The 72,089-nt window shown below is 39.6% G+C and overlaps 1 long non-coding RNA gene across 4 annotated transcripts; it reads left to right on the forward strand.

Moving 5' to 3' along the window:
• The first annotated feature begins 26,457 nt into the window (after nt 1–26,457).
• LOC140529306 (uncharacterized) lies at nt 26,458–54,401 on the forward strand. Of its 4 annotated transcripts, none has more exons than XR_011975496.1 (4): nt 26,458–28,994; nt 30,900–31,016; nt 31,896–46,634; nt 51,049–54,401. It is a non-coding gene; the product is annotated as an uncharacterized lncRNA (long non-coding RNA). The 4 variants fall into 4 exon arrangements; XR_011975495.1 differs by lacking the exon at nt 51,049–54,401 and having other exon boundaries at nt 26,464–28,994; nt 31,896–32,085; nt 33,771–49,646; XR_011975493.1 differs by lacking the exon at nt 51,049–54,401 and having other exon boundaries at nt 26,463–28,994; nt 31,896–49,646.
• The last annotated feature ends 17,688 nt before the right edge of the window (nt 54,402–72,089 follow it).

The raw sequence follows: 72,089 nt of genomic DNA on the forward strand, positions 1-72,089 counted from the left end.
TATATAGAATCAGACAAACATTATTGGACATGAAATTTGTTTTGTGTGACCAGCCATATTTGTTACAAGAGTTTTGTTTTTGTTTTTTTAATAAAGGGAATGATGAAAAAGGGGAAAAGATAAATACTTGTTAATTTTTCTTAAAAGAACATAACCTCTCTTTGCCTCAATTTCTTTATTAGTGAAATAAAGTAATACCTACCTCAAAAGTTTTTGGAGAGAAAAGTACTTTGTGAATGTCAAAATGGCACAGATGGGGTTGTTTGTTAGTCAAATTGGACTTTCTCTGTATTATTACCCACTCCATCCCCAACCTGCTAGTTACTTCCCTTTGGGATTATTCATAATCTCTAAACTAGGCCAAATATAAGTTTTCCAGCTAAAGGGACTTATCAGAGAAGATCACAATTATGTAGATACAAGATAAGATGAATCTCATACCTTTTGTCCTTTTACTACTGAGGCTGTACCAAAGATGTTTTCAGCAAGCTGACAGGAGATGTTTATTTAACCAGTATTTTATCCAACTGGACAATAATCCATAGAATATTAAACATAAATATGAAACATTAAACAAGCATAGAAGAATAGTAGCAGGATAGTCACTTTTCCAGACTGATTTCTGAGCCTCCATCAAAAAGATTATAAGAATGAGATGACTATAGTAATGCATATCTGAAAATAACAGTGTGTTGTAAAGTTTTCAAAGCAATTTACATAAAGTAATCTATATAAAGAATGCAGAAGCTTGACTTCTTATTATTCTAATGAGAGAGTTCATTCTTGGAAAGCAAATGTTCCCAATTTTCAGCAATCTGAACTTTATATGTCATGCTATTTCTTCTGATACAGGTCATGCTGGTTTTTTCATAGAGCATATCTACTATGGCTAACAATTGAACATCAAACAATATCCACAGTAAAGAAGAATAGTTAGCAAATTCAGAAATAGGAAATTCAATTGATTTTGAAGGATGTTTACTTGAAAGGTTGAAATTATATCCCCTAATTATAGCTGTTAGCATATTAAGGCCTGACTTTCTGCTGTGAAATATAAGGGGCATGAGTTTTTAAAATACCTCTGAGAAATTCTAGCATATTTGCATTTTTCTTAGGGTGAAATGTCTTTAATCAAGATTGAATACCTTATTAAAATATTCTATACTTTATTGCTTCTTTAATTTCATTAATGTATATTGCAACTTCTTTATGATCCTCCATTCTAGCCTCCCATGCTTGGGGGTGACCTCTAGTTCTCCAGATAATATGGATACCAGTGGAGTATGTGGGTTGTCTATTGCTTAAAGTTCACTCTTGTTCCCTGACAAGCCTGAATCATTTTAGAGCTATGCAGCTCTCCGATGACATCTTTTTACACCATTTCCTCTATACAATTTGTGTTTGGTAACACATTGTATCCTACCCCTGTCCACCATATATCTCTCCATTGCCTTTAAGTGATCTTCAACTTCAATTGTAGTATTGACTGTACTATTACATGATTCATAATTATACAGCATCACCGGAAGATCTTTAAAAAAGCAAGTCTCATCAAAATAAACATAATTAGACTTAATAACAGAAGCATAAGCAAAGTTTTAATTTTTTAATTTGCTAAGTGGTCTTCCTAGCTGTGGAGCACTGTTAGTGCTTAGATGAAGTCATGATGCATTCATTCATACGTAGAACAAATATTTGTTGAATACCTACTAAATTTCCAGCACCATGCTAGGCACTTTGGCAAATAGGAAGAAATGTAACATGTGCTCTTGGCTGTACAAGATTAGTCTTGCAGGAGAGATAAAAATTAAGTGATATGCAACAGTTCTATTAATCAGTAAACATTTATTAAGCACCTACATATTGGGCACTGTGCTAAACCCTAGGAATCAAAAGAAAGGCAAAAGACAATCCTCCCTTCTGAGGAGCTCCCAGTCTAATGGGTAGTCAAATTGCAAACCACTATGTACAAATAAGTTATCTAGATGATAAATAATTGGAGATAGTCAACAGGGGGAAGGCACTAAGAGGGATTAGGAAAGTTTTCTCAGGGAAGATCAGATTTCACCCTGTACTTGAAGGAAGCCAGGGAGGCCCAGAGGTGAACATGAGGAGGGAGAGAATTCCAGGCAGGCAGAACAGAAGATGAAAATGCCTGTTTTTTGTAGATGAAGTGTCTTGTTCAAGGAATAGTAGGGATATCAGCCCCTCTGGATCACAGAGAACATATGGGGGATAAGAAGTAAGATGTACAAAAACTGAAAGATTTTGGAGGAATAGGTTACAAAAGGCTCTGAAAACCAAACCAAGGATTTTGTTTGTTATTCTTGGAGTTATAGGGAACCACTGGAGTTTATTGTGTAGGAGAGTGACATGGCCAGACCTGCGATTTAGGAAGAAATCTTTAGTACGTGAGTTGAGGATGGGGTGGAGTAAAGATCTGTGGCAGAGGGACCAATCAGGAAGCTATTGCAATTGACGAGGGCCTGTATCAGGATGGTAGCAGTGTCTGAGGAGACAAAGGAGCATGTGCAAAAGATGTTACAAAGGCTAAATCAATAAGACTTGGCAATATGTTAGATACGGGGGAGGTGAGAGGGAGGAGTTGAGGAAAACATCTAGTTTGTTGCAAGTCTGGGTGACTAGAAGGTTGGTGGTGCCCTAGACAGTAATAGGGAATTTAAGAAGATGGAAGAATTCTGTACACATTGAGTTTAAGTTGTCTACACAACATCCAGTTTGAGAAGTCAAATAAACAGTTGGAGAGACAAGACTCTCCAGGCTGGATAAGTACTTCTGAGAATCATTAGTGCAGAGGTGATAATTAAATCCATGGCATTCAGTCAGGTCCTAACGAGAACACCAATTGAACGAGTAAAGAGTAAGAACAGAAGAGGTTTCAGAACAGAATCCTGGGGACCATCCATGGCTAGTGGTTATGACCTGAATGAAGATACAGAAAAATGAAACTGAGAAGGAGCAGTTAAATCAGTACTGGAGGAAAGGAATAAACATTAATGCTATGGGTGCTGAGCACAGGAAAACCTTACTGCTAGCTAGTGATCCAGAGAAGCAGAGTTATCAAGGGAAGCTTCATGAAACAGCATGTTGAAGAATGGGTCAGAAATTAGATGAGAGGTGTTGTCAGGAGTAGAGTATTCCAGACTGGGGGAAGAGGGAAAACAGTCTAATCAAAGGTACAGAAACAAGAAAGTGTGGAAAGTGGAAAGTATTTGAAGGAAAAGTGAGTGATTCAATTTGGCTGGAGTATAGGGTGACTGAAGGGGAAGAATGAGAGATAATGTAGGAAAAGCATCATTTACTATCTTCATCATCATATATTTTAAATAAGAGGAAACACTTGGTCAGATCTCAAATTCTATGAATGAGACTAAAGTAGAATGATTACATTATGGAGAATTAATTCCATTTTAAAAGTTGTTAGTGTTGGCCTGACTACAGTTCTCTGTTACCTCAGGTTCAATTTAGGAATAAAATGAAATGAAACTTTTGCAAGTCACTGAACACTTAAGAAAAGATTTACTTTATCCTGACACAGTGAGGAAATGCAACAAGGAATATAATGCCACTTAGCTTCCATAGACACAGCCTCCTTGTCTCCATATGGAATGTGCATCTGGCCAGCAAAGCAGAATGTCTAGCTAGCCAGAAAGGGTAGACTGGTGGTAAAACCTTTTACACTTTTAGGTCAACAGGAAATTGTGTCAAGAGAGGCAGGGGCCAGTCAGGTCCTAGGGACAGACTTGTCATCTTTTTTGTCTAGTCATTTCAATAGTGCCCAACTCTTCCTGACCCCATTTGGAATTTTCTTGGCAAAGATCCTGGAATGGTTTGCCACTTCCTTCTCCAGCCCATTTTACAGATAAGGAACTGAGGCAAACAAAGTTTAGTGACTTGCCCAGGGTCACACAGCTGGTAAGTGTCTGAGAGCAGTTTTAAATTCAGGAAGAAAAGTCTGCCTAACTTCAGGCCCAGAACTCTATCCACTGCACCATCTAACTGCCCCTTGTCACCCTTTGGGAAAAACTTAATCCCTGTTGGAAGGAGGAGAGGAGCAACATTGTGATCAAAAAACCCTTGACCTAAAATGCTGCTAACTTGTTTCTAGGTTTCCCTTGAGGTATTAACTCCACTTTACCCTTCAAAAGAATGAACTTGAGATATGGGTTGGAGAGGGGTGTTCTGTGCCTGTTTCAGGCCCATAGATGTCATGGCTGAAACCCAGACTAATTCTGCTCCAGTGCCAGACCTTTGGCAATATAAAGAGACTAGATACACACTACTTCAGGGCTAGAGTTGGCTAGCTTTATAAGGATAAGTCAATGCTGCTGTTGACACATGAAGCTTCAGTGGTCCCGCTGAATTGATCAAATATAAACTCAATTTCCTATCTGCAGGCATGGATACGCTAACAAATTGCATCAGGGGGCTTTTTAACCAAAGCTCTTAAGAAAGAGGATAATGGGGGTAGGTGAACATCTGGGGATAGCAACTGAAATACACGTTAGTTGCCATAAACTCAGCACAAACACCAACTCCTACATTACAACTTTCCTGATTCTCCCCACTCTACCCCAGTTCCTCCCCTTTTCTATTCCTTGTACTTATCTTGCATATAGTTTATATAAATAAAGGAGTTGAACTCTGAATGTCCAGAATCTAATTACAGAAAGTAAGGGGCCAATAACAAGGCATGAAACTAAGTGCCAAACTATGGGCCACACTCAGTAAATCCTTTTTTGAAGTTTTCATAAGCTCCTTGAGTAAACTAGAAAGGGAGAAATTCCCCTGTCCAGGTAATGCTTGTTTTCTCCCCCTAGAAAACCCTTAAAAAAGACAGTAGAACAATATAAGAGTTAGCCGGTTCGAGTGTATCCAGTCAGGAGAAAGACTTGAGGAAGAATCCAGCCACAGATTAGCTGCCTAGAAGACCTGGGAAGCTAGAGAAAGGGAGCCTAGAACTGAATGAGTTAATGAAGTATTTATTAAACACTCTGTATATGCAAAGTATTGTACTAAGGACTGAGAAAGCAAATAGAAAGACGGTGCCTCGTCTCAAGTAGTCCACATACTTATGAAAGAGACAACCTATTTGGAAATGGATGGAAGTAGCTGTCATAAAGAGCTGGGCCAGGATTCTAGAAGTGACTCTAGAAGTTAGTTAAGCAGAAGTATTGGGAGAGATCCTGTATTGCTTACCTCTAACTCACCCCAGACTATAGACTGCAAGTGTAGCACACCCTCTGGACTACTCCCTAATTCAGCAGGTTGAATGCCAAGGGAAGTGAGTGCTTCTATCTTCAGGGTTCTAGAGTTGCCCACTCAGTCTAGACCACCCAAAACTATAGTTCAGAAGTCATCAGTGAGTGTCCCCTTAACAGTCCATGATAAGCTCAAGCAAGGGCATTTACTAAAATGCTATAGTAAAAAAGCATCTTTAAAACATTTCCCCAACAAACCTGGGGTACGCTATATCACAAGTATACACAGCATCTAGTGGAAGTGTATGTACAAACATGAAGCACATCTAGTGTGAACAAAACAAATTTTGACTGTAGATTATTTATGTCTTCTTCTCCTAGAGTCCTCTCCACCGCTCATCTCTCAATTCCCTGAGCCATTCTCCCTGGCATCCATTGTTAACTCTCTTCTCTGCTGCCAGGGGTCATATACCTTGAAGCTGCTTCTTTCTGACTTTGAGTGACTGTATTTCTCTGTCAGTATCTGGAGAATGTATGTGTCTATACCCTCAAATGTATACATGTTAACTCTGAGGTGGAAAGTAGAGTTGAGTCCCAAAGGGCTCGCAATGCAGTTCCTTGCATGATCAGCATTAAGTAGGGTCTCCAGTGTCCCCCATCATTCTCTTCACCTTTCTTTGAATATGCTTCAACTAGTAAAGGTCCTTTCTAGGATGAGTAGAATACATGCCTTTTTAATTCCCTAAGGGCATACAAATACCCAGACACAGGGAGTCAGAACCTTTCAGATGAGGCAGATGTCCCTAAGAGCACCTACAAGTTTCCAAACTTCATCCCGCTAAACAGACACATTCCCATACAATGACAAGGGGTCCCTTATCTATTCAACCTGAGTTCTGGAATAACCTTATTGAATATCCTTTTTATATTATCACTAAAGCTTTATTTCTTCAGTTCCTTGCATGATCAGCATTAAGTAGGGTCTCCAGCGTCCCCCATCATTCTCTTCACCTTTCCTTGAATATGCTTCAACTAGTGAAAGTCCTTTCTAGGATGAGTAGAATACATCAGATTTGGTCTGATAGTGAAGAATAAAATACAATTACCACCTCAATTATTCTGAGTAGCATGTTCATCTTAATGTAACATCCACCTTAGTTTCTTTTGGCTGCCAAGTCATACTCTTGAGTCACGTAGAAATTGCATTAAAGTTCCCTTTGGGAATTCATTAAAACCCTCATTTTTAAAGATAAACTATTATCTAGCTACATCTTCCCTATTCTATAATGTATAGTTATATTTTTAACTCAAGTACAAGACATTCTACTATTTTCTTGTCCATATCCATGAATGAATGATGGAGAAGTCTAAGTGTGGGAATTCCTAACTATGTAGACAATATATATATATACACATACAGTAGTTTTAAAGAGTTGTGTGGACCACTGAAACTTGAAGTGATTTGTTTAAATGTCATATAACTAATATGTTTTAGATGCAAGACTTGAACCTAGGTCTTCCTAACTGAGGCCAGTCTTTCTTGCTGACAAACTTCTCACTAATTATAGAAATTATCATCATGTCTATAAACATAAAATTATTGAGGATATTAATTTTAGCAGGTGGATTTGTCATTTTATGAATTATCTGTGGCAATAATAATAACTAGCATTTATATGGTTCTTTAAGGTTCACAAAGTACTTTGCAAATAATTATCTCATTTTATCCTTACAATAATCATGGGAAGTAGGTGCTATTATTATCTCCACTTTATAGATGAGGAAGCTGGAGCACTTTATATGACTAGTAAGTATCCGAGGCTAGATTTGAACTAATATCTTCCTGAATCCAGATCTAGCACTCTATACATTATGTCATTTAGCTCTCATTAAAATCCATTCTGTGGTACATGGTCCATTGTTCTAGCCTGTGAAGATTCTTCCGATCTTAAGTCAGTCATCCAACAGACAATCTTTTCTAGTTCAATATCATCAGAAAATTTGATAAGAATCCTATCTATGCCTTCATCTAACTTATTGACTAAAATGTTGACTGCCACAGGGGTAAGAAGGAAACTTTTCATGAAAGCCTCATTATAAGTAAATAGCCATTCATTAATGATTTATTTGGATCATTTTATCAGTTAGGATTCACTCTAATAGTATTTTCATCTAGCCCATATTTCCCATCCTGCCTTCAAAGAAATCATGAAAGATTTTGTCTAAGAAAGAGGTTCTTAATGTTTTTGAAGCCTTTCTAAGAATAATGTTTTTCAAATGCATCAAACAAAATAGAAAGCATTTTAAAGAAAAGTAATTATATTGAAATACAGATATCAAACTTTCTGAAAAAGTTCACTGACTTCAGGTTAAGAAATTTTCATCTAAAGTCATGATAAAATCCATATATAATTGTTGTCTTTAGGGCATTTCCTTAATTCTCCAGTCTGTGCATGTGTTCATCCTTTGTTGCCAAAGAAGACCATGCCATCAGAGAAATAATGACATGACTTGCACTTGACTTTGTTTTTCAGTGAGGGAGGGCTGTGCAGGTCACCAGCCTTACTTCTCCTCCAGAGCCATCTGAATCCAGTGACCAGATATCCATCAGGATGACTGGAGATGACCCAGGATGAGGCAATTGGGGTTCAATGACTTGCCCAAGGTCACATAGCTAGTGAGAGTCAAGCGTCTGAGGTGAGATTTGAACTCAGATCCTCCTGACTCCTGCACTGGTGCTCTATCCACTGCACCACCTAGCTGCCCACTTTTTCCAGTCTAGCACTCAAACAAATAGAGGAACTACGTAGGTCCTAGTGTAACAACTACCTCCACCAATGCTGATTGCAACTCATCTATAACTTAGTAGATGGGCCTAGAGAATTGCCTGAGGCACATAAAAACTAAGTGACTAGCTCAGAGTCACACAGCTAGTAAGTGGTAGGGATGGATTGGAATCTAGGTCTTCTTGACTCCAAACCCAACATTTTATCCATTAGGTCATACTGTCTCTATACTAGTCCAGGAACCCTTTCAAAAGCGGAATTGTGATTAGTCTAAACTGATTTCTTCTGGACAAACAGTTGTTGGCTCTTAGTGATCATCACTTCTATATTTAACTGCCCACAAACTCTCTGTTTTTATCAAATATTTCCAGACATTGGCAAACACATTTAAAAATATGAACTTCCCAAACATAGTCAATGATAACTTTTCATTTTTCTAAAGAATGTTCTACTGGGAGTTGGTCTATCTTCTCCCGCCTCCCATGTCTTTCTTCTTCACCACATCACCAAACCGTGTGGGGACACAGGCTGTCTGCTACATCTGGCCCCTGAGCAGGGACATGATCCAGGAAAGGCATTTGTCTTTCAGTGATAGTGGCCCCCTGGAAAGGAGCTCTGAGTTGTGACAAGGCAACTAAGACAAGAGAGGAATTTGGAAGATATGGGTATGCTGTGGGTATGCTGGGCATATCATGTCTGGATCCAAGCTAAGATGTACAGCAACTGGTGTTTGAAGCAATTAACGCTCTCCAGAGAGTTCTCCTCCATCAGAAAGGTTTGGCAGCTCCTGATCTTTTAAAAAATGTGGGGCGACGTGGAGAAGTCCAAGATGAAGAGCTAGATCCAATGCCCATGCTGGAGGTTGTCTTCCACCCCATCTCCCACCTTATTCAGGAGTTTGTGAAGCATTTCTCTTCACCCCAGATACAAGATCTCATCTGGACAGTGATAGAGGGTCTAGAGAGTATCCTGGATCATGAAACGGAAAGTGCAGGAGAAATGCTTATTACTGTCCTAGAAGATTTTGGAGCTCAGGTGGAGGAGGTTTCAAACATCTGCCAGAGCCTCTATGGCCTCCTGACCTCCACTGACTCAATGATTGTTAAGAAAAAAGTTTTGAAGTCCATCACCATGCTGGCTAGATATCACACCCCGGAAATAGTGAACTGCTGTCTGGAACATTCTCTCCCAATGGACCGTGAAATCATCAACATTTGGAGGAACATGGGAGCAGAGAGGATGATATACCCCAAGGTGGTACAGGGACTGCTGATTAAGCTTCACGAACGGCCAAGTGTAAATAAATTCACCAATACCAATAACACTAACATCTATGTGGATTCGCTAGCTGTAAGCTGTACACAAGCAATTCTCATGGGACCCTTAGCCTCCCCCCAGCCCCTAACGGGCACCAATCTATTAATCAACATTCGTTAAATACCTCCTATGTGCCAGGCATTGTGCTGGGGATACATAAAGAAGCAGAAGACAGTCCCTTCCCTCAGAAAGGTTACAATCTAATGGGAGAGATACATGCAATCAAGCATACATAAAGCAAGGGACCATTTGGTATCTCTGTATCTTCTGCACAAAGCAAAGACAAGGCCTTTAACCACCATGCTGGCAACCCAGGATTAATTGGCTTTGGTGGAGAAGGGATGGTATACGTACAAAATGCCAGAACCAAAGGGCCTGAAGTCAGCTCCCACTTCTGACACTACCTATATGGCCTTGGCAACTATCTCAGACCTCAATTTCCTCACTTGTAAAATGAGGGGGTTGAACTAGATGGCCTCCTGAATCAGGGAGAAGATCACCAGATTAGGAGTTAGTGACCCAGCACCCTGTGTTTCCAATACAGTCGTTTCAGACTTAAAAGTTAGAAAATAGCCTGATGCATTGGAAAGCACTGCCATTGGAGTCAGAGGTTCTTCCATTTATTAGCTCTGGGTGAATTATTGAGCAAATGTCTTAATTTCTCTTAGGTTCAGTTTTTCCATCTGTAAGAGGGGAATAATAATACATGTGCTATCTACCTTAGAAGACTTTTGTGAGAGAAGAGTTTCAGAAACTTTACAAACAGTATAGAAATGCTCATTATTGTTTGATCAGAGCCCTAGAGCAAGAGGTCTTAACCCTTTTGGTGTCATGGACCCCCATATCTAATGAAGCCTGTGAACTCTTCCTCAGAGTAATGCTTTCAAATGCATAAAATACAAAGGAAATTATATTGAAATATAGCTATCAAAATATTAGAAAAACAAGTTGATGGACTCCAAATTAATTTGGAGTGGCCTATTGTGAGATATTAGCTCAAAACCTGGGACAAGGGAACAGGACTGGGCTCATTGTGAGATATTAGCTCAAAGCCTGGGACAAGAGAACAGGACTGGGACTAGGAAGGGACAAACTTGAAAGAACTGAAGAAGAGATAATAATAAGTAAGGGCTGTTCTTCGATTGTGAATGCTGAAAGATTGTGAAAGGCCTGGCCCATGTCTACTTTTCTTTCATGATCTCTCAGCATTCACAATTAAAGAACAACTCTTGTTTATTATAATGAAGGTAAGCGTTTAGTGTATTTGCAGGCAAGCAAGCATGAGAACATTGGTAGTTGACTACTTATACTTCCTAATCTAGTTCCTCCAGCTCAATAACCTTGGGGTGCACCTGCAAGGTTAGGGTGTTCTCATCCTTGCATATTAAGAAGTGGGATGGTAAGCCAATTTTCCTGATAATATCAGCCCTCATGTTAGTACAAGTCTCAAGTAAAACCTGGACAGTACCTCACGCTCTGGACTCAGTCAGTACTGGCCCTCTACATACCCCTACAGCTCAGCCTAAGCATGGCCATTCACAGCCTTCTATAAGAGCAGCTTAGAGGGGGTCCATGTCCATTTATGAAAAGAATAAGAATTGAGCTAGCTTTGGCCTAGTTTGTTCTCCAGGACATCTTGCTTACTTAGTCTAGCAGCATAGACTAAGTCCTTCTTAGGAAGGAAAGGAGCATTGGGAGGGAAAGAGAAATAGAGTGGGAGATGAGAGGTCAGAGGTTCCTTTGAACCTAATTTTTCCTTTTAAATAAAAAAAAAGCAAATAATTAAACAAAAGCAATTTGGGAATAAAGACTGGGACACCTAACATATTGGGAGACCTAACGTATCAGGAGACCTAACATCGGGAGACTTAATCTATCAGGAGACCTAACGTATTGTGAGACCTAATATATTAGGAGACGTAACAGATTGAGAGATTAACATACTGGGAGACTTAACATATTGAGAGACCTAACATATTGGGAGACCTAACTTACAGAGGCAGGAGGAAGGTCTTGTGGGATACGCAAGGTATGAGATCAGTTCATACTTTCGGATATTTCATGAAGGTAGTTGAGGTACATGGCGGCAAAGTCCCCAATGGTCTGATCTGGATCTTGCTTTAGTTTCTTCAGACCTCAAAGAGAGGAAAGCCCAGTGAGAGTTTTCCTGCCTTTTTCTTGCCTTTACCCAGGGACCCACCCAAGCCATTTCCATGATCCTGGGCCCTGGACCTGTAGTCTCTTGCTCCCTGGGGCAAGGGTGAGGGTGGAATGCAACTGGCATTCAAAGAAAGAGAAAAAAACTCTGTCCATTCCCTCCCTACCCAAGTCTAACCCATATGTGTACACACACACACATATATATATATACACATATATACATGCATATACATGCATGTATATATATATGTGTGTGTGTGTATATATATATAAAATATATATGTGTGTGTGTGTTTGCGTATGTGTGTGATAGCTTCAATGATCACCTTTATGTATATGACTACCAAAGGCATGTTTGCAATCATGACCTCAATCCTAAATTCCATATCCATGTTTGATTGTGTGCTAGAAATTTATATCTTCATTTGCTACTGGTGTTGAGGGGCAGGATAGAGTGCAGCTGACAAGTTTAGGACAGACCTTCAGGGAAACTGTTCTTTGAGACTGTGCTCATTATCATCCGGAATGGCTCTCCATGCCCCCAGATGTTGCTGTCTCCTTGAGACAAACAAGAGAACTATAGAAAACAAGGGATATGTAAAACAGATGCCCTCTAGGCTAACAGTCTTTAAGACAATAAGGCTGACCAAATCAGTAGGACAGGAGACGAGCAGAATGTCATGTAGACTTGCAGTTTCTGTCTATATGTACCCTAACGCTCAGATCAATAAATGGAGTTGGTCTGTCTTCTCCCGCCTCCCGTGTCTTTCTTCTTCACCACATCACCAAGCCGTGTGGGGACTCAGGCCGTCCGCTACATACTGGCACATCAAACTCGCTAAGTATGAAACAGAAAAAATCCCTTTACTGCTTAAACTCGATCTTCTTCCTGACGTTAAGACCTGAGTTAATGTTCAGGTTCTGCCAATGTAACTATGGTCACACTAAGTCATTTTCCCTATCCAGGTTTTAGTTTCCTTCTCTGAAAATGATCGACTGCACTAGATGTAATGTTAGGGCCCCTCCAGCATACACGCTAGCATTCTGTATTTTAGGATCTTTCTAGTTCTGACATTCTATGTTCTAAAGTGTTTTTAGTACTTATATTCTATGTTCTAAGGTTCCTATTAAAGCTACCTTTCTATGTTCTATAAAAAAAAAAAAAGAATGTTCTACCTTCTCATCATCATAGTATCTTAGGACTGGGTGCTAAAAGGGACCTGGAAACTCATCTAGTCCAACCCCCTCATTTCATAGGTGAGGAAATTGAAGTAAAGACAAGTGAAATGACTTGACCAGGGACACGCAACTAGCAAGTGCTAAAGCTGAAATCTGAACTCAGTACATTTGATTTTAAATCCAAGACTCTGACTTTTATCATGTAGCAATTAGATGAGTTTTTAAAAATATCATATTTGGATAAAATCTTCCCTTCATGGTCTCTATTTAAAGAATAACATCAAGAAAAATGTATGTTTTTTTACTTGCATGATCTCCCTGCAATACCTCCAATGTTTTGTTGCTTTGAGAAAACACAAAGCTACCAATAAAATCCCCAATGGACTCTAAAAACATTAGTCAATTTTACAGCTCTAAAATAAATTTATATCTATTTTTCTGAGCTGCATTAATAGAAGAAATTCTCTTATACAGAGAGGTCATTATACCAATGAAATCATGGGTCCAATCCCTAATGCATAAATAAGGTAGCTAGGTAACCCAGTGGAGAATATTAGACTTAGAGTTAGGAAGGGAGTTAGGAAGTTCTGATGTCCAATTTGGCCTCAAAAACTTAATAGCTGTGTTACCCTGGGCAAGAAACGTACCCTTTCTATCTCAGTTTCCTCATCTGTAAAATGAGGATAATGATACCACCTATCTCTGAGGGCTACTGTGTGGATAAAATGAAATAATATCTCTAAAGTGATTTGCAAACATAAGAGCATTATATAAACACTGTGGTTATTGTTATGTATTTTGTTTTTTTAACATCACATTCTTTTCTGAACATATTTCTCCCTACAGAGAAAGCCATTCCTTTGTGACACTGGAGAGGGTGCATGTCATAATGAATGAAGGATATATGTAATTGACCAGCCAGTGCTTGTCACTAAACCTTTTTACTGAACTCCCTACTCTTATTATTTCTGGAGATTTAATTAGACATCATGTTACTGCAATTAACTATTTTTAATGATTTGGGCATAATATAATAGCCTCTCAGGTCTAGTGGTATCTACCAGTGCTACTTTATAGAGTATATTTATATCAGATGAAAAGTTAGGAGTATAATCACAACTATTCAGAGTCCCAAATGCTCTGTAGGTTATAAATACATACTTTAATTGTTTCCATAAAGGAAATTACTAGCCTAACAAAAATCACAGGTCTTTGACTATTGATGTATGGGTGAGAATACCATGTTAGGTTGATGAATACAAAAATTAATAATAGTAATAATAATCATAATATCTCATTCCTAACAATTAGGCAGAGGTTTTGTTCTCTGCCCTAATTTAAGTTTATGTTTAACCACTAGCTTCTTTATATTCAAGGCAACAGTCAGGATATAGGAAATGTTTAGGTATAAGAAGTAAGTCAGCTATGCTGTTTTTATTACTTATATCTTACAGAAGAGGAAATACAGGCTCATAGAAATTAGACAACTATGCAAGATCACACAGCTAGTCTGACTGCAAATCCAATGCTACTACCACTACATTTTGTGAGGGAAAATGTAAAAATTTCCCTCCTTTACACAAGTTAAGATGAGTGAGCCAAGAATCAGGACTTAAAAAGCAGAAAACATACATAAAATACAAGTAGACCAGGTAAATGTAGGAAGGAGGAAGCTGTCTAACACATTTTTTTCTTTGAGAACAAGATCATAAAGCAGCTTCCGTGGACCTCAGCTCCATAGTTTGAAATGAAAAATGAAAACAGGAATCTTAATATTTGAGGCAAGAGTTGGAGATGTCCACGGACTGGGACTAGGGGTTCTGTGGAGTTGAGGAGAAATGCAGAACTGATATTTAATTCATTAAATTGTTATGGCAAGGTAACATCACCCCTGTATAACATTGCAGAGAAATGGAATGGGAAATGCTAATCTTTTACCATCATCCTGTGAGTGAAACTGCCTGTTTCCCTCTCCTTTTGAACTAAAGAAATAAGAGTGGAGAAGGGACTGGGTAAAAGACACAGCACTGGAAACTTAGAAAGTAGCAGCTTTGGGAAATGTGTGTTAAATATGCTTGCTCCTGGAATTAACTTCTGCTTGTTTATCTGGAATTCTGTTTTCAGTGGATATCCTTTGTTTTATTATGGGGTAACATAATTTATTCTGGTTTGATCATGGTAGTCAGTGGATTTACCTATATGTTCACATATAGAATGTAAGTTTCTTATGCTCAGTAGGTGTCTCATTTTTGCCCCCTACACCTAATACATGCTTAGTACGTAAACATTAGAGCAGCTATGTGGTAGAATGGATAGAGTGCTGGAACTGGAATCAGGAAGACTCATCTTTATGAGTTCAAATCCAGACCGACAGTTAAAAGCTATGTAACCATAGGCAAGCCACTTAACCTTGTTTACCTAGATTTCCTCATCTATAAAATAAGCTGGATAAGGAAATGGTAAACCACTCCAGTATCTTTGCCAAGAAAACCCCAAATAGAGTCACAAAGAGTCAAATGCAACTGAAAAACTGATTAACAACAATAACACATAAATGTTGCTTAATTTTAAAAAATACACTGAATTGAACTGAGGCAGATTGTAGACCCAACCTTAGCTTTTATTCCTCTTTACTCTAGATTTAACATTCCGAAGCACAGTGATCTAAAAAATAGCAGGTGATCATAATTGAACACATCTGACTAGATGTGGGATGTTGAAAGTGAAGAATAGACACAGTTTTCCAAAAAGGACAGTTGCTTAATATTTACTTAACCTATGGGAACTTTACCCCAAAATGGTATAAATGAAAATAGATGTTTAATCTGGCCACATAGGGATTGTCAGTCTCATAGGTAAGGATTTAGTTTAATACTACCCTGAAAGGCATCAAACTGAGGAGGCAGGGAAAGGAGGGGTCTGTTTCTTTCACCCCTTTTCTGGATAACCTGGCCTTCAGTAATAGCACATGACAGACTGTAATTTGTCCACATATGTTATATCTGCCACAAGTTTGCACATTTCTTGAAGGTAGGGACTGATGATTGCCATGCCTGTATTTGAATCCTGGATCTACCACCTAATATGCTGTATGACCACAGAAAAGTTAGTTGACTTGTCTGAGTTTCCACTTTTTCATTCACTTGCACTACTGATTTGACATTGTTGTGTATAAAGCACTTTGTAAAATACTGCATAAATGAGATATTATTAATCTTTGTATTTGTCATAGTCAAGGACCTGTGATTTTGTCAGGTTAGTAATTCTTTTTTATGGAAACTATTATTAGTGGAAATGTATCTATAACTTATAGCATTAGAGCATCACTGCAGGCTCAGGAAAATTGTGATGCCCACGGTCAGTCAGATAGTAAATGAAAGAGGTAGAATTTAAGTTTGGGTCTTCCTGACCTTTGCCAAGGCCAGTGTGTGTGTCACACTGCCTCTAGCCAATAATAAAAGTATGATTCATGATTAAGGGAAGAAAATGTACAAGGTTGCTAGGGCTCCCAAGATTTTCCCTCTATTTCCCTTCTCCTTATAACCTTATATTCTGCATGATTTTCAAAACCTTGCTCAAAATTCCCCTCCTACAGGAAGCCTTTCCTAACTTCCAATCTATTGGACACCATAATGAATACTTATGGACTCAATCTCTAATACAAAATTTGACATGTTTTTATAGTACTCATATGGTCAGAATATCCTTTACAATGCCACATTTGCTTTAAAATTATTCTCCAATTACCCTTCCCTTTGCCCGGTCTCCCCAAATATATTCTAAGCACCTTGATTTTAAGACCTCGGATTTATGCTTCTCTTGTATTCCCTAGTGCACTTCGTACAATGTAAAGTAAATAGCAAGTACTTAAAATACTGATTGAATGACTGAGCATATTCTCCAGTAAGAAGGATTCTTTTGCTGTCTCATTGTATCTCCAGTTAGTACCAAGCTTTGAGAGGCAGTGTGGAGAGGGCAATGGATCACTAAGACTAGGAATTATAGAATGCAGTGATCTGAGTCCCTGGAGGGTGTTGCTGTACCGACACGATGCCCTGACATATGGTACCAAGGGTGATGGAAAGATCCCTCAGTCAGTGTTGTTGATAACTACCTAAAGCTTTTAAAGCATCAGTATGAACATTCCTGGTAAGCTAAGGATTGTTATTTATAGCTACAATGTGTCCTGGCTTCAGCCACTACATGAAGTCACAGCCCTTAGGCATTTAAAACCAGACCTGTGACCTGTTTCATTTCTAGAGCCAGTTTAGAAGAAAGAAGAAACATGAAGAATAGAATGATTCTGGGAGGATTCAGAGAGAGATTTTTAGGCCTGAAATTTCCAGGAACTTTACCAGATTGCCTTTAGGGCAGGGCTATTCTTAACCTAATCTCTGAGGCTATGACTCTGTCGGGACATATAAAATTAAAATTATTTCCTCCTAGGCACATACTGAAGTTTGCAGGTGAAAATTTCTTGGAAGTTAAATGAGTGAGAGTTATGAAGTGGTTCTTTGAGGCTTATAATCTCAAAAGGCATTTTCTTTGATGGTGGGCCTGGGGAAAAATCAACAATCCTTGTATCAAAAGAGACTAGAGATGGTGAAAGGGGAGATAAAATATAGAAATAAGAGGCAGAGGAGATGAATGAAGGGAAGGGGAAATGATATAAGGGCAGGGAAAGAGAGGTAAAAGTAAAAAAAAAGGTATAAAAAGTAAAAGAGAGGTTAAAAGAAAAGAGGTCTAAGGAGGGGAAAGAATACTGGCATAGGTAGAGGTGGGGCAGGGCACCAGACCTTTCTTGAGTTTTGCCCTAGCTGAACCCCATAGATGGATGATTTGCTTTGGAGAAGTAAATTATACCTGTTAAGAGGACCGTATTTGGACCAATAGACCTATGAAGCCATCAAGAAACACCCTCAAGCATACCCATACTCGAGCATAAGTCTCCTTTTATTAAGTTCAATCAAATTGATATAAATTAAGCATCTATTATGTGCAAAGCACAGATAGATAAATAGACAGACAGACAGACAGACAGACAGACAGACAGACAGACAGACAGACAGACAGACAGACAGATAGATAGATAGATAGATAGATAGATAGATAGATAGATAGATAGATAGGTCACTCTAACCTTGTAATTCTTTCTTCATTGTGTAGGAATTTCCCTTGACCTATTTTTACAGATCAAGGGACAATTGGAGAAATGTCTTTAATTCCAAGCACTTTAATTAAGCCATTTAGGAAAAGAAAGTGCAGAATGTCTTAAGAATTGTGAACTGGATTCTGGGACTGTTGCTGTTACCCTAGAAAAGGAATGTGTACGGGCAATACAAGAATAAGGAAGGGCGAAAGCAACGAATAAAACAAAAACCATTCCTTTTGAAATAGGCAAAGACACGCAGAGAGAGCAGTCTTGCAGCAGTCATGGTTTAATAACTTCACGTAGAACATCTGATATTGGAGAAAGAGCACTGGACTAGAGGTCAGGAGAACAACGTTCTGGCTCCATCTCTGCCACTTATTACTTATGAAAACATGAGCATTTTGTTTGACCCTTCTGAGCCTGAGTTTCCCTAACAATGAAATATGAGTTTGGCTAGATGTTCCCCAAGTTTCCTTCAAGTTCTAATATTCCAGTTGTCTGAAAGGGTCCCATCAACTGAGTAGCATGAGTTGCTGGGGCCAGTCTCAGACATATTCAGAGTGGAATAGAAACCTACACGGTATAATTTAAAGTGCAGAAAGGTCTGCCAGCTTAAAAACAAGCAAATGAAACTTTCCCAATAGATCCTTGATGCCTGAAATTTCACACTTCCTGTGACTTCCTGATGCAGTTATTCAGTATAGGGGAGACAGCCTTGGTACTGGAGGCAGCAAGAACTAATTTCAAATAATGGTTCAGATATTTATTATTTGTGTGACCCTATTCAAGCCACTTAACCTCTCAGTCTCAGTTTCCTTGTTTGCAAAACGGGGATAATAAAAGCACCTACCTCCCACCATTGTTGTGAGGCTCAAATCATTTATGCAAAAAAACTTCTCAGACTGTCAAGCAGTGTAAACAACTAATATTGATATTTAATATTAATTAATATCATGGCTTAAGCTTCCATTCCAATATAACTACCTCCAGGAGAGATAACACTTTACACTATACCAGTCACCCCCAAGTATCTATAATCTCATCCAAACCTGAAAGCAAACTTGGATAGGAAGAGATGCACATGTTACATTACTGTAAGAGGTGTTGATGAGGAAAGGGTGCCACTGAGCAAAGAAAAGGGAACAAAAAAGAAAGAGCACAAAACTTGGGGATTGGGGATTCCTAAAACATATGGTGCCTAGAGCAAATTTTGAGGTACCACCTTCCTACCCAGTAACTCCTCCTTGGACAAGAAAGAAGAATGATACACAGCTCTCCTAAAGAAAGTCCACTAGCAAATGGAAAAAGTCTTTGGGGCAGCTGGGGTGGAGAGAGGAGGTCAGTCTAACCTTGCAATTCTTTCTTCATTGTGTAGGAATTTCCCTTGACCTATTTTTACACATCAAGGGACATTTGGAGAAATGTCCTTAATTCCAAGCACTTTAATTCACCTCCACTAACTAAGCCCCTTTCAAGGTGACTTAGCCTTCATGTGATCTCCTTCCTATAATTAGCACATGCCTAGCCCTTCAAGCCCTGAACTCCTGCTTACCCGTATACACATACATACATATACCCATATATACATATATGGGTGTATATGTATATATGTATAGGTACGTTTGCATAGATATATACATATACATATAGGTCTCCTATCAGAAAAGTGGCACATGACACACCCCTCACCCACTCCTTCCCCCAGTCTCAAGAATACTTGGCACGGGTCCCTGGTTCTCAGCTGAATCTATTGTTCTAGTTAAGAATAACACTGCCTTCTCTTGCTGACACTTCTGACTCGTGGTAAGGAATGCCATTAATCAATCGGCTGCATCTGTTTTGGAAAAATTAAATAGCTCAAGTCAAGAGAAACATAGTAAATAATCCTTCGACATGCCTGGTGGAGGGGGGAGTGGAGGGAATGGGAAGAAGGCAGGATTTTGACTTCTCATTATTTGAAATGCATTTAATCTACTCCTGGATCTACATCCAGGCGAGGTTCACTAGACACAGCGTATGATTGAGAGCTCTCTGAAAACATGGCACCCTCCCAAACTAGGGTATGAGAGTCCCCTACTAAAGTCATAAAATACAGTTCAGTGAACAGGACTTCCCTACCCATAAGAGAGAGTGAGCAATGCTCCCCTTTCTGTTTTCAGATATGAGAACACTCTCCCAAATCAATTCCTATGTGAGTTTGACTTTCTGAATATTGCACTGAGACACCTAAAATGTGTTGGAGACTATTCTTAGGTTGTCTTCAAGCATTGGGGGCTGTTAAAAGAAATCTACTCATGTTGGTTCCAGTTTGTTTTCACATGTAACAACAACCACAGCATCTCCTTTCTTTTTGCCTTTGTGTTGGCTCTACTCCAATGCAGCCCCTATCTCATCTCTACCTCTTAGAATTCCTACTTTCATTTAAAACTCTACTCAAGTGCCACCTTCTATGTGAAACCTCTCCTGATGCCCTTAAATTTACTCTTCTCCAAGCATTTTACATAATTTTTTCCCCTCCTGGAGCTTGTATGTGGATTCTTTTGATTGGCACTTTGTTTTCTGATGCAAGATGACATGAGCAGTACCAGGAAAACACTGTACACAGTAACAGCAATATTGTACAATGATCAGCTGTGAATGGTTTAGCTATTCTCAGCAATACAATGATCTAAGATAATTCCAAAGGACTTATGATGAAAATGCTATCCATCTCCAGAGAAAGAACTAATGAAGTCTAAAAGCAGATGAAAGCATTTTTTAAACTTATTTTTCTTGGGGTTTTTTGGCCTGTTTTCTTTCACAACATTACTAATATGGAAATGTTTTATATGATTGTACGTGTATAATTTATAGCAAATTGCTTGCCATCTCAGGGCAAGGGGGAGGATGAGAGAGTTTGGAACTCAAATTTTCTTTTTTTAATTTATTTATTTAAGTTTCAACACTCATTTCCACAAAATTTTGGGTTCCAAATTTTCTCCCCATTTCTCCCCTCCCCCCACCCCAAAACACTGACCATTCTAATTACCCCTATCACCAACCTGCCCTCCCTTCTAACATCTCTCCCTTCCCTTACCCCATCTTCTCTTTTGTCCTGTAGGGCCAGATAACTTTCTATACCCCATTACCTGTATTTCTTTTTTCCTAGTTGCAAGAACAATACTCAACAGTTGTTCCTAAAACTTTGAGTTCCAGCTTCGCTTCCTCCCTCCCTCCCCACCCATCCCCTTTGGGAAGGCAAGCAATTCAATATAGGCCATATCTGTGTAGTTTTGCAAATGACTTCCATAATAGTTGTGTTGTGTAAGACTAACTATATTTCCCTCCATCCTATCCGGCCCCTCATTGCTTCCATTCTCTCTTTTGATCCTGTCCCTCCCCAAGAGTGTTGACTTAATTTTATTCCTCCCACTGCCCTCGCTTCCATCATCCCCCAACCCTGTTTATCCCCTTCTCCCCCACTTTCCTGTATTGTAAGATAGGTTTTCATACCAAAATGAGTGTGCATTTTATTCCTTCCTTTAGTCAAATGTGATGAGAGTAAGTTTCATGTTTTTTCTCTCACTTCCCCTCTTTTTCCCTCCACTGAAAAGTCTTTTACTTCCCTCTTTTGTGAGAGATAATTTGCCCCATTCCATTTCTCCCTTTCTCCTCCCAATATATTTCTCTCTCACCATTTAATTTAATTTTTTTAAGATATGATCCCATCCTATTCAATTCACCCTGTGCTCTGTGTGCATGTGTGCATGTGTGTGTGCGTAATCCCACCAACTACCCAGATACTGAAAAAAGTTTCAAGAGTTACAAATTGTTGGGGATGGAAGCTCAATTCCATGTGGACAGTCTCGGGCGGGTAAAGGTGGGAACTTCTAAATCTTAGAGTTCTCATGAGGCCCCCCATGAAACACCAGGGAATCGAGGAGTGAGACTGAGCTATGTCGTGTATTTCCGCCTCTTCCCGTGAGAAACGTGATGGGAGGAGCATCCCCGCCCTCGAGATTGTCCCGGATCTGGGCACACCTATTGTTATCTAGCAGGCACAGTATTCAGGTGCAAACTACACGGCCGGAGAGCTTAATTAGGGTCAGGAAAGCCTGAAGGCGCTCTTAGCAAGGGAGGGGCCCTTACAGGACAGAAGGCCCCTCTTCCCTCTTTCCTCTCTTCGCTCTCCCCTCCCCCTCTCTCCCCACTTACACTTCTGCTTCCAATCTCTTACTGTAAGATCTTTGCCTCCTTGGGAGATTTCTCTCTCCCTCCTAAGGAAGAGCTCCCCCTGCACATGTAACCAGGACCCTGAATAAAGCCTAACCCTTGTTCGACTCCGGAAAGTCTCTTCTCTCATACGTTTATCCGGTTTGGCCAACCGAAGACCTGGGACAGGTAAGGTAAGACTCGGGTAGCCCTCAGGCCTCTAGGCCTGGCAACAAATATTGTCTTTGCATGTAGGAATGTAAACAGTTCAACTTTAGTAAGTCCCTTATGACTTCTCTTTGCTGTTTACCTTTTCATGCTTCTCTTGATTCTTGTGTTTAAAGGTCATATTTTCTTTTCAGCTCTGATATTTTCATCAAGAATGCTTGAAAGTCCTCTATTTCATTGAAAGACCAATTTTTCCCCTGAAGTATTATACTCAGTTTTGCAGGGTAGGTGATTCTTGGTTTTAGTCCTAGTTCCTTTGACTTCTGGAATATCCTATTCCACACCCTTCAATCCCTTAATGTAGAAGCTGCTAGATCTTGTGCTATCCTGATTGTATTTCCACAATACTTGAATTGTTTCTTTCTAGTTGCTTGCAATATTTTCTCCTTGACCTGGGAACTCTGGAATTTGGCCACAATGTTCCTAGGAGCTTCTCTTTTTGGATCTCTTTCAGGAGGTGATTGGTGGATTCTTTCAATATTTATTTTGCTCCCTGGTTCTAGACTCTCAGGGCAGTTTTCCTTGATAATTTCATGAAAGATGATGTCTAGGCTCTTTTTTTGATCATGGCTTTCAGATGGTCCCATAATTTTTAAATTGCCTCTCCTGGATCTATTTTCCAGGTCAGTTGTTTTTCCAATGAGATATTTCACATTATCTTCCATTTTTTCATTCTTTTGGTTTTGTTTTGTGATTTCTTGGTTTCTCATAAAGTCATTAGCTCCATCTGTTCCATTCTAATTTTGAAAGAACTATTTTCTTCAGTGAGCTTTTGAATCTCCTTTTCCATGTGGCTAATTCTGCTTTTGAAAGCATTCTTCTCCTCATTGGCTTTTTGAACCTCTTTTGCCAATTGAGTTAGCCTATTTTTCAAGGTGTTATGTTCTTCTGCATTTTTTTGGGTCTCCTTTAGCAAGGTGTTGACCTGCTTTTCATGCTTTTCTTGCATCTCTCTCATTTCTCTTCCCAGTTTTTCCTCCACCTCTCTTACTTGCTTTTCAAAATCCTTTTTGAGCTCTTCCATGGCCTGAGACCATTGAATATTTATTTTGGATGTTTGGGATACAGAAGGCTTGACTTTTATGTCTTCCCCTGATGGTAAGCCTTGTTCTTCCTCATCTGAGAAGATGGGAGGAGATATCTGTTCACCAAAAAAGTAACCTTGCATGGTCTTATTTCTTTCCCTTTTTTGGACATTTTCCCAACCAGTTACTTGACTTTTGGGTCCTTTGTCAAGAGTAGGGTATACTCTGGGAATCTGTAAGATCTCACTTCCTCCAAGGTGGCACAATCAAGCATGTATACTGGTCTGGGAGAAGTATGGGTTTTTTGTGCCCAGAATCTTAGCAGTTTCCTCTCCACAGCCACCTGGCCTCCAGTTCTGCCAAACCAGCACTGGGGGTCTGGGATTCAGTCAAGCTATGGGGACAGGGCCGCCATTCAGTGTGAGACAAAGACCAGCTCCCTCAGGGCCTCTACACAGGGCTGAGGTAATAGTTAGCTCCTCAGTGCCCCCAGGGGTTTTAGGTTCCAACAATGGATATGGGCTGCTGTAGGGGCTGAGGTGGGCCTCTGCAGCCACTGCCTGAGGCCAGAGCTATGGGAAGGCCCTTCTCCCTTACTGGCCAGCTGAAAAAACCCCATCACTGGCTTTGGGCACCTGTGGGTTGAGGGATCTGCGAACCTGCTGCTACTGGGACTGGGGATTCTGAGATTGGAGATTCTGTCCCCAGGGCTGTTCATGAGCCACGCTGCATGGCCAAGGCTGGGCTGGACTCTGCCCCATGTCCGGTGCAACAGATATTTCCCATAGGCCTTTCAGGTCACCCTGGGCTGGAAATCTCCTCCACTCTGTTGTTCTCCACTTCTGCTGCTCCAAAATTTGTTGAGAGTCCCTCTCTACAGGTATTTTATGGGCTGTGTGGGGAGAGCCTGCCTTTGTGTGTCTTTCTACTCCACCATCTTGGCTCCACCCTGGAACTCAAAATTTTAAAAAGTGAATGGTAAAAATTGTTTTGATATGTAATTGGGAGGAAATAAAATATGAAATAAATATAAAAAATAAAATTTTGTAAAAAGGGAAAAAAAATCACTGTTTTGGATTCTCTTCTTATGGATTGTCCTTCACTTTTATACATTTGAATTCCCAATTGGGAATTCTCTCTTATTTTTCTTCAGTAAGACTTGCCATCATGAATTCAAGGTTTTTTATCCTGCCATTCCCCCCCCCACCCCATGAACATTTCCCCCTCTATTATTAAATTCTGCTTTCACAATTCTTACTTCTCTTTTAAACCATTCAGGAACATCCTTGTGGTTTTATGGGAAGAAAGGGGAATCCATGCCATAGGCTGTTTATCTCATCAGGCTCATTGGGTATTGATTAAGTTTTCCTCATTTATGTTTCAGTATGTATTTATTTATAGATGTATTTATTTCAGTATTTATTCATAGATGTCTGTAATCTTTTTGCTGATCTGGAAGCCATATTCTCTTTTCTTATGCATATCTTCCACATTAATTTATATACTTATTATTAAGGTTTTTAACTGAGTTTTCTTACTCCTGAGATATTTGATAATTTCAGTCTTTTTTCCCTTCTGCTTCTCTATCACTCCCTTTCAGTCTCCTTTTACTTTGATGGTATTTTCCCTGGGAGCTAAACCTCAAAGCTGTCCTAACCTCCTCCCATTCCCACTTCACTGGCCATTGTCTCACCCCAGTGACTTCTCCAGGGACAGAATTGGCCTCATTTTGGTGCTGGGCTTTTTTCCTCAGTTCTAGTGACAGCCACACAGCCATAGACGTATGTCTTGCCCCAGATCCCTCTGTCTCTCAGTTCTCTAGCCGAGCTCTGTTACAGCACAAAATGCTGCCATGCTGCTAACCCATCCAAGGCAGGTTTCTGCCTTTTGGTTGTCTGTGGCACTTGAAGGAGGGAGAGATAGAACTGAATTCTGTTGCAGGTCTATGGCTCAGCATGTACAGCCCTGCCACAGCATGGTGGGCAGTGGAGGAGGGGATGCTGAGTGAGAAAGTTAGTTGTTAGGGATTTGCCTTCCCTGGTGTTAGTTCATTTGGGTTTTGCCTCATTTGGATTATTGGTGTCCTAGAGCATGAAGACAGTTGAATTTGCTTTATCTCTTGCACGTAATTCTTGTGTTGAAAAAGTTTGAGAAGTTTTGAAGCTCAAAGAAAATGTCTAGTCATTCATCTTGGTGGCCAAATGCCCTAGACCCTCCTATTTATTTTTTATATGCCTAGTGGATCATAGATTTAGAGCACAAAATTACCTTAGAAGTCATTTGGGAGTGGCAGAAAATCTTCAATTTACAAATGAGGATCTTAGGTTAAGCAAATTGCCCAAGGATGTATGGGTAGAAAGTGGAGGAATCAGGATTAGGATCCAACTCCTTTAATACCATCCAGCATTCTTTCCATTGTACCATGCTTTCTCTTCTCTTATGTATGGATATGATGTTTCCCCCAATAAAATATAAGCTCATTAAAGGCACAGAGTATTTTATTTTTGACCTTTGTGTTTCCAGTCACTTAGTGCAATGCCTGGAATCTAGAAGATTCTTAATATTATACCAATTGATTGTTGGAGCACTATTTGGAACCACATAGCTCTACCAGCAGCTATGATGCACATTCATGGAAGGCAAGCTCTTTGTAATATTGGTCTCAACAAGATATCAATAGGAAGGTACATCATTCAAGCTGAATATTTGATTTTTCAAGTTGAATAATAATTGAATTCAATGACAAAAATTTATGAAGAATCTACTCTGTCCCAAGCAGGCTGCTATGATAGAGTCTACAAACATCACAATTGAGACCCACTGAGACCCACAAATTAATTGCTTGTAGCATTTGCTAACTCTCCAATGCTTCTCTCTAGAGGCTCTGCTTCCAGATTCTCCTCTTCCTTCAACAATGGCCAAAATGATCACCCCCACTGAAAAATAGAGATGCATTGAATCTATGATAGTTGTTTTCCAGAAGTATGATGGCCAGGACAAGACTAACTCCCCAAACACCCTCTCCAAGATTGAGTTCCTGACCTTCCTGAATACAGACCTGGCCTCCTTATTATTAATGAATTTGAGGTGTTCCTTCATATGGTTATTAGTAGTTTGCAATTCTTTTGAAAAATGTTTGTTTGTATCCTTTGACCAGTGATTTTGGGGGGGAATGGCTTCACAATATAGTTTTTTAAGTGAATTTATAAAAAGAGTTGCATACTGTCTAGAGGAAAATTTCCCTAAACATTGGTTATTTTTTTTTATAAATGCTAAATAAAGAAACAATGAAGCCTTGTTTGGTGGCAGTTTGATTGAATGTTGTGAATGAACTGGAAGATGAATGAATGAAATGATTCTAGGTGGAAGAAAAATGAATCATGGGAAAGAACTAATTTTGTGGAGTATCAGAGCTGGAGATACTAATTCCCTGACTTTCAGCCCCTCTTTCATTTTTCGTACTAAGACAGCCCCATTGTCAAAGTGTCTTGGTCCAATGAGAAGAGATTGTTTTGAGAGAGATTTAGAACTGGAACAGAGGCACTCCATTCTTCAAATCATTCCTTTGATTCAAGATTTGATTTTAGAAAGATGGGACATTTTGAGGTCTAGTGAGAATTATTGTGAATGTACTACAGACAACCTAGAAATCATCCAAAAGAATGAATGGAGAAAGTACACTTTTCCCAACTAAGTAGAAGTAATTGTGTCAAGTGAGTTACGATGTATGTTGAATTTGAAATCAGAAGATGTGGATACTTCTTACTTGTATGACCTTGGATGCTCAGAAGCTCAATTTTATAGATCACAGGATCATAGACTTAGAGCTTTAAGGGAACTCAGAATGAATTCTGTTTTGGCCACCTTGAGTCTGGCATACCTCTGAGATATCCAATCTGATTATGTCCAAAAGACAGTTGGTGATGTGAGCCTGGAGCTCAATAGAAAGACTGGGGCTGGGTATACAGATCTGGACATTATTTATACAAATATGAAAGTTGAGACCAGAGAGTTAATGAGATCACTAATTGAGAGTTTTGAGGGACATCCATAGTCACTGGGTATGGCATGGATTAAAATCCACAAAAAGAGATGAAAAAGGAGCAGTCAGATATGTAGGAGGAGAATCAGAAATGATCAGTGTCACAAAAATCTAGAAAGGAGGGAGTATCCATGAGGAGGTGATCAATAGTGTCAAATGTTACATAGAATTCAAGAAGGAAGAGGACTAAGAAATTGCTATTAGATTTAGCACCCAAGAAGTCAATGGTAACTTTAAAGAAGACAGTTTCAGTTGACTGATGAGCTGAGAATCCAGATCCAGATCCTAGAAGAGAAGAAGCAGAGACACCTTATGAAGATGACTTTCTTCAGCTGAGAAGGGAAAAGAGATATAAAATGATAGATAGATAATGTAGATATTCAAATCAAATAAGAGATTTTATTTAGGATGGGGGAGACATGGACATGTTTGTGGGGGGCAGGGATGGAGCAGGTTAGATAGGTCATCATTCCTATTCTATTGTCTGAAAATTAGTGCGCCCCAGAGGTTGTAAAAGGTTCCCTCTTCTTTTGCTATACTCCTTCATGAATCTCATCAATTTCCATAGTTTCAGTTATGATCTCTATTCAGATGACTCCTAAATCTATACATCTAGCCCAAATCCCTCTTCTAAAGTTAACTGTCTATTGTACGTTGCCTCCTGGGTGTACTGTCGATAACTCAAACTCAATGTATTGCAAGGGGAATTCATTAAATACATCTTCAAATCTGCAAAGCTGCTGCTTGAGAGGCTGCCCTGCCTTGGAAGGAGCCTGGTAGGGCCAGGGTGGAGAGAAGCTCAGCTGGTATGCAGCCCCTTTGGGGGAGGAAGTGCACCATCTGGTAGCTGGCTAGTTTGACTAATTATTAATGCTAACTACTTTCTGTTCTGCTGAAGGAGAAAAAAAAATATCAAAATATAAACATAAAAAATTTTAAAGATATAATCTTTTAAATCATTATTCTAAATGTTTATTCCCTCTAAATTTCAGTTCCCTTTTGGAAAACCTTAACTAGTTTGATTTAATTATGGCTCTGATTCTGTGAAGTGGATATGAAATGAACTGAATGGAAATGAATCATCCTGCTTCCTAAATTTCCTTTGGTGTTAGCCATGTGTATACAGAAGTACAAACTCAAATTTCATAGAGACTTTGGATACAATTGCTATATCTTTAATAGAAAGATAAACATATTTGAGATTGACAGTTAACTGCCATTAGAGAAAGTCTATGAGAAATATGGACAGTTAAGTGCCAATGAAGATAGAGTCTGTGAGAGAATGACAGTTAACTGCCATTGGAGAATGTCTGTGAGTGACTTGGATGAAAAATGTCATCTTTGAAAGGGCTTGAAGAGACACTTTGAGAAAAGTGAGTTTAATTGTCATTCTGATAGGGAATTGAGTGAATTTAACTGTCTTTCCTGGTTCAAATTGAATTAACTATTATTCTGAGGAGAAAACATTTTGATGAGAATTCCTAAGGGAACTTGGGACTTTAATTGGTATCTTGAGGTGAATTCAACAAACTGCTATATTCCAAAGGGAGATGAGCAGTTAACTGACATTGCTGAGGAGGACTGTCATTCTGAAAGGAACTGAGTTAAGACATTCTGAAGAAAACTAGTCTCTTTTCAGTATTTTGGAGGACTCAGCAGGTACAACTGTCGTGACATAAAGCTAATCAACAAGTTCTTTGCCCTACTTTTCCGACACACAGAATTCAGCCTGGCTTTGATCTTTAAATATCTAGTTATGTTTTTTGTATTCTTTGATACTATGAAGAAATTACAAGGTTAGCAACATTGTATTATAAGGATTAGTAACATTGTATTATCAGTAACATAGTAACATTTCTTTAAGCCTATCATCTTGTAGTTTTAGAGTAAGAAAAGTTATGGGAAAAAATATATCTTCCCAGTTTTACAAGGGAGAGATAATGATTGAGAAAGATTTGAGTTAATTTCAGATCATACCCACAAGATTCCTCAAGAGCAAACTGGGTTTTTGTCCTAAGATGTAATGAATGTGTTATGAACCCTACCACCCAAAGGAATTGCTGCATGTGAGACCTTATTCATAGGATTGCTACACTACTACATGCAACAAATGTGTTGTGGATAGTCCTGAAGTAAGGAAGACCTGAGTTCAAATCCAGCCTCAGATACTTACTAAATGTGTGACCCTGGACAAGTCATTCAACTCTGTTTACCTCAGTTTCCTCATATGTAAAATGAGCTGGAAGAAGGAAATGGCAAACCACTCCAGCATCGTTGCCAAGAAAACCTGGAATAGGGTCACAAAGAATCAGACACAACTGAAAACAACTAAACAGAAACAAGATATGTCTCTTCCTTAAACTCCTAGTAAATATAGTTTTACCTATCCCCATGCATTCAATTATCATCTTGAGGCAGATGTATTTCATATTTATCTTTTTGACCCTAATCGTTTCTTTAAGTCCCATTTCCTCATCATTCACTGCTTGCTAGATGTTACCACAAGGATATTTTGCCATTACCTCATATTCCTTCCTAAAGTCCTAAATCCTATCCCTAAAACTATCTTGTATACAAACTTCCTTATTTCTGTTGATGAACAACATCCTACCAATCGTCCAGGCTCCTAACCTCAGAATCACTTTTGATACTTCTCTCACCCTCATTGCATGAGACTCTGTTCATTCCACCTCTAAATCATTTCCTGTCTCTCCCCAACACTGTGACCATTCAACTTCTGACTCTTATCAACTCTCATCTGGATTATTTTAATAGTTCCCTAATTGGTCTCTTTGAACTTAGTCTAGTCCCTCTACAATCTACCCTTCACATCAGTGCTGAAATATTTTTCCTGAAGCACCAACAACAAAAGGCAGTGGAAAGACCACTGGATTTGAAATCAGAAGATCTGAGTTCTAATATGCATCTACTGACAAGTCCTGCCAATTTTACCTTTGTAACATGTTTCATATATGCTCCCCCTTTTCTCTTCTGACACTGACACAGCCCCTCATCACCTCATCACCTGCACTAGTACAACATCCTACTGGTTGGTCTTCATGTTGTAAATCTTGCCTCACTCCATTCCATCCTCCATTCAGCTGTCAAAGTTATTTTTCTAAAGCTCAGGTCTGCCTATGTTACCTCCCTACTCAATAAAGTCCAATGGCTCCTGATCACCTCCAGGATTGAATATAAAATCCTTCTTCATTCAAAACTTTTTATAACCTCCCCTCTTCAACCTTTCCAGTCTTCTTACACATTACATTCCAATATGTATTCTGCAATTCAGCAACAGTGCCCTCTGTAGTTTGTCAAATAAGAAACTCTACCTCCCAGCTAGCATTTTCACTGGCCTTTTTCCCCATACCTGGAATGTTCTTTCTCATCTGTACTTTCTGCCTTCCTGTTCCTTAAAATCCTATCTCCTACAGGAAGCTATTCCTTCTCACCTTTAATTATAATGCCTTTCCTCTGTAGATTATTTTCAATTTATCCTATATATAACTTGCTTATATATGCTTGTTTTCATGCTACATTCCCCATTAGACTATGAGTTCCTTGTGAACAAGGACTATCTTCTGTATTTCTTTGTAGATAGAAGGAAAACCAGGGAAAAGAGCAGGGTAACAGGAACTAAAAGAGAAGAAGGAAGGAGGAGGGAGAGAGAGAAGGAAGGAGAACATGATCCAGAAGGAGAACATGATCAACAAGGTGAATGTTGCAGAGAGGTCAAGAATGAAAAGGTTGACAAAAGATTAATAGATTTGGCAACTAAGAGATCACTGGTAACTTTAGAGAAAAGAGAGCCAGTTAAATTATCACGTCAGAAATCAGAGTGCAAGAGGTTGAAATAGGAGTAAAAAAAGAGGAAGGGAAAAGCAATGAGTATAGGAAGATCAAATGAGGTCATTTGTAAAGGACTTGGCACAGTGCCTGGCACACAGTAGGAGTTTAATGAATGTTTGTACCCTTACCATTTCCCCTAGAAAGTATTTCCAAAGACTTTGGACAAGAATGAGGAGAGAGGTCACAAACTTCATGTTGCAGCAAAAGTAGGCATTTTTAAGGATGGGAAAAACTTGGGCATATTTGTTGACAGGAGATTGGAATATTTAGAAAATTAAAGAGTATGATGATGAGGGTAAAGGCAACAGGGTAGGAAAGGAAGAGATGGGATGAGAATTGATATAAAAGGATTGATCTTGGTGAGGAGAAGGCTATTTGTTAGAGTTTAGAGAAAAGGGGGAGATAGTGGCAGATGATATCAAGAACTTGTGAGTTGAGAAGAATGGGATAAGAGGAAGCTGATGGGTGACATCTATTTTCTCAGCGAAATATGGGGTGGGGTCCTCAGCTGAGGTGAGATTAGGTGGTATGGGAGGCGTGAAGAGAAAAGAAATGATTTGAAATCATCACTGCAGAATAGACTAAAGAATGAATTGGTAGGAAATAGACTGGCTTGCTTCAGTCAGGGCCATGTTGCAATTAGATCACATAAATTTGTAGAGTTCTCAGACTTCTTATATCATTATGGATTTAGAACTTGAAAAGGCTTTAGAGGTCATTGAATCCAAGTCCCTTGTTTTACAGATGAAGAAACTGATGCTCAGAAAACTTGCATGACTTGTCCAGAATCAAACATTATTTCTGAGGTAGATTTGAACACATCTCCTCATGGCTCCAATTCTGATACTCTATCTACTATGCCATGCTGCTCAGCACATGACTACAAGCAGAGAAGGAGAAGGGTGGGAATAATCCAGGACTGGGTTGGTAACAGGTGAGTGTGATAGGACAAAAAAGCAAGAAATTTAGAAGTAGAAGATTGTACGGAGCTCAACTGGCAAACTAAAGGGTTGAGAAAAGGAAGTCAGGAAGGTGATCAGCGCAGTGTTAATCTGGGAAAGGAATGAGAGGAGGAAGGATTGGAGGAAGAAGAGGTTTAGGAGGAGTAAAGCAAAGGGAGAGATAGAATAATAGATTGTGATAAAAAAAAAAGAAATTTGGCAGTTCTTGACTGCAGAAGTAAGTCCCTTGGGTTATGGCAAGGTCTAGAGTATGACCATTCCCATAAGTATCTGAGATGAAGTAAAAGAATAACTTGGAAAAACAGTACTGATCAAAGAAATTAGAGGCTAGGGCTTTTGAGGGAACCTCAACATGTATGTTGCCCTTCGTATAAGGACAGTAGGTGAAGTAGAGAGGAAACAAGTGCTTTTTTAAAAATTTTGTTTTGTTTTCGTTTTTTCACTATGCGCAGTTCAGGGTTATTTGCATCATTGCTCCCCTCCATCCATTGTGAGATGGCTAGCCTTTGCATGGCATATGCTGCAGAGCAATGAGGTATTAGCTCCCACTCTCCATTCATCATGGCCAGTCATCTCATCGACTTCTTTAAGCCCCAAAGGTTCTCCTAGGTTGCACACCTAGATGAAATGCAACACTTTCTGTGCCATCAATCCTCTCCCAGGGCAAGGATTCCCTCCATGACAAGTGGAACATTTGCCTAATGAGTTATGAACTAATTTGCTTTAAAAATGACAGCAAAAATGGCCTGAGCCCCTGTAAAATTCTGCCCATTGCTCTGGAATGCTGGGGGCTTGCCCAAGGCTATGAGGAGGTTATTCTACTCTGACACCATCCTAATCAGAGAGAGGCGGTTTGCCAAATGTGAGTTAACATCTAAGAAAGTCCCTTTTCTCAGTGACCTCATTTGCTAGAAGCAGGGGCCCAGCCCATCGTGCACCTTTCTCTAAGGAATGAAGGAAGCACTATGCAAAGTACACAGACTAAAAGGAACTGAAATGTTCATTTCAAGAAGCCTTTGTTTTTCAAAGTTAATGCTTAGTGCAGGAAACCACCTCCCTGGTCCTTGAAAATAATTACAAAAGTAAAAGGAGAATAATAAAGAGATCAGAAAAAAATTGTAGAAAAGGGGAGGATGAAGATAATAAAGAAAATCAGTCTGGGATAGAAGAATCAGTATTGTGATCAGCTTAATCGGGTAACTTTCAGCAAATATCTTGATTCATTTGGGCCTCTTTCCCCACCCACAAAATGGGAACAATGATAGATGTCTATGATCCTATAGAGATGCTGTAAGGAATATACGAGTTATAGTTGAATAGACTTTGGATCCTCTGTGTGTATTAGTATGTATTTGTATGTGTGTATGTGTGTACATATAGATACATAGAGAGATGGAGATACACATACACACACACACACAAGATTAGGACACTAAACTCTTTAAAGAGTTCAATGCAACTATCAGATTTTCTTACCACTTCCTTTAACTAATCCTACCTGATTCTTGTCTTTTAACCACTATACAATCTTATCTATCCTTGAAATAAAGCTATATATTCTGCAATGGCATTCAGTAAAAACCTGATAGATGATGAACAGATCATGACATGGATCTCCTTTTGAATGGTGTCATCTCTTACTTATATGTTATAACAGGAATGAGCAACCACTTCAGCTCTGAAGGCTACCAGCATAACTCATCATAGTTCGCAGGGACATGAGACATAATCATGGGAGGAGGAAAAATAGGAGCAGGAACGAAGAGAAGAAGCACCTCTCTTTGTCTACTGAGGCAGCTAAATGACTCAGTGGATAGAGCACTGGGTCTGGAATCAGGAAGACTGGAGTTTGAATACAACCTCAGATACCTACTAGCTGTGCATGACCCTGGGCTGTGTGTGACCCTGGAGAGGTCACTTCACCTCTGTCTGCCTCAGTTTCCACAACTATAAAATGGGGATAATAATACTACCTACTTCCCAAGGTTGTTGTGAGAATGAAGGAAGACAATGCTTATAAAACTCTTGATACAGTACCTGGCACATAGTAAGTGCTTAATAAATAAATGCTTATTTTCTTCCTTCATAATGGAAAGATATATATGTAGAGTTAGAGCACCTGGATTCAAATTCCAGATTAACTGCTCACTACTTTTATAACTTTGGACAAGTCACTTTACTACATCTCTGAGCTTCATTTATTAATTATAAATGTGGGGAGAGCAGGTCCAGATAGATAGTGATCAATAAGTATTTATTAAATACCAAATACATGCCAGACACTGTGCTAAGCCCTGCTGAGACATATCTATCTATCTATCTATCTATCTATCTATCTATCTATCTATCTATCTATCTACCTAGATAGATAGATATATGTATAGATATACATATAAATATAGATGAGACAGTACTTGGCCTTTAAGGAACTTACAATCTAAACAGGCTGACAGGAAAGGTCTATTGCACTGGGCACAGAGTGGAGCACAGCCCAACCTTGACCCACTCGTGCAGCAGGGAAAGGACTGGAGCAGACTTCAGGGTGCCAGCAGTAGCAGTTTTGGTTCCCAGATCCCTCAACCCTCAAATGCCAGAGACAGATTCAAAGGTCAGTGACAAAGCTCTTAAACCTGAGTGAGAAGGAAGCAGGGTCCTCCTGCCCAACCTGGTCCCAGGCAGCCCCAGGAAGCCCCAGATGGTGGTAGCATCCATTTTTGGAGCCCTCTGCCTTAAGACCCTAGGGGAATCAAGCACCTGATCTGGATCTCAGCACTGAGTGGCGACCCTGGGGTGAGGAGGAGCGCTGGCCTGGGGAAGCTGAAGGAGGCTCTGGAGAGGGAATTCTTTTCTCAGACCTTGGGCAGAAAAACTTACAGTACCTCCCAGACCAGAGTGCAGGTCAGGAGAGGAGTAAACTCCTCTCCCTTGATTGTGCCACCTTAGAGGAAATGAGAACTTGCAGGTCCCCAGAGTATACCCTCCTCTTGACAAAGGACTCAAAAGTCAAGTAACTGGCTGGGAAAATGCTCAAAAAAGGGAAAAAAAATAAAGACTATAGAAGGTTACTTTCTTAGTGAACAGGTATTTTCTTCCATCCTTTTGAACAAGGAAGAACAATGCATACCCTCAGAGGAAGACATCAAAGTAAAGGCTTCTGCATCCAAAACCTCCAAAATAAATATGCAATGATCTCAGGTCATAGAAGAGCTCAAAAAGGATTTTGAAAATCAAGTAAGAGAGGAGGAGGAAAAATTGAGGAGAGAAATGAGAGTGATGGAAGAAAAGCAAGTCAACAAGCTTGTTAAAGGAGACCCAAAAACATGCTGAAGAAAATAACACCTTTAAAAATAGACTAACTCAAATAGCAACAGAGGCCCAAAAAGCCAATGAGGAGAAGAATGTTTTGAAAAGCAGAATTAGCCAAGTGGAAAAGGAAGGAAAAGGAAGTTCAAATTTTCCCTGAAGAAAATCATTCTATGAAAATTAGAATGGAAGAGATAGAAACTAATGACTTTATCAGAAACAAAGAAATTACAAAACAAAACCAAAAGAATGAAAAAATTGAAGACAATGAGAAATATCTCATTGTAAAAACAAATGACCTGGAAAATAGATCCAGGAGAGACAATTTTAAAATTATGGGACTACCTGAAAGTCATGTTCAAAAAAAGAGCCTAGACATCATCTTTCATGAAATTATCATGGAAAACTGCCCTGATATTCTAGGACCAGAAAGTAAAATAAATATTGAAAGAATCCACCAATTACCTCCTGAAAGAGGTCCAAAAAAACTCCTAGGAATATTGTAGCCAAATTCTAGAGTTCCCAGGTCAAGGAGAAAATTTTGCAAGCAGCCAGAAAGAAACAATTTGAGTATTGTGGAAATACAATCAAGATAACACAAGATCTAGCAGCTTCTACATTAAGGGATCAAAGGGCTTGGAATATGATATTCCAGAAGTCAAAGGACCTGGGATTAATACCAAGAGTCACCTACCCAGCAAAACTGAATATAATACTTCAGGGGGGAAAGTGGTCATTCAATGAAATAGAGGACTTTTAACTGGGAAGTAAGAAATACAGATAATGGGGTATAGAAATCTATCTTACCCTAGAAGAAAAGAGAGAAGATGGGTATAAGGGAAGAAAAGGGTGTGATAGAAAAGAGGGCAGACTGGGAGAAAGGGCAATCAGAATGCATGGTGTTTTGGGGTGGGGGAGAGGAGAAATGAGGAGAAAATTTGGAACTCAAAATCTCGTGGAAATGAAAGTTGAAAACTAAAAATAAATAAACTAATGTTTTTAAAAGAGGAAGCCAAAAGGGTTGGAAAGGAGGCAAGGTAACCCTTTGCAGGAACCATGGTGGAGAAGGTAGAAATGCCTCAAGGTAGTGCAGTCAATTGGGAAATGAGATAATCTCTAAGATCTCTTCTAAATCCTAGGATACTACAAGGGAGGCTGGGAAAGAAAGAAGGGAGGAAAAAGGCAATGTAAAGAGGAGTTTACAAAGCTATAAACTCTAAGGGACATTGAGATTCATCTTGAAGGCAGAAAGTCTTTATCCATCTTTATTCCCCCAATTTGCTTTGCACAAAGAAGTTGCCAAAGAAATCATTCTGAATCAATAAAAAAAATAATGTTAGAGAAAAAGAAGAGAACATGAAGTGGTATACATTTGAAATATGGGTGGGCTGGCATGGAAGGGTCAGGAGAAGATTCTTTTTAAATTTCAATTTATTGTGATCCTACCTTCTATTCACATTAAAGCCAATGGTACAAGCTCTCTAACAATTGCCCTAGCTATCCTACAGTTTCAACTATAACCCAAAGTGACAAATCTTTCATTGTATTTCTATTGTAAATATTCCTATGGATTTCTGTTTTTATCCTGTTAAATTGAGTTTTCCTTAAGTAGTTAGGCAACCCTCCATCAAGTGGCCTTATCTAATCTTTCCATGAATTACTCAGAATCATTAGTCCTCTGTTCCAACCAGGTTAACATGATCCATATTGCTCTCTCTATCCCACCCTCACACCTCACAAATTCCCTCTTCCATCCCAATATGACTTTGTTCTTTTGCTCTTCTGGAATTCTACCTATCCTGAACTCTTATCATTTAACGCCAGGCTATTCTTCAAGGTCCAGCTCTAATTCTGATTCTTCCACAAAGTTATCTCCTTACCTCCTCAGCTTACAATGACCTTTCCCCTCTTGCCTGTCACATGAAGAGTCTTCCTGCAGGATTTAGCAGCTGGTTTACTATGCCTTGCATCTTACTCTAATTACTTCATCTGTAGTAGTTGGGTTTTCTCTATAGGACTATAAACCCTTGAAGGCAGTGCTTGCCTTGTCATGGACATCCCTCCCCCCTTAACATGTCTTCCCTTCCCGTTAAATGATTAGCTTTGATTTGACTTAAGATTCTGGGCAGTGTATCTATGTACTTTGTAGATTCTCCATATCATCTAATTTAGAGCTTTAAACATAAGGTGAGCTTAATCTATGTGGAGAGACTCACTGCCCTTTCAATCAGAAAGCATGCTAACACTCTGGAGATGCACTTGAGGTATTATAGCTGGGGACAATGAGGAGAGTAATATTGTGCAGGACTACTCAGGCTTAATTCCCTAATGCAATTCTAGAGGGAATTGAATGTGTTTAAGAATTTACTGTGACTCTTGAGTAATTATGAACCTCATTTAGGAGACTCTTCAATATTCCAGGGCTTGATGCAATTGGCATCCTGGAACATCCCTCTACTGGGCCATCCCTCTTCATCAGTGGCTGAGTTCTTCCCAACATCTCCGTTTTGGAAAGTGACCTAGGCCTACACCTCTCTATCCTCTCCTGGCTCTGACTTTAATTCTCCATACTTACTATCCTGCCCCTAAATGGATCACTTCTTTCCCTCCCAACTCATATCCTGCTTTTTAGCTCCCTTTCCCACCTTAGAATATAATCTACTGGAAGTCAGGGACTATCTTTTTGCTCATATCTATATCCCTGATGCTTAGAATGGTACCTGGACCATAGTAAGCACTTAAATAAATGTCTGTTGCTGTGCTTTGGTACAAAGTCATCTATGAACAAGAACAACTGAGTAACTTCACCACTGATGTGGACTTTGAGCTAGACATCCTCCATGAGAGTGGTAAACCTATGACCAGCATATTTCTCTCTGTATTACACTTCACTTGATGTGAATAATTAGTTTACCAAAGGGAATTATCTCGATTTTTATATTTTTTTCAAGAAATCTTGTATAGTTTTAAAATGCACATAGGAGATATCTTATTAAGACAGCATTTTGCTCTACTGCATCAAATTCCTTTCTATAGCCAACAAGCAATGAACACAAGATTTTGTTTGTTCTACACTTTTCAGTCAATTGCATTATGGTCAAGATGTGTTCTACTATGAATTGTCATATTAGAAAATCTGCCTACTTCCTAAGAGGAATAACTCTGCAAGGATAGATAATTTCAATGCATTTATAGATTATTCTCAAGAAATTTTTATAAAGATGGAAAAGTAGGCATGTAAGTTGGTAGGTATCATTATTATTGCTCCTTTCTTGGTTACCTTTTGCGTATGATAAGATCCAAGGTCCAATTTTTTTCTACTTCTTTGATATCTTTCCCTCCTTCAGATACCTTAAGAATTTATCCCTCACAACCCCAAAATTGTGTTGCCTTCCTTATGGACCTCCACTGTATATGTTTGATCTAGGTCAGCTACCTTTCTCATCTTCATTTTCATCAGTGCCATTTTCATTTCCTCAAGAAGAATATCCATGATTATAGTAGAATCCAACTTAGAGTCTAGTTCCACTCATTTGACAGTGAAATGAATTTGTTTTAAAAATGGTTGCAAATATTTTCCATTTTTTCTCATTTGTTCTCTTTGTGCTTTTACCTTTAAATGCTCTCAGGATGACTTGGCTTATTTTGATTTTTCATCAAGTGTCCTTTAAATATACTTTTCCTTTTACTACTTATTGATGTTTTATGGAGAAATATGCTTATAATCCTTTATCATCCTTCTCCCTAAGATATTCCAAATGAGTTTACCCTTAACTAGTATTGCTCTTGGCCACTGTATCTCTATGTTTGGCAAGATGATCATGCATTTTCTGGCTCAGGCAGTTTTTAGGTCCTTTTGGTCCATAATGGTCTCCTCACTATGGGAGCGGATTTGCATCAGTTAAACTTCTATACAATACTGTTATAATCAGTGTCAATGACCTTCATCCATTCCCCATTTTGTTTTTGGCATCAAAAACGTGTTTAGATAGGTCAGTTTAGAGTTGACTTGTGCTTCATATCTTTTTCTTTGTTTTCTTTTTTCTTTTTTTTCTAGTTTTATGTTCATTTTTTTCCTCTAACTTGTCAGTAGTCTGACTATACATGTATGTATATACATCCATCCATACATATATACATACAGCCTGATTCAGGAATGACTCCTACTAAATCAACTGGTCATTTCCTACCTACTAAAACATAATAAAAATATTCCTCCATCTTATGCAGCCCCTTTTGATTTTGTAGTGAGTGTATGATGACAAGAAATACTTCAAAGGATGCTAATGGTTGCATAGTTTTGGACCAAGTATAAACTTTAACTTAGTAGTTTATGTGGTAAATGTGAAATGCCTGCCTAATGACCAACAGGGGGACACACTACTGAAGGAGGTAAATCATGTCAGTCTAGATATTCTTGTTGCAAGTGAAACAAGACAAAAGGAGGTGGATGCTTTATGACTGATGGGTTGTAGAAAATCTTAAAATACTATGTAAGCATGAGGAGTTGTTAATCACAATTTTATTTTTTGTCCTATTATCTGGTACTTAGATATCTATTCCCTCCTAATTATTTTCAGAATTATTTTCAGAATCAACAAGCATTTATTAAGCTCTTATATGTACCAAGCACTATGCTGAGCTCAGAGAATATAAACATAGGCCAAAAGAAAGATCATCTCTGTCCTCAAGGAGTTTAGATTCTAACATAGAAGACAACATATACAAAGAAACTGAAAGGGATCATGGAAGGAAGATGAAGGTACTTCATTCAAAGGCTTGATAGAGAAAATAGAGTTCAGGCTGGAGTGGAATGAAATACAGCTACCCTGGATGCTCTCCTCAAACAGAGATTCTAGAATCAGAGGGAGAGGGTTCAGGTGCAGAGAATACATCCAAGATGTGAATTCCAGGGTCAGAGTGAGCTTCTAGGATAAAGAAATTTCTGGGGCATAGTAAAAGTCCAGAGTTCAGCTCAGAGAGAAATGATTTAGTCATGTGAGCCTTGGAGAGTGAAGCAAAGTAATTGATGAAATTGACTTTTATCATTTTCCTTAAGGGAATAAGAAGCGTCATTTCACAGGATGAGATCATGTCTTAGCAGTGCTCATAATAAGGACTGACAAAAAATAATCGCAGTCCACATTTCCATAGCTGTTACAAAAGATAAACAGGTAAGAAAATTCTACGAAAAATTTGATAAGACGCTCCAAAATAAGTCTCACATACCTAGATACATGGTGACATAAATACAAAGATGGACATGGTCAAGGATAACAAAAAGACATCAAATTATTATTCAGAAACAAAAGGAAGCTAGGGGATGTAAAACCAAGTGTTATCAGTAATATATTTTAAATAAAATTTTATTCAAAAGTAGGGAATGAAACCAAAGGCTTGTAGAAGACTCACAGTAGACTCATACCTCCAAATCATGAATGCTATATTCTAGGGGAAAAAATGGTAGACACTGGCTATGTTGAGCTCCAAATAACAGCATAAAAAAATTACATTGAACAACCACTCACATTTACATAGCGTTTTAATATTTTCAACCACTTAAGATTGGGGGTATAAATATCATTGTTCTGATTTTACTGATGAGGAAATTAAGTGATATGCCAATGACTCTTTATTAAGTACCAGAGAGAGGGTTCAAACCCTGCTCTCCTGACTCCAAATCCAGTGTTCTTTCTTTCTTTCCACTACAGTGTTAATGCCCTGAAATGACTAACTACCAAGAACCCACGAATTCAGGCATGCCTGAGAGAATAGAGAAGAGCTCAGGAGGTATTGTGAGGGACATAGCTGTTGCTGACCTAGTGACCTTGTGTCATCCCTGCCCAGCCCTTTCATGTATTCTGTGTGTAAGACCTCAATCAGCTGACGCAGCTAGCCTAATAAATGAAATTTTCCCCAGGGACATGACACCACACACACACACACACACACACACACACACACACACACACACACACGACACGCAGACACAAATATAAAAACACAGAGAAAAAGCCAGTGAGGTTCCCAGCCTTCCCTTGCTTCATCATTCTGCCATATTTCATCCTTACCTGATGCTTGCTCCTAAACATACATGGCTTTATAGACACAATACAAGGCCCATTTAGGGGACACCAACGAAGAGGCTTGGGCTGGGTCTGCCTGGAGAAGCCGCCTAAAGAACGCAAGACAGAAAAGTGCCAGCATTAAGGCTCTTGCTAGTAATCACTGCCTTCCTACTCTAATAGATCAGCTGCCTCCTTTGTTGGCACACATGTCTGGATTGCTGCAGCTCAGGCAGCATTTATATATTATGTACTACATGCCAAGTATTAGTCCGACCCTGGAGATAGAGAGGCAAAAACCCAACAGTCCTTGCCAGCATGCATTTCTTACATAGTCTAGCGGCAACACAATATCTGGCACATAGTAGGTGCTTAACAAATGCTTATCAACAGATTGTGCTATTGCAGAAATTCTTAACCTAGGCTCCATGAACTTTTTTTAACTATCGATAAGCATATTTCAATATATTTGGTTTCCTTTGTAACCTTAAATACTTAATGCTTTTAAAAATTATTCTGAGAAAGGGTTCACCAGACTTCCAAAGGGGTCCAAGATACACACAAAAAGATTGAGAATCCTTGCACTTGAGGGCTACAATATATATACATATAAATGCAAAGTTATTTTGAGAAGCATGAGAACACTAATAATTAAGGGGATCAGGCAAGACTTATGGAAGAATTAGCACCTAATCTAATCCTTGGAGGAAGAAGATTTTATGGGAGAGAAGTAAATAAGGAGATCATTCTAGGCATGGAAATCGCATCATGTGATCACTGGATCATGCTAGTAATGCTGGAATGGAACATTGAGGTTGTCTGCTCCAACCCCGTCATTTTACAAAGGAGGAAACTGAAAATCAGGGAATGAAGGTCACACCAATGCTGTGACAGGGTGAGAATGTGCACCCAGGTCCTCCCATTCCATATCCTATACTCTTTTGATTATACCATGGAAGGCTAAGTTCCAGTAACAGGTAGAGATTCAGGTTGGTTAGCACCTAAATGATGTGAAGGAAGTCTGGAAAGACAGGAGGAAACCATATTGTGCAGGCTTTAAAATTCCAGACTGAGGAATTTATTTTTTTTCTTGGAAACAATAGGGAGCCATTGAAGAGTTTAAAGCAGGAGAGTGATGGACCAAGGGTAGTCATTGTTTCAAAATATTTGTTTATTTGTGCTATGGGTGCCTACGGGTGTAGAGCTCTGGGCTTTCCAGCAGAAGGTATTTCCCAGACTTCTATGTGGTGTCTTGAGTAGAGAAAAATACTATAGCCAGGCCCTTCATACTCCAAATGCCCCTGGAACATGGGCTACTCATATTGCCCCATAAGGCAAAACCCTGATTCCTCTTCCAGCACCATAGATCAACCCTTTTAGAGAATTATTGCTGGAGAGTGGGGTGGGGGAAGAGTGGAGGTTGCCTCTACCATAATCACTACTTATTCCCTCCCTGTTCCCCATGGAGACCATCAGGGCCGTTGTTAGGGACAGGCAGGCTGGATCCCTGTCTCTGGACTTGATGTACCTTCTCCCAGTGACACATTCTGTCTTAGCAGCTTGGTAGGTTTCCAGAGCCCAAGCCATCTTCTGAATCAAGGTTCCCCCAGATGGTGCATACTGTGGAACACACTGTGATGGAGCCTTGGGAGGGCAGTTATTAATTCCTCCAAATCATTTGTCCCTCCAGGATAAATTTACCAGCAGCCCCTCAGTAAGATGGCTTATACCTATCAGGTACCCCTCTGATGAAGAAATCCTTATCCATAGCCAGCCTTAAAGCACTGGAGGGGATTGGGAAGGAGGAGGTTGCCTTCTCCCCATAGAGCCTTTCTCTCTCTCTCTCTCCCTCTCTCTCTCTCTCTGTCTGAGTTGGAAGGCTCTTGAAAGGCAACAGATTGCCAGCGCTGAAGGCTGGTGTCTTCTGTTTATCCACAGAACAAGGACATTGGCCAATGCAAGAGTCCCTGTACCATTCCTTCCATGTGCTCTTGGCTCTGAAGCCCACATTAAGCAGGCAGGGGCCCGAGTTTTCTGAGTCTCCAGCCCACTTCCTCATGCCACCCTCCCACAGCCCTGCTCTGTTTCAAAGGGAGAAGAAAATAGATTCCACTGGTAGGGGACTTATAATCCCTACCATTCCAATCCACTCTTGCAGTTTGTAGACTTAAAGGAGGCTTCACAGAAGAGTCATACAGAACAGAAATGTATAAAACAATAGGTTTTCATTATAGTGTGTTTTAACTCACACAAGGGAAAGTATAAGACGTAGTGCCAAAGCCATGTTTATTACCTTTAGAAATTACATAATTTTGTATTTACTTTGTTACATAAATAAACATTCTAAGCAGTTGACTTCCAAATATACACAAGCCATCATCTCTCTCCTGAACTGCAACCTCAAACAATGGCCCACTGGAAACCTCCCTGAAAGTTCCATCAGCATTTCAAACTCATTGTGCTCAGAATGCCCACCATACTCCTTTCCCTAACTTCCCAGTTTCCCTAAAAGGCACCACCATCCTTCCTGTCAGTCATGTTTGCAACCTTGGGATCATCTCAGACTCGTCACCTTCCTTACTCTGCACATCCCTTCAGCTGTCAAGTCTTGATTCTGCCTCCAGAAACAGCTCTTACCTGTCCCTGTCTGTCCATTTCTACAGTTACCACTCTAATGCAAGTCCTCATCACAAATGCTTCCTGTTGGTCCATCTGCCTCACATCTCTTCTCTTCATACTCCATCTACCATACAGTTGTCAAATTTATATTCCTAAAACACAGGTATGACTATCATCCCCCAGCTCATGTCTCAAGAAGTTCTAATGGCTCCCTATCTACACTTTTAGTATATGCCTATGTAAACCTCTAGAATAAAATGTCAACTCATTTGCTTAAATGCCTTCATAAAGTTACTGCAATATAATCTTCCCAGATTTATTTCCTATTAGTGCCCTTCTAAACTGTATGATGCAACCAAGATGGTCTATTTACTATTCCCCATAAATGACATTCCATGTCCTGCCTCCAGGTCTTTAAGATATGTCCCATGCCTACAATGTTCTCTTTGTTAACTTCCTTCTCCAAATTCTAGTTCAAGTGTTATCTCCCATGAGATCATTCCTCATTCTTTCCCCAATCACCAGCAATTGCTATCACCCCAATTACTTTGTATTCACTTTTTGTGTACATATACTATACTCACCCAGTAGCATACAAGAGCCTAAATGGCAAAGACTGTTGTCATTTGTTTGTCTTTGTGTTTTCAAGGGGTATGCTGTAAAGTGAACATTTGCTTAATTAACTTGAGAGGCAACAATAGAAAGACATAATAGAAGCGGTCTCTGAATTCCAGTGTAATAATGTTCATCTCACAGGAGAAAGAGGAAGGGGAGTTGCCTATGATCCTCCAGATTTGTACTTTAGACTGGACACATACCACCATCTTTCTGTCACTCCTTGTTTTTGATGTAGTAAGATAGCTGAGGACTTATCTCCTCCATAACAGGACAACTTGATGATACAGAAAAGGCCCATGAGTTTTAGAAGGTGGAATCTGATTGGTTTCCCATAGGTGACAATCAGGAAATTGATTAGGCCATAGAAATTTCTAGAATGGAGAATGCAGGCTTCTGGAAAAGGGCAAGAGAAAGAAGGCATGACTAGAGGCAGTATACTACAAATAATGGTCGTTCGTCTCAGGACTCCAAAGAAAGCACCCCTAGAGAAGTATTAAGAACCGTCAGGTCTAATTAATAGTCCCTGAAGCCAGTCAAACATCCAGATATGTCAGCACAGCCCCCTGCAAGCAGACTAATGCACAGGATGCTATAAAAATGGCATCTAACCCTGGTGATTTAGATAAGGGGTCAGATCAGTCTAGTACTGGCTCTGGCCAGAGATACAAAAGAAATGCTTTGGAAAAGAACATCACACTTGTTTTCCATGCAACAGTTGGCAAACATTAGAAATATGCCCTTGCGTTGCTTACATTACCAGAATACTAGGTAGCATTTCTAAGAGTTTACTCATGGCTTTTCATTAAACAAATGCCGCTTAATCTGACAGGTCTTTTAAAGATAACTCTGTTGTCCTTTAAGGGAGACCATCTCTGCAACAGTAATTTAGTTTTTGTCCATTTTACTCTTAGTAACTCTTCTGGGATGAGGTCTTTTGTTTTAAATTCAGAAGTCCTTGAGGGCACTCAGTAAATCAGTACTCTCTTATCATGTTTTATCATGTGTATATGCATGTGCATGCATGTATATATACATATTTAAGTGTGTATATGTGTATGTATATATCTATACACACATACACATATGTATGTATGTGTGTGTGTGTTTTGTTTGCCCATTAGATTATAAGAAGAAGACACAGCTTGGAGAGGTGGTTGATCTCAATGTCAAAGGCAATTAGAAAGTTGGTCTCAAAATCTGGTTTGGGTGCTACCTCTGACATATAATTGGCTGTATAACCACAATCAAGTCACTTAATCCCCAAATTCTCTCAAAATTTGTCTAAGACTACAAGTTGCAGAGAAAATGCTGCCTTACACTGGTGTGAGTTGGTCTTCACCTGGGCTTTCTCAATACCAATGATCCCACAGGTCTAGTCCCTACCCTTATTTGACTTTAAACCCACTGAGAGAGGGGCCATTTCTTGACTCAACTTGGAATCCTTCTTCCCCTCTATACCACCGCCAGTGCCAAATGTAGTACCCTGCACAAGGAGGTACTTAACGAATGTTGGATCCATTTGTGTTAATAGGAATAGACAGTCATACCAAATGAACAATAATTAGATAGCAGCTTCTCAGACTTAAGGCAAAAAAAAAATCTTGCTACCCACTCACCCCTAGTATGAGTTCCAAATCCCTGCTGACTCCCACAGATCTTTGCTGAATCTGAGAAAAATAGATGCCGTCAGCCTGTGGAACACAAAAGGTTGTGGGGAAAGGCCACCTCGACCAAACGAGCTGAGCAGACCTCATGGATGGCTCTTCAGATGTAAGAACAATGTGACATGGAGCCACAGTACTGTCACATCTGAACTCTGTGGATGACACACCGTCTCTTCTCCCGTTGTCCTCTCAGTTTCCTTCCGATGATGCTCTTCAAACAGCTCTCTCACGTTGAAGCATGCTGTGTGCCAGGTAGGAAGGGCATTTTTGGCTGGAGAATCCTGTGATTGAGGGCAGATGTCTCGAGTCTTTAAATCCACAACTAGCTAACTTCTATATCATTTGATGGGATGTCCAATAAGCCTCACAGTTGGTTCTGAAAATTCTTCTGAGGATTCTAAGTTACTATCATACTTCGTCCTAGCCTGTCTCTCCAATCTCATTTTATATCCCTCCCCTTCTCACACTCTGTGGTCCAGCCAGATTGGTCTGATGGTCATTTTTCACATTTAACACTCCATCTGCTATCTCTGTACTTTTGTCTTGGCTATCTCCTTTGCTTGCAACACACTCTGTCATGACCTAGGACTTTTATAATGCCTTGTGGCCTTGAGAGTTGTATTCAAGAACCACTCTCAATATGAATCAATCAATCAACAAGCAATGAGTACATAACATATTTCAGACACTGTGCTAGGTTCTGAGTATTCAAAGACAAAAAAAAACAAACAAAAAAACCAAACAGGTCCTTGCCCTCAAGAAGCTTGTAGTCTAGTCAGGAGAGACAATATACACATACAGGTAAATTTAAAATAGATGCAAGGTGATTTTGAGGGTAAGGTTGTTAATCAGGATAATAATGAGGGTAGTTAAACCCCTATTAAGTACTTACTATATGTCAGGCATTGTGATAAGTACTACAGATACAAAGAAAGACCAAAGAAAATTCCTGCCGTTGAAACAGCTGGAGACAACAGGAAAGCTTCATACATAATGGAACAATGAGCTGAACTTTGAAGGAAAATGGAAACTGAGAGCTAGAGATTAGGAAGAAGTACATGCCAAGGAATGCAATGCAACCAAAGACACAGAAGTAGAAATAGAATGTCATATATATAGGACAGAAAGGCTAATTTGACTGAATCACAGTGTGCATGAAGGGGAGTGAAACAAAATAAAGCTGGAAAGGTAAGTTGAGGCCAGATTGGAAGGACATTAAAAGTCAAACAAAGTAATATATATTTGATCCTGAGAGCAATAGGGAGCCACCAGAGATTACAGAATTAAAAGAGTAACACAGTCAGATCTGCTCTCCAGAAAAATCACTTTGGCAGCTCTGTGAATGATGGAAAGTAAGGGGAGAAGCTTGAGGTTGGGATACCAATGGAAAGAATATGACAATAGTCTAAGCAAGGGTTGATGAGGTTTTGAACTAGGGTGGCAATATGAGTAGAGAGAAACAGAGACATGCAGGACTTGTTGTCAAGGTTGGAAGGAAAAGATTTGGCAATGGAGTGGGATGAGTGAAAGTGGGTTGTCAAGGAAGACAGGGAGGCCATGAACCTGGGTGAGTGGAAAGATGTGGATACCCTTGACCAATATGGGGAAATTGTGAAGATGGAGTCGGTTTCAGGGAAAAGAGAACACACTCAGTTGTGGACATGTTGAGTTTGAGACATCTCCATATTATCCAATTTGAAATATTGGTTGAGCAATTGATGCCATGAGCCTGGAGCTCAAAAGAGAGTAGGGGCTAGAAATAGAGTCTCTCTCTCTCTCTCTCTCTCTCTCTCTCTCTCTCTCTCTCTTTGTCTTTCTCTCTCCATATATATATTATATGTATGTGTGCATGTATGTGTATGTATGTATATATACACATAGATACATAAATATATACATATACACATGTATACATGTATATATAATGTATAGATTATACATATATATACACACACACATGAGTATATAATGTCACTCTATGTTTAAGAGAATATAGAGTAAAGAGGGTCTAGAATGGAGCCCAAGTGAGGGACTATGCTATGGATAATGATCCAGTCAAGAAGACTGAAGGACAAGTAAAGGAGGTAGGACAAGTAAGATAGGTAGAAGAGGAAACTAGGAGTACAACAAAAGACTGAGGGAGATATCTAGGACGAGGGACTGATCAATAGTATCACATGTTGCAGAGAGATCAAGAAGACTGAGGACTGACATTTGGAAATTAGATCATTGGTCACATTGGGACAATCTCTGATCCCCTTAGTTTTTGATACTTTCCCATTCATTTCCAAAATATTTCATATATCTTTATAAGTATATATACCTATTCCAATACAATATAAACTCCTTGAAGACAGGAAGTACTTATTCTGGTTTTTGTATTCCCAGTGCCTAACACAGTACCTGTCACATTGTAGGTATTTAATAAATAATTGTTGATTGACTAATGGAGAAAAAAACACTAGATTTGCAGTCAAAAAACCCAAGTTCAAGCCCTTGATCCACCACTAAGCAATTTCAAAACCTTTGTCAAATCACTTTATTTCTAGGAGCCTTACTTTTCTCATCCATAAAATAGAAAAAATAATCCTTGTCCTGCTTCTATCACAAACTATTTGTAAGAAAGTGCTTTGTACACTGTACTGAAAAGCACTCTGGAAATGTGATCACTTGTAATAGCATTTAAACTTGGTTTTGGAAAAATTAGGAAGTCATGTTTGTGTTTCTTGGTGCCCTCTTTCTTCTCTTTAGTGTGCCCCTATTTCCCTTCAGGTCTCCACCTACTGGAAGTTCCAGGGTTCTCATGTTGTCTTGGGACATGCAAAGTTATCAGTGATTTAAGATGGTCCTTCCAGAGGTATAAAATGTTACACACACCTTTTGAGTTGGAGCTTCCCTTGTAGTAACCCTTCTTTTTTAAGATAAGAAAATTGAGACTTACAGACATTAATTGACCTAACCAAGTCTATATTGTGACAATGTCAGAGTAAGAGATAGAGTCCAGCTATCTTAGTGGTTTTCTTACTAGAAGGTAATGTTTATCCCCAAAGGGAGGAATCTCTTATGATATGATTTCAAGCTCTCTGGGATCTGTGTGGCAGAGATATTTTAGCTTAGGTAGGGTTTCTTAGTGTCCCTGAAATCAGACCACATAATAACATTTTTCTCCTGGACAAGGTCAGCCCCATTGATATCTTCCATTCACAAGGTATGAGAATCTCCGTGAAGATTACCCAGCATCACACTGCATTAGAGCTAGTGGGATTCTTAGGAATCATCAGGCACAAGTCTTTAATTTTACTGAAATTCAGAGAGGTTAAATGATTTTTTCCTAAGGTTACAAAGCTCGACAGTGGCAGAGATGGATCTCTAGCCCATGTCAATTGACTTCTAGTTCATTTTTTAAATGTTTTTAATTAACACAAATTTTTCTCTTTCTCCCACTTTTCCTCCCCCTTCAAAAAAAAAACCCTTGTAACCAATATGCAGAGTTACATAAAATAAATTCCAGCATTGGCCATATTCAAAAATGTACTTCTCTTCTTGAGTCCATTACTTTTCAGTCAGAAGGTCAATAGCAAGATTCATCATAGGTCCTCTGGAAACACACTTGGTTGTTGCATTCTAATCCAAATGCCCAGGGTTTATTCTACCATCCTCATGACATTCAGCAATACATTGGGCAGGAGGTACTTAGGCATACTATCATCTTCAATATCTCAGGGACAAAGACCCGTAACACCTCAAACCAGGAAAAGGTTTGTGTTTTTAAGAAAATGACAACAAAAACTCAACTAAGCTAAACAGTTGCATTCAGAGGTAGAAACTATATTTTCTCTGTGTCATCTACTACATAGATGACATCAAGTTTAAGGAAACAAAAAAAAAACTTCTTAAGATATTTTAGTCTTTCAGTTGCCAAAGTAAATAGTCTTCATGATTTGTAGACTCTCTATGGATTCCTTCCTTCCATGTGACTGGATTTTGTTTTTATTTAACTAGTTAGTATTTTAAAATCTTGTCTCAGTTTGTTATTTCAAAGCCACTATGGGTCAATTAACTTTGAAAGAATACATGAGGATGGTTTTTGAGGCTATATCATGTAAGATGAAAGGAGAGAGAAACTTTAATATTACTTTGGGGAAGTGACTCTCTTACATATGCACAGAATGTGAGCACTGAATGGTGCTATAACCACAATGTGGACATTCCTAAGTTCATTCTTGGTGCATGGCCTCACAACTAGCATTAAAACTTGTCAAAACCAGGTCTCTTAACTCCTGAGCCAGGTTTGCCTAGCCAGGCAAGCACTTCATTGGTCAAGGTGGAAAACTGTAGAGCTAAGCATTTAGTGCTAGAAGCACCTAGGATATTCCTGGCACATAGTAGGTATTTAATAAATACCTATTGATTGATTGATTAGAAGGGTCTTTCTAAATCTTCTAGTCCAAATACATCAAACATGCCGTCATCACAACATTCCCAAGTACTGCTGATAACATAATTGAGAAATATTTAATAAAATAAATGAAAATACAATAGAATATAGATTGTGTTGCTACTTGGTTTTCTAAGTCAATATGCAACCACAGGGGATCCAGTTTAATGGGCCCGTTTCTATTTGAGTTTAAAACCACTGATCTAGTCCAAACTTCTTATTTTACAGGTGGAAAAACTGAGCTCAATAAGGACAAAGTGACTAGTCCAAGATCACATGGCTATTAAATCTCACACAGTTGTTACTTTTGACTCCAAATCCATCAGTCTTTCTACTACATCATGGCAGCCTCTAAGTATTTCTGCAGACTGTCTACTTTTCCATGAGGTCACTGTCATTAGAATTTTGTCTGCAAGATGCCATAGTAGCAGGAAAGGTATAACTGTGGAGGCAGCATGATACAATGGAAGTTAAGAGAGTCAAAGAACTAGGACTCAAATCCCAACCCTGGTACTTGCTACCAGTATGACTTTGAGAAAGTCACTTAACCATTCTGGGCCTTGGTTTCCTCAGCTTTAAAAGGAGGGTGTTGGTCTATATGGCTTCTGAGTTTCCTTCCAGCTCTGTGCTTCTGGTCTTCTGACCCTAATTTAATAACTTCAATAGAGAGCAGTACCAAGATTGGGGGGTAGAACTAGGCTAGTATGAGCCCCATTGGCTACAGCAATAATTCCATTTCACTTGACCAGTTGGATCTATACAGAAATAAACATGTTGTACTGCACCACATTAACCTCAGGACAATGATGCTTCCATCCTGGAGTGGCTGCCATGTGTTAACCAGCCGACATACATTATATATTGCTTTCCTGCAATACAGGATAAGGGAAACACTTAAACAATCACTGTGGAGAGGAGTGTGTCTGAGTCCATAATCATCCTCCATGATGTTAATAAATCTCAAGCCTACCAACCAAAGTATATTTGCCCTGAGGGAGATGGATTGGGTAATTATATAGGAAGCCTTAAGATGGACAAGGGTCAGGAAGCTAATCTACTGTAAGTCTGTTTCCTCTGTGGAGGTAGCATTTGTACCCCTGTTAATAGTCACTTCCGCCAACTATTCTCCAAAATCTTTTTTTTTTTTATATGGATGAGTCCTTCCTCTGGATTCCCTTTGGAAGCTTACTTCGTGTATTCTATACTAGATTCTTAGAAATGGTGTTTAATTCGTGTGGCTGTGAAGCATCCATTAGCTTTAAGCAATCTCACTGGAAAATAGGACCCTGGGATCTCTTTTTTGCTGTTTTGCCACATAGTTATGACTCTGCTTTTTGCAGATATAGGCTGCCTCAGAGGGGAACATCTGTTGGGTGGTCTTTGGGTAGACTTGCAAACCAGTCATCAGTACCTGAATTTGGGCATAGCTCTGGCTTCTAATACTGAACCCTAGGCTGCCACCTCCCCATTTCTGAACCCTGACTTTTAGGGGCTGCTGCTCAGACATACCTTCCTCCTTCTTGTTCCTCTGCATCTTTCCCAAAGGTCTATTTAAAATTTCCCCTGAGTTCTCAATATATTTGTCATGTAATATTGTATATTATAATTATCTGTTTCATATCATGTAACTTACTAAACTGTAGTCTCCAACAGAACAGGGGCTTGTTTTTTCTAAACTTAGCATGTCCCTCAGCACAGGTGTTTGGAGAATGAATGTGTAAAATCACTTATTTTCTTATAGGAGCACCATGAGGGTTCCACAGTTCCCTAAAAATAGATTTTCTAAATGTCCAAGAAATTGGGTGAAGATTCTAGCTTACTTCTTTCTCACTGAGAACTGACAGTCAGATACAGGCCTGGGGGGAGACCCAGTCTGGACACAAGTGAAGTTGGTCCCTGAGGCCACTCCTGTTTGTCACATTTTTCCACCACTTTCCACCATTTTCCCATTTTCAGTATCTCCTGTCCCAGATGTCAAGATACCCTTTGAGTTTATGCTATCTAACTCTCTTATTAGAAAAAAAAGGTATAAATCGATCAGAAAACATTTTTCAACTTTTATAGTATTTTATTTTTCCAATTACATGTAAAGATAGTTTTAAACATTCACTTTTATAAGATTTTGAGTTCTAAAAATTTTTCTCCCTCTCTCCCTTCCCCCCTCCTCAAGAAGGCATGCAATCTGATATAGGCTATACATGTACAATCATATTAAACATATTTTCACATTAGTCACATTGAGAAAGAAGAATAAGAACAAAAGGGAAAAACCACAAGAAAGAAAAAAGAGAGAAAGCATCCTTCTATCTGCATCCAGACTCCATCGGTCTTTCTCTGAATGTGGATAGCATTTTCCATCCAGAGTCCCAGAAAACATTTTTTAAATGCCTATTAGGTGGTAGGTGCTAAGCATGTAAATACAAAAGTGACATGATCCTTTCCAAGGAGAAGCTTACATTCTAATGTAACTGCTAAAGTATCACTAACTTTCAGATGTCATGCCACTCAAGACTATGCAACAAATATCCTTAGCCCAAAGAGATGAATTTTGAACCATGTAGTTTCAGGAACCTTGGAATTGGGGATGAGAGGGACCTTCTGGTGCCCCTCCAATTACATCCTGTCAGTGACCACCTATTGCTCCTGCCCATTAGGGCAACCTGTTCAGGTGGGAATCCCTGGCTTTGCAGAGGAGTGAAAATACAAAGTGAAGCAGTGGAGAATCAGAGGAAAGAATGAGTAAGAGATCTGTCCCATACTTGGGACCAATACACTTGTCATTCAAACTAGAAATAGAACCCTTCAGAAGGTAGCTGGGCATTCATTCAATGACCTCTGAAATAGCTTGCACTTTTGAACTGTGTGAGTGTTATATGTTGGGAGGGGGAGGCTGGAGAGGGCATTGTTGGGGAATAGAGAAACAGTTGCCTATTGTCTCTGGGAACTTTTCCAAGTTTCAACCTGGCATCATAGGGATTTTCCCAGCCTGCTTCTTATGCTGGTCACCCCACCCTATTTAGATTTCTCAATCTGTCATCCTTTTCTCTCTGCCTCTATCTTCCCTTCCACTACAGGCTATCTTTACCTCCCTCACCAAAATTCATACATGCTTTGCTTATGGGGATGTCAAATGTCTTCATTTCCTAGGTGTTTTCTTTCCCTGTTCTTTTCTTGAGTGCATGCCTAGAAACCCTTGTCAGTCTTCCCAGAGAGAGATAGGTAGAAGCTTTGCTCATGAGCCTTGTTATCCTGCATTTTCTAACAAGTACTGAAATATATTAATACCCAGAATCAACTCTCATGGGTCTATATTTCTTCCTTCCAAAATCTGGGAGGGATATGCTAGCCCACACTGATCTCTCTTATCTCTGAATTCCCATAGCACTAACGGTCTGTCCCATAGAGTCTTATCTTATACATACCTGTTAACTTGGCTGTTTTCTGATTGCTTCTTGTGTTAGTTTTTTCTTCTGAGTATGCCCCTGGATGTCAGAGATCTTGCCTTATGTGTCTTTGATGATCTTATGGTGCTGAACTGGAGCTTAATATGTATTGATTGAGAAGTGGAAAGAAGAAAGAAAGGGGAGAGAGAAAGGGGAAGGGAAGGGAAAGGAAGGAGAGGGAAGGGAAGGGAAGGGAAGGGAAGGGAAGGGAAGGGAAGGGAAGGGAAGGGAAGGGAAGGGAAGGGAAGGGAAGGGAAGGGAAGGGAAGGGGAGGGAAGGGGAGGGAAGGGGAGGGAAGGGGAGGGGAGGGGAGGGAAGGGAAGGGAAAGGAAGGGAAGGGAAGGGAAGGGAAGGGAAGGGAAGGGAAGGGGAGGGAAGAAACAAGAATTTATTAACTGTCTACTATGTGTATCATCTCATTTGATCCTCACAACAACTCTGGGAGGTGGATGCTATTATTATTCACATTTTGCAGTTGAGGAAACCAAAGCAGGCAGAGGTTACACATCCAGAGTCATGCTATGAGTCAGGGCCTGAGGCTGAATTCGATCTCAGGTCTTCCTGACTCCAGGCTCAGTTCTCTAGGTACATCCACATCAGCACCAAGTGTCTTCAAAATGTCAGCATGGAGGCAAGGTCAGAAAAGTGTAGTAAAGTGGAAAGAGCCTTGGGTGTAGAGATACAGCCCCTGACCTCAAAAACTGACTCTGCTCCTTCTAGCCATGAGACCGCAGTCAAGTCACTGCTCTGGGCCTCAGTTCCACATCTGTACAAAGGTAGCAGGACTGGATGACTACTTTGGTCCCTTCCAGTTCTAAATTACAAAACTATAGGAAATTCTTCAGCATCTCTGAGCCTCTGTTCCCTTCCCTATAAAATGGAAGAGGGTTAAACAGAATAATCCCTAAGATCACATTCACCTCTAAAGCTCTGATCCTAAGGCTTCTCAAAGAATTTATTCTGGGATATGGAATATATAACCATGAAATATAGATCTTAAGCAAGCTTGGTCTACTTTCCTGGGCATTGGTTTTTTCCATCCATAAAATGGGAGGGTTGAATGAGACATTCTCTAAGCTCTAAAATTCTAATTCTATTCTAACCTATGAAATTTTTTGATTCTACCCCTCCTGTATGTGTGTGCGTGCGCGGGCGCGCACGCGCGGGCTTAATGGTAAATAAATCTTTGAAAATCTGGCCATCTCCACCCTTGCAAAAATTTTCCATTGCGCTGCAGACCTCCCTCACAGGTTCACTGTAGATTCCAGCGGTTTAAGGATGTCTCTGTTTGTTGCCTGAACTCTTATCAGCGGCAAGGGAGGTAATTATTGTCTTGTACACGGCTCCTCTAAGCAGTTATTGTTTAAGTATTTCCCTTATTCCTGCTTTGCCGGAAAACAATACCTTATAGAAAGCAGCTGAGGAAGGCCCCAATAGCAACTTCAAAACGGCCACATTCCCCTGGCCTTCATTTGAAAGGAGAAAGGAGAGTGCTGGAAACAATGAGCTTGTAGCCAAGCTATCAGAACGTTACAAAGGGAAGCCACTGGCGGGGCTTAGGAGAGGGGCACGGAACATTAGCGGGCCAGGGGCTATTGATAAGAGATCCCTTTCCTCAATTAATATCCCATGCCGACACTGTTTGCCAGTCCCGGAAGGTCGGAGGGCTAGCCACCAGAATAAGGATTTTCTTTCCCTCTGCTATTTCTTCTCCTTCCCTGGGGAAATTTGTGTCTTTCTGGTGCATGTCCTCTGCCCTTCTTTTGTGAGCACACCCAGGCTACGAATCCATTTCATTTTTCAGAAGCTGCATCTGTCAATAAATTACCTTTGCTCTGTCTTGGAGGGCCGCGCAGCTGCCTCCGCCAGCCGAGACTCCTTACGTACTGAAGCATTTCTCATTATCTGTCTTAACCTCTTGTGCAGCATTCTTTTCATCCTTTCCTTGGCCCTTCTTATCGTTTCCTCACACTCTCTCAACTTCATTCTGTAATCAGCCCCATCCTCCCCAGCACCTGACGCTGCCTTCCTTGCCTATGTCCTCTATTATAACCTTGATGGTCTTCCCAGCTCATCTGTCCTAGCCTGTTGGCTTTGGAACATCCTCTGCTGCTGGGCCAAACCTGGGGCCTTCACATAATTCAAACCTCCTCTGCCCTTATCTCACAGTGAGATCAGACAGAGTCGGGATCAGGTGCCCGTGGCCCTACCCCACCTACAGCCATTTTCGCTTTCTTGTTCCTGGTCTCACCCCCTATACACCCACCTCTGGCCCTGCCACTCAGCCACAGCCATAGACTCGCACACCATCATATTAGGGACCTAGACATGAGCAGGGGAAAGAGGCAGAGAAGAGCAAACTGGGGACTCCATAAATAGATTTTCCCCATATCTGTTCCCAGGGCTAATCACCTACAAGCAATGACTTTCCCCAGGGCCACTGACTTTATACCTATATTGTACCCTTTGGCCACTCATTCTTCAGTACCCTCCGCTCAGTTTCTTTGCCCAGGAAAGCCTCTCCTAGGCAGTAAAGAAAAACAGGAATCCAAATTAAAACCAACCTATAGCGCTAACCTTTCTCCATGTATCCCAGAGTCATAGGAGTAATCCATCTCCATTAAGTATGTTTGTCCTGAAAATATAGAATAGTATCTCCTAGGACTGCAGAGATAAGGTCACCTGCATGTCTGGGACAGCTCCAAGCACAACATCATACGAGATAATTATTAAAGACAAAGAAAAGAAACCAGCAAATCTGTCATTCTCCCCCTCCCCCCTTAGGTTATTCCCTCTTTATTCTGCACATCACTTTGTCTCTGATGTCTAACAGCATTCCCTCAACATCTCCTACAAGATTTAGGGTCCCAGAAACTTAAGGGGAGGGAAGGTAAGAAAGCACCTCAGAAGTTATAACCTTAGAGCTAAGGGAAACAATACTTCTACCTGTTAATTCCTTCTACTGCTGCTGCTTATAGGATCATAAATCATAAAAAGAGGCAGCTAGGTGATCAAGTGAAGAGTGGGTTGGACTTAGCATAGATGCTTAGCTGTATAGCCAAGTATGAGTCACTTAACCTTTCTCAGCCTCAATTTTCTCATCTATAAAATGGGGATAATAATAGAAACTACCTCACTAAATTGTGAGGATCAGATGAGACATCTAAGTGCTTTACAAATCTTAGTGCACTATATAAATGCTAGTTGTCATAATCTTAAAGCTAGAAGAAAACTTAAGAGGCCATTGAATAAAATCATTTTACAAATGAGGAAACTGAGACCAGGAAAGGATCAGCAACTTGCCCAGAGAAGCATAGCTAATAAGTTTCTGAGAGAGGAAATGAAATCAATGAGGAAGGAATGAAGTCCAACACATTCTCCACTTTGTCACCCAGATTGCCTCCCTTCAATAAGGGACATTTACAAAATGTAATTAGAGACCTCTAAAGGTCCATAAAACTCTGCCCTGACATATAATATCCACTTTTGCTAAATCTCTTCAGGAAGAACCTAGTTACTAAAGACCTAGAAATGGAATTCTTCCCCATCTGAGCAAAGATCAATGGTTCTCTGTTTCCTTTTTCTACTGGCCAAATACCTCTGCAAGAGTCCCTGATAGGCACTATAGCTGGTACTATCTTTACTTTGCCATCTTCTAGACCAGTCCTCTGGTATTATCAAGATAAGAAACTCGTGGTGAGGAACGCAGATAGGCACCTGCTCTGCAACTTGGAATCTTAAAGTTGCCTACTAACCTACTCTTTTTTGCCTGCCTTGAACTCCCTGCCTTCAGCACCAATGATAGTAACCCTGACAAAATTTTCCAGATTCAATCCATGTCTTTATCTCCTTTCAACTACCTGTATATTAGCTGTCTACCACAAAGCATATACTTTGATTTCACACACACCCCCAGCACGACCAATCTGTTTCCCATTCTGATTCTTCACAAGCTCATATGATAGAACAATAATATTTAGGAAGCTCACAGGTAGTTTAGGAAAACTTACTCTGTTTTCTTGTTCTGACTAAATTATTTTGTCAAGAACCTAGTATTTTCTGAAGAGCACCTGACACCCAAGAGACAGACTGTTAGGCAACAAGAGCTAAACCATGATGACTGGAAAGAGGAAAACAGGGAGTTGTAAGGCTGAAACCCCACAAAGGAGGTGATGACACCCCAGCCTCTTTGCCAGGAAGCAGGACCAGAGAAGTCTAGTGAGCCAGGATCTGACAGGGAAATCCCCTCTTTGTGAAAAGGAAGCTGATTCCTGAGCTCAGACAGAGCAACCAAGGTCAAAATTGGCTTGTCAAGCCATTTGTAGGGAGCCAGGAGGTCAGACAGCTGGAAGAGGAAGGGGAAGGGGTGCTAGGGATGTTGATTCCAAAAGCTAAGAGAGGAACAGGGAAGCCAGGAGTGAGCAACAGGTCATGTATAGTGACGCAAAGAGCAGTAGGTCAGGCAGCCAACCAGGAATTCCTAGGAATCAATTGATAGCTCTGATCATGAACTTCTAAGTGCAATCTGTGACAATCTAGTTGTTAAGGTGTTTGAGAATTGACCTGGCTTGGTATCTGGACAGGTTCTGGTACCTAAGCTGCTAATACTTCACTACTGAGGGAGGGGCAAGAGGAGGTGTGTGGTCTGGTCTAGGTAAAGGGCCTTGTACAGGAAGAGCATGTTGGCTATGTTTTTATTTAATAAATTAAATCGAGTTCAAAACCAGATTCCAGTTTTGCATTTATTTTGAGGAGAGAAGTGAAGAAAGGGGATACAGACAAGGATTAAAGAATTAGAATGATTCCTCCCACAGCCTGATATACATATATACATAATTACGTACATACATACACACAATGCACATGCACACAGACACACATAACTATTACTTTGGAGATTTGTGGAAAAGACATGAAAAAGCAAGTAAGAGGTAGGAGTGATTTAAGATGGATAAAGAACTTGCAACTTCCAAAATGCGTAGAAAATGTTGTTTATAATTACTCTTCCCTTCACTCTCACTATTACAGTAATAATGTAACTTTGATTCACAAAAAATATTAAGAAAAAAGATTCTAATAGATGCCATAGTAGTAAATTCTCAATCTCTAAGCAACATGCAATGAAAAACTTTTGAAATATGGAAATGAGTGTTAGAAAAGATGGGGAGCCATTGTAATTTATTGAGTTAGGGAGGAGTAACATGGTCACACCTGTGCTTCAGGAAAATCACTTTGGCAGCTAAGTGCAGAATGGAGTGGCATGGGGAGAGATGTGTTGGCAGGGAAGCCAAGCAGCAGGCTCTTGCAATACTCCAAGAGGGAGGTGATGGAGCCCTACGCCCGGGTAGTAGTGTGTACTGAATGGTAGAAGAGGTAGAGAGGAGAGCATACCCCAGTTTTAATGGATGGGTTTGCATTTCTGCTCTTGCTGTATCTTCTCAGTAAATATCCCTTTGAGAATGCCAGTTGAAAGTTAGTGAAAGTTATCAGTGGTATTGAGTTGATTTCCATGTGTTAAATGGTACTATATATACATATATGTGCATGTGTACATATAATTGTGCGTACATGTATATGTATACTGCATGTATGTACATGTATGCACATAAATAATTAACATTTTTTGAAGTCCTATTTTCCCTTGTTTTCAGCCATGTCCAACTCTGTGACTCAATTTGAGGGTTTTTTGGTAAAGATACTGGAGCGGTTTGCCATTTCTTTCTCCAACTCATTTTGCAGATGAGGAAATGGAGGCAAACAGGGTTAAGTGACTTAAGTGCCACTTAGCTGCCCCAATACATATATATATGCTTACATATGCATACTTTTATGTATATATATATATATATATATATACACACACAAAAGTACTTATATAAAGATACATATATAATTTACATTCTAAAAAGTACTGTGTTCACCAGAAACCTCTGAGAGAGGTAGTACAAATATTGTGAACCTCATTTACAGATGAAGAATCTGGGTCTCAGAGTGGTTAAGTAAAGTCACATAGCTAATAAGTGCCAGAACCAGTTTACAAACCTAGGTCCTCTGACTCCAAGTCCAAGGCCATTTCCATGACACTGGAGTAAATAATCACCCAAGAACCAAAGATGTGATTTCTTTTCTCAAATACAAATATACAAAAGACCCACAAAAGTCCCGAGTTATCAGGACCATAGGGCAAAGAACATCCGAGCAGGTAGGAGGGATTCTCACAAAGGGCATTACCACCTACTTTGTTGTTTCATACCAAGGACCATGGCACCTTCACAACTGACTCTCTATGTGTTGTCTCCTCTATTCAAACACAAGCCCCTTGAGAGCAAGGGGTATCTTGCTGCTTTATTTTAACACTAGCCCTTTCCCCAATGCTTTGCATATAGTAAGAACTTAATGAGTAGGGTTTATTTGTTTTTTGAATCATTCCTATTAGTGAGCCTTCCTAAGTTCCCTCCACCCAGAAAAGAAATTCCACAGATGAGATGTGAGTTCTGAACTTCTAAAGTCATACTTTTGAACATTAAGAATTCAAATCCATGGCTGGACAGCTAATGCTCAGCTGACCTCCCAGGCAGGGAGGACCAAGGGGAGCAGAAGGTACCTGAGCCTCCTCTAACCTGTGCCTGAACCATTCTGTCAGCTCCTTTCCAGAGTTATGATTGGTTCTTTCATCGTCCCCATCAAATCCATATCCAATTCAAGAAATCTCACAATGAGTACAAATGACAGATTCAAAGGGGGAGAAATGAAGCAAAATCGCCAGCTAGAACAGATTTTCTTGTGATTGAAGATGGCAATAATAAGACAAAAGACAGATTTTTGCCTTCAAGAAACTACCTCTTTTTTTTGCAGCCAAAGCAATACAAAATTCAAGGCAAATAAACCATCTTTTCCCCCAGAGTGTTTGGAAATACAGCAAGGAAAAAAAGGCATCGTTTTTTTTGTTTTTGTTTTTGAATTTTGCTGGTTTCACCAAAAGTGGCCGCTTCTCTCCTTCCAGCTCTAATAAATATATTGAATGTAACACCCCCACACTTTTTTGCTGGAAGTAAAGGAACTGTCATGGTGCTGACAAGAGGCTGCATGAGGAAGAGATGATCTGTAGGAAGTTGTGAAATCGCTGAGAAAACAGGGTCCTCTGCAAAGGACTGCCTTCATAATATAAGTCTCCTTCATTACGGTGTAAAGGCTGTGGTAGTCTAATGGATCCCTGTGTCCTGAGATGCTCCAGGGCTGCTCATACCAAATGCAATCAGATATTGTAAATATGCAGAATAATGCTACATTAACCCAAATACCACCCGCAGTGGGTGATGCTTAGCCTCATACCAAGCATGGCAGGCTAATGGAAGGCTGGAGATTTTGTTTCACGTGAAACAGCTGTGAACTATGAAAAATTTAAAAAATAGCCAACAGCCTTCTAGTTGTTTCTAACACACACTATTCAATCTCTGATCTCCATGCCTTTGCACTAGCCATTCCCCATATCTGTAATCCCAGCTTCCACCCTTAGAATCTCCTGTTTCCTTCAAAACTGCACTCAAGTCCAATCTTCCAGATGAAGCTTTTCCTAATCAACACATTTCTAGTGCCCTCTCACCAAAATTGACTTAAATTTCTTTTGTATGCTTTGTATTTATTTGTAAATACACATGCTGCTGCTTACCCCCAATAGAATATAAGCTCCTTGAGGGGAGAGACAGTTTGCTATTTTTATATCCCCAATTCTGTGCACATAGTAGGTGTCTAATAAATGCTTATTGATTGACTGACTGACTCATCTTTCAGGATGGGAAGGCTAAATTCTGGAGTTGGTTTTACTCAGGGAGTTCTGACTTTTTTTCCTACTTCTTTCCAATTTGATTTGTGCAACATGAATGTTGGCCTCAAAATATCACAGGGTCTATTCCATTACAGAGCAACTGATTTTGCGCAGAGGAAACCTCTCTTCCCTAGCCACAGACAGTACCCCCTCATCTAGACCAGTGATTTCACATGTGTGCCAATGGTCTCATAGGACACCAGACAAAAGAGTACAGATGATTCTGAATGTTCACCACCACTGGTGAGAAACAAATCTGACAAATCTATACCATTTCCTGCATATATGCAAGATAACAGCATACTTGTTTAATCAACAGGCTTCTTTAATCCATCAATTTGTAATATCATACAGCTGGAACTTGAAGGGACCTTCAAGGGCATATAGCTCTACCCTTCCCCCTTCACTTAATGGATGAGAAAACTGAGGTCTAGGGAAGCTAGGTGATTTGCCCAAGATCACATAAGGAAGTAAGTGGCGGTCAGATTTCAAATTCAGTTTCTCTAACTCCATTACTACTCTTTCATCTGCACCTTGGCATTAGTAAAATTTAATTTCCTATTTACCTTTCCTTTTGTACACATTAGTATAATTTAGCTAAATGTTAGGGTTTTAAAAAACTATTTCTGCAACTGAAGAGGTTTAAAAAAAATAAAACCCTTCTTGCTATTGCGTTATTTTTGTTGTTTTTATGCATTGTGTTAAAGAACTAGGCTTCAGGAATTAGAAAGACCTGGGTTTGAATTTCGCCTCAGTCACATTAACTAGCTTTGTGACCTTAACCAATGTCTTAACCTTTCTCTCTCAATTTCCCCCCTTGTAAAATGGGGATCGTTATACTTGAAGAACTTGCCCTTTTATGAGGATCAAATGCGATAATGTATTTAAAGCATTTTACAAAACTGATAATGTATATAAATGCTGGCTACTATGATTTAAAGCCTCTTTCTGTTGGTTACTATGCTGCCTATTGAGGCTTTGAATTAGTCTATGAACATGTTTCCTAATTAACAACAATTTAATTAGATTCTCTTGGAAAGGGCCCACCATTCTGTTTCCACTGGTACAGCTTATGCCACATTCATAAGTTGGTTCTGAACAGCATTCAACACTTTCTAAGTGAAATTGACCAGTTTTGGAGACAGGAGACTTGAGTGTTTTATCCCAAATCTGCTCCCAATTTACAGTGTGATTTGGGGACAATCATTTAACTTCTCTGGACTTTGGTTTCTCCGGTTCTCCTAATAATACCTCCTGCTCCATATGACAAAAATATTTTTAATTTATCTTCTGAACTTGACATTACCCCAGTTATTGAAACTTTCCTTCCTTGGTGTTCAAGGCATGGCAGAAGAGTCAGTCTTTGGCCTCTGTTCTGTCCCTTTGTTGTTGTTCTTCCTTCATTCTCAAAGAGGACCAATGACATCAGAAGGATGATGTTTTGACTTGCAAGTGAATTGGATTTAAGTGAGGCAGAGCTCTTACTCCTCAGAATGTACCCTTTGCTCCAGCCAGTCTAGTCTTCTGAATACCCCTTCCAGACTGTTTGTTCAAAATGAACTCCTTGCTGTGAGAAAAGAGAATACCTGCTCTCCTGAGATAATCTAAATTTTTCAAGGCCAGGCTTAGGGTTCCTTCCTACATGAAGGATTTCTAGATTCATTCTACTTCACAGTGATCACTCCCATATTCTTAGTTCTCATAGCATTCATATTGCCTTAAAGCATTCCTTATTTGAACCATTAATAACCACTCTCTTGAGTCCAACCATAGAAGCAGCTCAGAATTTATAATATTTTTGTACTTAGACTAGTCAACATTTCTCCAACTTCTCAATAAAAGTCATGTGAGACACTTTATAAAATGCTTTCCTAGAAAACAGAATCCAGAAGGAAACACAGACAAGCAGGACAGCTTTGAAAGTAACATGCTGAATTTATTTAATACTTTTTAAAAAGCAAGCTGTATGTAATAGAGATATGCAATTTCATATATAATATTTTTCTGTTCAATTTTATATGTGGAACTTTTAAATTTTTCATTGTAAAGTTTGTAATGAAATTTAAATGAAACTAAATTAAAACAAGAGAAAACACTTTGTTAAAATCTAGGCATATTATAGCTATGGCATTCATTTGATCTACCAAGTCAATAAATTTGTCATAAAAAAGAAATAAGGCTAGTCTACGTTTGTCTTTGAAGAAGGTGTTTTGACTATATATAATCACAGCTTCTTTTTCTACATGTTGACTAACTCATTAATGATTCATTCGGATCCCAGGAACTGAAGTCAAGATTACCAGACAGCCATTTGGAGACCACACTCTTTCCTTTTTCTGAAAATGGGAACATTTGCCCTTCTCCGATCTTGTAGTTCTTCCCTCATTCTCCAAGATCTTTCAAATAGCACAAGTGTTGACTCACTAGTCACATACATTAGCTCTTTCAGGACCTAAGAATGTAGTTCATTTGGACTAGGCAACCTGAATTTTATCAAGGGCTTCTTACTGTTGGCATTCAGTCATGGTTTTCAGTCATGTCCTGACTCTTTGTGAGACCATTTGGGGTTTTCTTGACAAAGATACTGGATTGGTTTGCCATTTCCTTCTCCAATTCATTTTAAAGATGAGGAAACTGAGGCAAATAGGATGATGTGATTTGCCCAGGGTCACACAGCTAGTGAGTATCAGAGGCCAGATTTGAACTTGAGTCTTCCTGACTACAGCACTCTATCCACTGTGCCACCTAGCTGTCCTCAAGGGCTTTTAGACTTTTATCTTCTTAATTATCTAAAAAAACCAACTTTCTACTGGCCATTTTTATTCTGTCATTTTTGGTGTAAAGGTCATTCTCCTTGGCAGAGAAAAGAGAAACAAAATTAAAATAGAACAGTTCTACTTTCTCTCTGTTATAAGTTATCATCATCTAATCCAACCGAGGAGATATTCCTCATCCCAATATAGGTTAAAAAAACCTTTTGTAGTCCTTATTTTTCCTTTCTAAGCAGCTCATTCTGAGCTTTAGCACTCCTGACACTATTTTTAAGGGGTTGTGTCTTCCTCTAATAGAGTCATCCTCTGTTATCTACCCTTGATCCCATCACATGTGCATATCTTTAATGACATATATTAATGTGTCAATAAATTAATAGTTATCACATTGTAATATATTGAATAAATATGATGAATGCTTCCTGAATAAATAGAAAAGGAATGGATGGATGAATATATGGATGGATGATGGATGAATGCTGTGAGGTCATACAAGATGAGGGGAAGAGAGAAAAAGATCTCATTCCCATGTAAGCTCTAGAGAATCTTTACCCAAACTCCTACTCTCACAGAAGAATCAGTTTGCTAGAGCTAGGCTGACTTCCTCTCCCTTTCATAGTCCTAGGGGTACTCCTTGAGAGTTCAAAGGTGATTCTCTAGTGCCATTGGCTCCAATCCCTACCAGTATGCTTCCCTCCAAGATTATCAGTTAAGAATCAATTTAGTCAGTCAACTTTTACAGCTTTTGGAAAGGATATTTATTAAGGTTGCATAATTAGTACAAGATAGCCTTCAAAGGTCTGTGACATAGTCACACAGAGTACAGGGGAAAGTGAACTCAAGCTTAGAGAACACATGTGACAAAGTAATTAGAGCTCCTGGTTTCTAGAGGACCTTTCCTTCAGTTTGTTGAGTGCTCAAGAAGGCACCCTTGGGCATTGTGTAATCTCTTTTCTGAGCTCTTAATAGAGCTGTCCTCTTGTCCTGATGATGTAGACAATGCTGAAAACTATCCAGAGATGCTATTTAAGACACTGACTGGAAGATGCGAAGTCCAACATCCACCAATCTTTGAACTAGGAAGGTTATCCTCTAGTTACGGGGAAAGGGGAGAAACTTAGCCAAATCTAAAACATCTCCTCCCTATTCCCTAACCCTCAACAGTGGTTCCTCCTCTATATTATGCTAGAAAGCTATACTTGGTCCAATTCTGGGGGTGGGGAAAGGAAAGGAGGAAGTTTTTCATATATAACTATATAGCCTTTCATATATACACATATGATGTACACACACACATTCCTCATCTAGTTTTGGTTTTGGTGGTTTTTATCCTACCCCTTACTCTTTTATAATACAAAAACACATATATAATAACACATGTGTTTATACACATATATAACATGAAAGTGTGTTAAATGGTTGAGAAAAAGGTCACTATAGCCAATTCTTCACTGCCAGTGCCAATGAGATAGATAATAGAAAACTCAGCTGCAAAATGGAAGAAAGTCCTTCTCTGAGGAGTTCTTGCCTCCCCCACTCACCTCCAACTTTGGGGAATGTCTATTGAACTACACACAGATAATGGAGAATTAACTGGAGAGAAATTTGACTATCATTATTCTTCCTTCTATATCTTCCAGGGCCAAACAACTTTCTGGCTATTTCCTTTTTTCCACTTAATTTAACTTTATTTTCAATTCAGATTCTCTCCTTCCTTAATTCCTTACCGCCCATTATGAGGGCAAAAATGACAAAACCCATTAACAAAAAAAGAAAGTACCTGTATGTCTGGACATATTCATAGCAGCACTTTTGGTGGTGGCAAAAAAATGGACACTAAGGAGATATTTATCCATTGGGGAATGACTGAACAAGTTTTGTTATATAAAATAATGGAATACTGATGAAGGTGGATGATTTTACCATCTCCCCTAAGAATGTTTTTACTCCTTTCTACTATCTTTAATACTTTATGGAACTTGTCTTTGTTGGCTGATGGAGAATGACCCCTTTTAAAATGAATGATAATAATGAGTGACATTTATTCAGCACTTTAAAATTCATATATTGCTTTGCATACACTATCTCATTTAAGCCTCTTTCTCTAATAACCCTGTGAGGTAAGTGTATAAGTATCATTCAGATTTTAAAGATGAGGAAACTGAGGCTCGGAGAGTTAATTCACTTGGTTATGTGAATTGGATAACCAAGTCTTTGCACTCATCACATGTCCCTATTTAAGGTTCAGGGGAGTTGGGTGACTTGTCCGTGGTCCTGTTGCTAGTAGGTGTCACAGCTGGGATTTCTTAATCCAGATTTCTTAAGTCCAAGTCCAATGCCTTTCCCATAGTATTCCAGTGCCTCTTAAAAGAATCCCCAAACAATCTATCACTCTCTAATTGTCATGAAATCATAGATTTCTGTGGTTCGAAAAGACCGTAGAGGTCTAGTCAAATTCTAAAGATCTCCAGGGATTGTTAAAACAGAGAATGAGACCCTTGCCAACTCAGGACCCAAATCCACTGTCACACTAAACAGCCTTCCTCCATGGCCTCCCATAAACCAAGGGAATAGCCATCTGTTGATAGCATCCTAAGGGCATGCCCAGCTGAGTATTGCAAGTTTTTATATCCCATTACCAAGATTCTCTAAGCTCCATAGTCCTCCCGTAAAAGCTTGTCCTTTTCACAAAAGCCTTCAGTTTAGGTTATAATCCTTTCTTCATCCTTTTGATCAGGTGATCCTTCACAAATTCCCACTATCATCTTACCCCATTTGTGATTATCCTAAAGAGCTCTATGCTCACAGAGAGAGAAGCAGAAACAGAGATGGAGACAGACAGGAAGAGGGGGAGATGGAGACAGAGAGAGAGAGAGAGAGAGAGAGAGAGAGAGAGAGAGAGAGAGAGAGAGAGAGAGAGAGAGAGAGAAAGGTTTCTCTAACTATCTGTAGGCATATAAGAGAAATATCCTTCCAAGGTATATGTGTGTTAGGGACAAGAGCTTAGAGCTCTGGGGTAATCATAAATGGTGTAAGATAATAGTGGGAATTTGTGAAGGATCACAGCAGGGAGGCATCTCTAGAGAGACAGAGATGTTTATAAACATCTCTATCTCTGTCTCTCTCTATACAAATAGGCAGAAATACCCTCCAAGGCTATAGGTGAGTTTTGGACACAAGAGTGTATTGCTCTCTGGAATAATCACAAATGAGGTAAGATGATAATTGAGGATTTGTGAAGGATCAGTTCATAGAGATACAAATATCGCTATATTGAGGCAGGAGGGAGGGAGAGAGAGACCTATCCCCAGTTTTTCAACCACTTTAGGAAAACTCATAAAAAAGCATGAATTTCCAGAAATTCTAACTGGATAGAAAGTTAGAGTTCAACTAGCCCAATTTCTTCCCTGTACAGGGAAGGAAACTAAGCACCAGGAAAACTAAAAGATTAGACTAAGCTAGAACTTGAAAGCAGGTCTTCATATTATAATCCCAATGCTATTTGCCCTTTATGACTCTGTTTCTTGGGGTACTTGGCTTTGTGCCACACTTTTGCATTGGAGTTTCATGAGCAAATTGGGAAAGCTCTCACTGGGCCAGGCTTGAAGTCAAGATATCAACTATTATAAATTCTTCATTCTTCAGTTCTTCTTGATTACCCCATCCCAGCCTTCCATAAAAATTGCTGATTTATTTTACATATACTTATTTTTATGCACATTGTCTTCCCCAATAGAATATAAATTTCTCAAAAGCAAGGGCTCTTTCAGTTCTTTCTTCATATCCCTAGGACCTGGAATATAGTAGATCCTTAATAAATTCTGATTGATTGATTGAACTTTAATCTCTCTACATAACCCTCCAGTTAAAAAGGATTTGTGTCCATTTAACGAAAAGCTAGGGATATGTTTTCAATTATGCCTAAAATGTTCAATCATAAGGCAGCATGGTACAGTGGAAAGAATGCTGGATTTGTAATCAATGAGTCAAGTTTGGAACTTAGCTCAGTTGCTTAATACCCATATGACTTTGAAGGCACTTCATGTCTCTGGGTTTCAGTTTTCTATAAAATGGGGAAAACATCTATGATGCCTATCTCACAGGGATGTAAAATGAGGGGATTGTACTCTATGACCTCTCAGGTCTCTTCCACTTCTAATTCGATAATCCTACCATTCTAAGGTGGGCACATTAACAACTGAAAACATCTCAGGCTTATTGGGAGGGGGGAATGGGGAGGAGGAATGGGTCCTGAGGAACTTATGGTCAGGAAGGAGCCACCTGTGTGTCTGTCCATCCGTTCCCTTCTCACTCTCACCCCTTTGCAGAGGAAATGATAACGTCCTCTAGCCACAACAATGAGGAGAAGTGGACAAAGGGCTGCTTTGTAGCCTTTTCCCCTTCTCCTATGTCCTGTCTATGGCCAAAGGGCAAGTATAAAGTCATGTTTTGGAGCCCTACAAGAGGAAATCCTAGTCATCAATCCTCCCTGGGTCATACAGGCAGGACACTAATGAACCATGGAGCTGGGCTGCAAATACTCAGAGATGGAAACTTTCTGACCAAAGACCAGTCAGTCATTATGTGCCTCTTTTGGATCTATATGTAGGCACATGTAAGCTATTGTCTCTTCCTTGGACCTCATTTGGAACATAATGTGTGCCTCCCTTCACATATTTGTGTTTGTTTTATATCATGGCATGAACTCAATGGAGTCAAGAGGTTGGTCTTCCTCTATTCATCTTTTCAGCTCTCATAGCTAGAGATTTGGGCCCAGTGATAATAACTGTTATTTATAAAGTGCCTTAAAGTCTGAAAAATCCTTTACATGCATTATCTCTATTCACCTGCAAAAGAACTCTGTGGATAGGTGCTACAGGTATCTATAGTCCTACATTATATAGAGATCACTGATCCGTAGAATTTGATAATTGGATAGGACCTCAACATCTAGCTACCTCAATGTATGTGAGGAAACTGAATCCCAGAGAGGTCATGTGACCTGCCAAGTAAATGTCAAAAGTAGGGTTTGAACCTAGGTCTTCATGACTCCCAGTCCAGGGCACGGTCCATTTTGCCACACTTCCTCTCTAGTTATGTGCTCAGAAAACATTTATATTTGTATATGTGTCATGGTTGATGGTAACTGTTCCTCTGTATTTATAAAGAAGTCAAAAACAAAGGGTATTAGAATGCAGTAAAGAGGCTAATGTTGAGATTTGACAGTGTCTCTGATTTGCTTCCCAGGAATTTCAGAAGCCCAGACTGCAAGAAAGTCCAGTTTGGCACAAATAAGCATCAAGCTTATTTTACCCAACTCAAGACAACCATAAATTCTGGGAGGGCAGGGACAGTAGTTTGCCAAAACGGCAAGTGGGCAACAAGTATTTATTAAGTAATTATTATTTGCCAGGCATGTGTTAAGTACGTGGCATCCAAATAAAAGGGAAAAGACCATCCCTGGCCTCAAGGATAAAAGGAAGCAGAAAAGCTTTGGCCTGGGTCCCCATAGGGGTATAGTGGCAAAATCTAGAGACTCAAAATCAGAGCTGGGAAAGGAATGGAAGACTTTGTCCTGGATCCTTCCCCGAAATGGAGGTTCCAGTAGGAACACTAATATGAGAAAGGAGGAGGGTGAGGGATATGGATGCTTGGGAGGATGAAGACCACTACAGCACTATAGCAAAGTTTAGAGAACCAGAAATCCAGGTGAGACTTTTACAAAACTATTTTGCCAATATTATTTTTCTCTTTTGATTTTCAAAACCCGGTAAGTAGTGTAAGTTTTATGAGCTCCATTTTACAGAGAAACAAGTATTTCTTTTGATCCTCACAACAACCTTGCTAGGTAGATGTTATCATTATCCTCATTTTATAATGAGGACACTGAGGCAGAGGTTAAGTGACTTGCCCAGGGTCACATGGCTAAGAAGCATCTGAGGCCACATTTAAACTCAGGTCTTTCTGACTCCAGCTAGGTGGCACAGTGGACAGAGTGCCAGACCTGGAGTCAGGAAGACTTCTCTTCCTGAGCTCAAATCTGGTCTCAGACACTTGCTATATGTGTGACTCTAGACAAATCACTTAACCCTGTTTGCCTCAGTTTCCTCATCTGTAAAGTGAACTGGAGAAGGAAATGACAAACCACTCTAGTCACTTTGCCAAGAAAACCCCAAATGGGGACATAAAGACTCGGACACAATCGAAATGACCACATAGTAACAACTTTCTGCCTCCAGACCCTACACTCACTCTACCCCCATTTTAGAGACTATTATTACCTGCAGGCTGACTGATACTGCTGTTGATTATTGGTAGCCAATTCATCATTCTAGCCTAGAATCTTAAGATCAATCTACTCTGGAGCCACTTTCTTTTTCCACCATTTATCATACACAAGAGATAGGTTCATTGGCAGTATTATAAGCAATGAACATGGAGTCAAGAGTCCTGGATTTGAATTCCAGCTCTGCTACTTTGCTACATAACCATAGATAAATCACGCAGCCGCTCTGTACATCAGTCTTTCCATCTATAAAATGGGGGTAATAAGCAATACTTTCACATCTTTTTTCACAGAATTATTGGGAGGACAGCACTCTATAAACCTCAAAGAGCTATACAAATGTATTACATTGTCTAATAAAAAAAAGTATTTTCTAAAGTCAAGTTTTGGTGCTGTCCAAAAGAGAAAAGAGGGGAAAGAGAGAAGAGTGAGAAAGAGAGGGAGGATGAAGGAAGGAGGTAAGGGGAGGGAGGAAGGGAAAGAGAGAGAAAGACAAAAAGAGAGGGAGAGAGAGAGAGAAATCATTTTATCCCTCCCAGTCCAAGCATAGTTCCCTGGTAATAATAGGTGTGCTATACATATGTGGTAAGTAAATGAATGAATTAATGAATATATGAATTTTCTACATGGATATTACTTAATTTGCATAGAAAAGGGAGGACAGACTGGCTCCAAGTTCAGGAAGTACTTTCTGCACATGAAAAGTTTTATATACAATTTCTATTTTCCCCAAATTCAAAGAAAAATGGCAGTGACAAAGGCAGCTTTTGTGTCTACATTCTAGGTCTCAGCAGCCTATTTGCTGTCTGATTCTAAATTTGTCATTCCCCTTCTCTAGGCTAGTGTCTGTCTCTGACCTATCCCGTCTCTGTGACAGGATATTAGATCAAGTCACTTAGAGATCAGAGGATGAGAGCTGCAAGGGATCTTAGAGCACATATAGT

This window comes from Notamacropus eugenii, chromosome 2 (assembly GCF_028372415.1).
Source record: "Notamacropus eugenii isolate mMacEug1 chromosome 2, mMacEug1.pri_v2, whole genome shotgun sequence".
NCBI lineage: Eukaryota > Metazoa > Chordata > Mammalia > Diprotodontia > Macropodidae > Notamacropus > Notamacropus eugenii.